General features: G+C 40.3%; 3 protein-coding genes and 2 pseudogenes across 7 annotated transcripts in view; 2 read left to right on the top strand and 3 right to left on the bottom strand.

Moving 5' to 3' along the window:
- The window catches only part of TRIM6 (tripartite motif containing 6), a 14,141-nt gene extending 2,873 nt beyond the window's left edge, over positions 1 to 11,268 (bottom strand). For 3 of the 5 annotated variants that reach the window (XM_027580390.2, XM_027580392.2, XM_027580394.2), the window contains exons 1-5: positions 11,195 to 11,268; positions 4,135 to 4,624; positions 3,613 to 3,708; positions 2,734 to 2,964; positions 224 to 246 (exon numbers count right to left, since the gene is read on the bottom strand). In XM_027580390.2, coding sequence (XP_027436191.1) covers positions 224 to 246; positions 2,734 to 2,964; positions 3,613 to 3,708; positions 4,135 to 4,557 — 773 coding nt within the window. In that variant the 5' untranslated portion in view covers positions 4,558 to 4,624; positions 11,195 to 11,268. Of the gene's footprint in view, positions 1 to 223; positions 247 to 2,733; positions 2,991 to 3,612; positions 3,709 to 4,134; positions 4,625 to 10,565; positions 10,852 to 11,194 lie in introns of those variants that run through there. The other 2 variants (XM_027580391.2, XM_027580393.2) reach the window with 2 other exon arrangements.
- A 10,898-nt stretch (positions 11,269 to 22,166) lies between these two features.
- Positions 22,167 to 24,525, bottom strand: LOC113913647 (olfactory receptor 52B6). Its single transcript, XM_027577903.2, is given in 6 exon segments — positions 22,167 to 22,305; positions 22,307 to 22,466; positions 22,469 to 22,585; positions 22,588 to 23,088; positions 23,091 to 23,176; positions 24,443 to 24,525. Coding segments are annotated over 6 exon segments (1,086 nt in total).
- A 16,931-nt stretch (positions 24,526 to 41,456) lies between these two features.
- Positions 41,457 to 42,455, top strand: LOC113913648 (annotated as a pseudogene).
- Positions 42,456 to 46,285: 3,830 nt separating this feature from the next.
- LOC113913649 lies at positions 46,286 to 61,988 on the bottom strand (annotated as a pseudogene).
- Positions 61,989 to 64,222: 2,234 nt separating this feature from the next.
- On the top strand, positions 64,223 to 65,179 carry LOC113914694 (olfactory receptor 52H1). Its single transcript, XM_027580136.1, has one exon. The coding sequence runs from the start codon at positions 64,238 to 64,240 to the stop codon at positions 65,177 to 65,179; it is 942 nt and encodes a 313-aa protein (XP_027435937.1). The 5' UTR covers positions 64,223 to 64,237.
- Positions 65,180 to 72,089: the final 6,910 nt, after the last annotated feature.

Here is a 72,089-nt window from a genome sequence, read left to right as displayed (position 1 = left end):
TCCAATCACCCAAATTCTCTGACCATAGAAACTAGGCCATTCCCTTTATTTTGGGGAACCCAAAAATTCTCACGATGAGCAACTCAAGACATCACAGTCCTAAATCTTCCCTGCCTTGCGATTTTTCTTTTTTTCCTTTTCCACGGACCACAAGATAACTCTATGGGTGTAGGAATCTTTTGTCAACCCAAGGGAACCAACCCGTGTTCTCTCCTACACATACCTTTTTATGACATCACTCACATCCTAGGAAGGAAAGAGAAATGTTAAGTCAAGGAATGATAGGCTTCATCCTTGTTCCTTATCCCATACCCACCACCCTATGGTTATGATGGGAATAAAGATGGACCCGAAATGGAGGCCACAGAGTAGAATAAGAACTCAGTGCAGACTGTCCCTGAGACCCTCTGTAGAGATGTTGGGAAATGATTCAACTCATTCATTAGTACCTTTATTTTGATGATAGTGTGTGTGTGTATATGTGTGTCTGTATGTGTATGTAATATTATATATATATAATCTGTTAGCACTAAAGAATCCCACATGATTGTCATAATTTCTGTCACTGAGATGCTTCCATTCTGGTTGCTAAGGATACAAGAGCCTTAAAAGTGTTTATTTCTCAAACTTCACCCCTCCTCACCCTCTATGCCACCTTTGCTGACTTCATCCCGTGTTCTTGATTTCGACACACACGTGTTGATGATTCCCAAATCTGTACTTCTGTCAGATCTCTCTCATATAGGCCAGCAAATGAGCCACAGGCACCACAAACTCAAGACATTAAAAAAAAAAAAACAACAAAAACTACAAAAACCTGACTTTTCTTGCAACCGTGAGGTCTCTTACCTTCAATCTTCATCAGTGTTGCCAGCATCCATTTAATCACCAAATTTAGACAAAACATGATCCTAAAAACTACCTTATATTCACCCTGATGTCCCATCTCAGACCAAGCCAGTCCCCTTCTTTTAGCCACCTGCTCTTCACGGTCATCGCAGCCACTGCCGGCCTCCCTGGAGCAGAACTGCCTCAGGGCCTCCTGCTTGGTCTAACTTCTGCTCTACACACCACACTGACTGAAGGAAAGGCCAACGGCTTGATCTACGGAACACAAGAATAACTATTTTCTCTGTGCTGGGGCTACTTTTGGTGGCATTTGACAGAAACACAACTCAAACTGGCTTGAATATGGAAAGCAGTAGAGGGGGTGGATGTGTCAGTTTACACCAAATATCCAGGGTTGCCATCAGCCTTAAGGCATGGTTGTATACTGAAGAACTCAAATGGCCAAATCCGGGTGCCACTTCTTGGCTCCTTCTCTTGCATTACCTTTATTCTCAAGGGTCACACTGAAACTTGAAAGCTGCAAACTTGCATGGGCTATCAAATCTTAACATGCAACCATGTCACATAGATATGGAGAAGAGGAAGACTGTGTTTGTGCTGGGCGAGCTCTAGAAAACCTGACTGTGAAACAGCACTCAAGTGAAAAGACCCACTGGGCAGTCCTATGAACAGGTGTGAGGGTCTACATAGGGGCCTGGGTGAATCATACAAACTGATGATCCCTCTGCACTTAGGGAGCGATTTTTATAGCCTCAAGAATCTGTGGAGGGGCTAGAATGGGGGCAGGGAGAAGTGTTAGGGTAACCCAATGTCCAAGCTGAAGAAAAAGGGCAAGAAGAATAAAACGAAGATGGGAAACCAGAAGCAGCACGTGAGAAAAGCTCCAATAGGTGGAATGTAGCTACCCCATGACCCCAATACTAAGGCCCAAGAATAAGTAAAGAGGTGATTATTCCACCAACAAAGGGAGAGCAAGAGGAAAGCAAGAAGGCAAACAGAAAGTAAGGAACAGCCTGAAGTTTCCAGAATGTTGCAAGTACATCCTATTTCCACTTCAGTCACACTTTTCCGTCTATGTAGAAAACACCTGCTCAGATTTCAACTTTGGTTCAAGCTCCTGCATCAAATCTCTCCAAATCTGAGATGATGCAGGCACACGTACACACACACACCCCCCAAAACCCAGTCTTCTTTGTGCCTTAAAAAGACCTGTTCAAACTTCTATTACAACATGTTAAATGATTCTGCCCTAGAGACGAGAGTAAAAGCAAAGAAGGAATCGTGATAACATACAGAATCTCTAAGTACTTGAGTTGGTGTGTTTGCCTGTGGTGAAAAGTACACAACAAATCCCAACACAGCCTCAGAGACAACAGGTGCCAAATGGCCAGTGAATCCCAACAGGGGGAAAGGGGACATATGGCAGTATCTGGAGGATTCTGGGTTGTCACAGCTGACGGGAGATGATAGTGACATCCATCCAGTAGGCAGAGGCCAGGGATGCTGCTAAACGTCCTAAAAGGTACCAGACAGCCCCTCATGACAGGGAATTTCCAGCTCAAAACAACAATAGTGCTGAGATTCAGAAATGCAGCTCTAGAACATCAGTGGATATAATAGATCTTCTCCACAATATCAAATAAGCTTTTGGACTACCCTTTATATTTAATAAATAAAAATGAGACAGTGCCTTAGCATTTGTACTTTAATTATCCTATGCTTTACCCATGACCTCCGCACAGTTTAATAGGCAAGAGGCACAACAGGGCCAAATAAATCTTTTTCTTGCCCCTACCAGGTCATGAGTCCCATGTAAGAAGGGAAGGAAAGTTAGTCTCCCTTTGCCTTGACTCTCAGACTTGGGGGCTCCTCCACGGGTCTTACCTGCAGCAGCTCCATTGCTGACCCCTGACACCGAAGCTCCAGATCTGAGATAAGCTCCCTCAGTGACTGGCTCTGTTGGACCAGCTCATTCTCAGCCTCTTCTAAAATACTCAGCCCCTTCCTCTCTTCCTCCTCCAGCTTTTTCAATTGCCGCTGCTCCTCTTTGTCCAGGATGCTTCTCAACTTATTAAACTCTGTCTGGATCCTGTGTCTCTCGGGTTCCATCTGATTCTTCAGGAACATGCAAGAGAAAAAGGCTGCTCATCTGTTGAGCTGAGGGTCTCTGCTCTTGGGTGGAGGGGGTGGAGAGTCAGGCTCAGCACTGCTTTCCTGGCCGGGTCTCACCAGGAAAGGAGGAGTAAAGATGGGAAGAAAGTCCTGCAGAACCTGTTCTTCCCTTCTGCTCTCTCTTCAGCTCTTCCCAGACCATGAGCCCCAGGCTACCTTATCTAGGCCTCCAAGACAGAAGACTGTGGCTCCTGGGTGAGGTCTAGATTCCAAACCACCTCCCTGGCCTCCCGTGCCTCTGCATCGGCCTCCCCTTCCAATTTTGAGTACCCAGGTGGGAATGACTGATTGGCTGGTGTGTGACCTGTCTTTCCAGGAGCTTTCAGAACTTGAAACTAGAACACGGTCTGGAATCAGGAATTGGGGGCTGCCAATGGCCACGGTTCCTCTATGTAACTATCTTTAAAAACCTGAATTCCTTTTGATATGTTCATTCTCTATCTCCCCCTTCCCCATCCCTGCACCACAAACAACACCCTTGTTGGGAAGGGCTGCAATGAAGGATTAGGCAAAAGGAAAAGACAGGACCTGGGCTCCCATGCCCTGCCCCGATCCCTATCCCAGGACAGCTTCAGGAAGAATCTCTCTTACCTTCCAGGATGTCCTCTTCCCTATGATAATAGCAGTTAGTCTCTCAGCTTCCTGCTGCTCTAGCCTCAGCTTCCTCAGAGACTCCTGGAACTTCTCCTTAAAGAAACATCAAGGCAAGCAGGGTCAAGCACCAACTCATCTCTGTGCCCAGAACGGAGTGAATGGGGAAGAACTGAGAAGGACTAAGGTTCTTTTATGCACATGGGCTGTGCACAGAAAGCCAATGGACACAGGCTAATTCTCTTTCCTCCCAGGGAAAGAACCTGGCCATGCAGGACTTCCCTCTCACCGCCGCCATATCACCCACACTCAATCCCCCAAGCCCCCTAGCTATGCTTCGCAGCAACCTCTACTCATGTGGAGTAGGTCTTGAGGAGCAAGAAAGAGATAAAGTCTCTACTCTTGGGCAGAGGGGCATTTTCTAGGTTCATCCTCTAGGTAAATGGAAAAACGACAAAGAAATTAGATGACAGCATGAAGGAAAGTTACAATCTCCTACCTTCCCTTCGTTTGGAATCCTACCTGGTACTCGTGGGCAACCTCCTCCATAAGGACCGTGTGGTGACCACGATGCTCCTGAGACCGCTCACAAAGCCAGCAAATGAGCTTCCCATCCTCCTTACAGAAGAGCTGGAGTTTCTCTCCATGGTGTGCACAGAGAATCACCTTCAGCTGCATCCCAGGGCCCAACACCACCTCTCTGAGCCTCTCTGCTATGTTGGCCAGGTGCCGATTCGGCCTCAGGTCCCCAGGCTGGTAGCTGGTCTGGCACACAGGACAGCTGCTTTCCCCTTCTTGGCCCATCACTGATTCTGCGCTGTTCCCCGTGATGCAAGCCTGGCAGAAGCTGTGGCCACAGTCTATGCTCAGGGGCTCTGTCAGGAGCTCCAGGCAGATGGGGCAGGTCACTTCATCTCGTATGTCCACCAGGACCGCTGAGGTCATTGTAGCTTCTCTCCTAGCTCCTGCCTGCCCAGCGGGGATTTCTAAGGTGCTCCTCGCTTACAGAATTCTGGGTAGATGGGTTAAAAAAAAGGGGGGGGCGGTCAGGGTAAGAAATGAGTGTGAATAAAAGGATGTTGAGTATCTTGAACAAACAGGTCAGATACCTGAGGTCACAAGGGCTTCTTATTCAAGCTTCAAACATGTTATTTACCTCCAGATCACATTAGACATCAATTTGTACCCTCATTAGAACAAGGATTATGATTTTCCTTCACTCCTACTGGATGGAGGGACCAACTGAAGCCTGTGAGAGGAGTAGCCTTGAGTGAGCCACCATCTGTTTGATCTTTTCTCATCCACCAAAACACACCCTCACTGTTAAAAAGCACCAAAACACACTGCTGCCTCAGGATGTTTGCACTTGCTGTTACTGCTTCAAGAAAGACCCTTCACCTTAATATCTGCCTGACTCTGACTTCATTCCACATTCTCCTTACATGCTCCCTTATCAGAAGAATTGGCTCTGTCTAGCCTAATTAAAGCATGGCCACCCATACAATCACTCTCCATATACGAACCTGCTTGATTTTCCTTTCTATCACCACCTAATATATATCTTTTATTGCCTGAATCCTCCCACTAGAATATAAGCTCTAGAAATCAGAGCTTGTTTTTGTTCATTACTGTATCTTCAGAAATAGCAGTGTCTACACAGAGGTCCTCAATTTTTTTAAAATTTTAATTCCAGGGGCACCTGGGTGGCTCAGTCGGTTAAGTGTCTGCCTTCGGCTCAGGTCACGATCCCAGGGTCCTGGGATTGAGCCCCGCATCGGGCTCCCCGCTCCGCGGGAGGCCTGCTTCTCCCTCTCCCACTCCCCCTGCTTGTGCTCCTGCTCTCGCTGTGTCTCTCTCTGTCAAATAAATAAATAAAATCTTTAAAAAAATAAAATAAAATAAAATTTTAATTCCAGTAGAGTTCATATACAGTGTTATATTAGGTTCAAGTGTGTAAGGTCCTCAACTTTTGATGAATGAAAATCCAGAACCTCCTTTGTCATGAGTTTTCCCATGAGAAGACACTTGCACCTTCTAACAGCTCTGTTCCTCACAGAGCCCTCTCATCCCTCACGGTCACCTTCCCAGAACCACCGAACAAACAATGACCGTAATAACCCTGAGGTAACATTTTACAACACTTGTATACCTAACTGTGATTTAGAAATCACATTCCCCTGCTTTCCTTATCCCTCATAGAAAAACTCTGAATAAATAAGAGTATTTTTGGCCCTTTGCTAAAGCAATAGACATTAAGTGACAATATAAAATCAAACATCTTGTAAGTCAGAGTTGGCAGAATCTAACATGTCCACAGTCCTAGTTCAAGGCTCTGTCCTCAACCTCAGAACTTTCACCAGACATTCGGTGGTAAAGGTGGTTAAAAGTCAAACACAGACCCAGTGCTTTAGGGGTGTGGAAATGAGAAAGGTCCTGTTTGATTAAGAAATTTCACCACGGCCCATCATAAACTTTGACAGGAGTCTTAAGGGACCCATGTGCTGGGGGAAAGGGGAAAGGCTGGGGTGATGGAGGCCGCAATGCATTCTGGTGCAGGACCCCAAGAAGATATGTGCCCGTAGGAGAAGACTAAAGAGTCAAGCATGGTTCTGTGGCTGGTGTGGGGAGATAATGATGCATGGAGGTATTTGTTTCAAGAACAGTAACGGGAAGGTATCATCACCAATACCATTTTCTGATCACTTCTTAAGTGCTAGGCAATGGCTGAACTCTTTACAGACATTGTTAAAAAAAAAAAAAGCAAATTCCACAATAATTCTCTTGGGACGTTTAATAATACCTATTTTTGAAGGTGAAAAATGAATTTCTTAAGAAGGTATTTAACTGCCGAAAGTCTCAGAGTGAGTAAGTGACAAAGTAAAGATTATAATCCAGTGTTATGCAGCTCCAAATCTCAGGTTATTAACCAGTGACCCATCTGGTTCTTAAAGGGAATGTTTTCTTCATGCTACCCACACCACCTGCAAGGGCACTCAGGTCATGACATGACTGTGATTTTTTGGCTGTGCTGATTCATATGATAGCCCCGTTCTTCTTAGCACTTAGAAGCATCCTACAGCTCTTCCTAAGGTATCTGTCGGCTCCCTCCCCAGCTCAACTCTGCTTCATTCCTGGCAGCACATGCCAGATCTAGGCTGCTTCCTTTTCCCTGGTAGTCTAGGGCAGAAAAGGCGGCACTGGTACTAGAGTAACACAGACCCAGGTCTAAATCCTGAATTTACTGATCTAGTTTTAGAACACTGGAATGATTCCTGATCTGAGATATGGCTCCATCTTTTCTGCATTGCTGAGATCAACTCCTCCCTTAGGAGTATAGTTGTAATAATTACCTGAGCCAATGCACAGGTAATTTGTATTGAGAATAGTCTCAATAAAAACTAGTTATGGTTACACTTACGCTGGTGCTGCTCTCTGATCCTTCAATGCTCTTACCTGCCACCAGGAGGAAAAGGGCCTCTCAATATTTTTAGCGGGGACAGAGCAAAATCTGGTAGAGAGATAGCTCTATATAAATATCTGTTATAAGAATTCATGAATCACTTTCTTACCCCTTTTCATTTCTTCTTACTTCTTTTAGAACTAGGAGAAAAATCCACTGTTTCAATTCATAACAAGATTTAATGAGATGGCATTTAAGGACAATGTGAGAAAGCTTGACCTGAGCCAGTTGTCTCTGTGTGCCTGGGGCAAGGGTCAGTTAGGAAAGCTAGAAGCTTCTCTAACTACACAACTAGAGATGCTAGAACTTACTCTAACTCTATTGTTTGTGCTGAATTTAGATGCTCTCATTGAAAAACACTATTTTATTCTCATTGTTAGAAGTTTTCAGTTGTGAAATTGTATTACCATTGTCTTAAATCACAGTGAGAATTTTTTAAAGACATTTTTCTTATGTGTGTATAGAGTGAGTGTGTGTTCCTGCATTTAATCACTTTCCTTGGAAGCCATTTGCTCTGCTTACCCAGCTGGAGTCTTGCCTGGGACATTAAAGAAGAGCCAACTCACAAATGTACTGCCTTATCAAAGTCACACTAAGCCCTGGGGTCCCAGGTGTGACCTTCCTGTACAGGACAGGCCACGGGGCATTTCTGCCTCATAGATGCAATGTAATGCAATAATAGCCAAAAACTGGAAATAATCCATAAAACTATTAACTGGTAAATGAACAGATTGTGGTATATCCATACAATGACATATTACCAAACACTAAAATGGAACTGACACAACAAGATAAATCTCAAAAGCATGATACAAAGGGAAAGAAACTAGACACCAAAGGTAAGTCATCGTATGGTTCCATTTATATGAAATCCTAGAAAAAATAAAACTGTACTATTTGAAAACAGATTAGTGGATGCCAAAGCCCAGGGTTGGGAGAAGGGGATTAACTGCAACAGGACACAGGGAACTTTTGGGGGTGATGGAAATGCACTTTATAAATGATTGCGCTGGTGGTTGCATAACTATACATAACAAAACTCACAGAATTGTATGCTTTAAAATTGATTTAATAGATGTAAATTATAACTCATTAGAGCTGACAAAAACAGAACAAAGAAGTATATTGAGAAAAGATGAAGGCTTGGCTTTCTGATCTTCTAAGCATAAATTAGAACTGAGCTGTTAAATATGGTAGCCACTTGACACTTGAAATGTGGCTAATCAAAAATGAGATGATGTTTTTAGTATAAAATACCAGATTTCAAAGGTTTTGTTAGAAAAAATAATCTAAAACATATCACTAACAGTTTTTATATTGATTACACATCCTAATATTTTGTTATTGATGCACTGAATAAAATATATTCAAATCAATTTCACCTGTTTCTTCTTTTTAATAATGATACTGGGAAATTTAAAATTATATATGTGGCCCCATTATATTTCTATATTTATTTTCCACCTAATGCAGTACTATAGATACTCAAGACAGAGAAAGATTTTTTGAACAGAAAAGATGCTGTAAGAGTTAACGTCTCTTGTCAGAGGGAATGAAGATGAGGCTACAGAAAGGAAACTGTGGAGGGGAGCATACAGTTAGCATATTTTGAGTAGCTGTTGCCCACAGCCCAGCAGGTCCTTGACTACCTGCAGCAGCAAAGCACAGCCCAGAGGAGACAAGGCAGGTGAATTAGTCTCCCAAGAAGGCCTTGTCTCAAGAGCAGTGTGGTTGGACCGAGAGAGAACAACCTGGCTGTGTGAGGAGTGCAGATCCCAGAGCCTGAGATGCCAGAGCCCAGTAGATCAAATTTGCAAATGAAAGAGGCCAAATTCATGACCAGGTGTAACTATTAAATCAGAAGAATGTCAGGTGGTCTGCTGACTATCAGCATTGGCATGCACTGGAGCTCTTTATGCAAAATCTCAGCCTCACCCTGGCCAATTCAGTTTCTGCAAGTCAATAAAGATCTCCAGGTGAAGCGCATGCACATCAAGGCTTCAGAAGCCCCATCTCAGGTAAAGGCACTTCCTCCCCAGGCAGATGCAATTTAGGGGGCAAAATAGCTAGAAAGGGACCAGGGAAGAGGAAAAGTCAGAGGATGGGCTGATAGTTAGATCGGAAGCATTCAATAGAACGGAAGCTCACAATTCAATATCAAAATGGCTTCAGAACAAGTCAGTGACCGGACAGGGAATACTACAGGCTAGCCCAAGCTGGGGGCCCAGAATGAGTTAGAAATAAGATGGGCAGCGCTGCCCCCCAGCTGGGAACTCTACTGAAAATGCAGTAAAAACTTAAACAGGTGGAAACTGCATTCATAAGTGAGTTTGGTTTCTTGTGCTTAGGGAATAACTACATATATATATTTGTGTAGAGTTATTATTCTACTTTAACCTATTCTCTGGAATGGATTATCTAAAAGGTGGCACTTGATAAATATTGGAATTGGAACATAATCAGCTTCATATTCTTTTTTAAATTTACTTAAAAAGAAATCTCTATCCCATGCATTTCAGAAATGTATAATTTAAGAACCTTGCAAATTCTTTAAATATTGTCCTGGACAAGTTTTCTTCTCCCTGAGTTTTAGATAATCCATGAACTGAGGTTTTTTTAAATGGATAGTTCACAAAATTCTTCTTTTCCTTGCATTTGTGATATTCCACTTTTTTTTAATTTAAAGATTTTATTTATTTATTCATGAGATAGCGAGAGAGAGAGAGAGAGAGAGAGAGAAGCAGAGGGAGAAGCAGGCTCCCAAGGAGCAGGGAGCCCGATGCGGGACTTGATCCCAGGACCCCGGGATCATGACCTGAGCCAAAGGCAGACGCTTAACCAGGCGCCCCTTTTTTTAAATTTTTTTTTTAAAGATTTTATTTATTTAATCATGAGAGAGGGAGAGAGAGGGGGAGAGAGAGAGAGAGAGAGCGAAGCAGAGGGAGAAGAAGGCTCCCAATTTGTGATATTCCGCTTTTAATTCCAAATTTTTAAAACTCTTGTTATATTTTCACTTGTTTAGATGTTAGTCATATTCTTCTTTATCACAGTGCATTTTAACATATTTTATTTCCCACTCTCTTCTTGCAAAAATTGTTCCCACTCTCTTTTTACAAAAATTGTTCTCTCAATAATTACAAAAAATTGTAATTTTTTAAAAGCTCAGCGTTGACTTTGTCAAGAATAATGACTTAATTTACTGTCAGGCAGTCGCCTGTGTGTTTAAACCTCTCCCTCACTTAATTCTCACCAAACCTCTAGGGTATAAATATTACTAGGTCCATTTTACAGATGGGGGAAAAAACGGAAGCTCAAAGAGGTCAGTGTCAGAGGCAGAATTTGGACACACCCATTTCTCCATCCATTGATTAATTTAATTAACGTTGTCCCTAATCTCACCGAGCTCATTCGCAGCGAGGATGAAAAAGAAATAAAAATAAATGATCGATATCATGAGCTCGGGAAGGGACCGCATCTTTTACCGGCCTCTCACCTCTGCCAGGAGCGACAGTAAGTGGTCCGTCACAGAAGGGCAGACGTCTCCCCGTGTCCGGCATACCGACAGAATGAGCAGCCCCAGGTGGTCAAGACTCTCCCCGTAGTTTTGAGTAGACTGTGCAGACCGGGGGCGCGCGGGCCTACTCCTTTCCCAGAAAGGCAGGGCTCCAGGGCCCGGCCTTGGAACAGACCCGCAGGTCGGGCGAGGGCGGAAGCCTCACCCCCCAGCTCCCCGGGGAGAGGTCAGGGCCTCCCGGGTGGAGGATGAGCGGTGTCACTTCCTGGGGCAGAGAGGCAGAGATGGGGGAGGGGATGCTGACCTCGGAATCCACGCCAGTCCCACGGTTTGCACGCATTCCCGAAAGCAAAACTTTCGGGCTGCCTCCCCTACCTCCTGCGGCCCCCTGTCACGACCCTTTGCACAGACCACCCCCGGGTGCCGAGCCAGGAGTAGCCTGGCCTGTCGAGGTCTCTTGCCAAAGTTGAGTCAACTCAAAACCGCAGAGGTCTCCCTCACTCCCGTCCACCCGCGCGAACCCTGCAACCCAGCCTGCAGGGTGGGTCGAACTCCCAGTACCAGCGCGGACAGCCGTGGCTGGCCAGAAAACCGAGGGGCTCACTAACCTGGACTCTGGGGCCTGGATCCGAGCCGAGGACAGACAGCTGCGGCCGCCTCCTCCCCAGCCGAGAGACTCCAGGCCCAGAGGCGGGGCGAGGGAGGGCGAGGGAGGGCGAGGGCTGCCGATAGGGCCCGCCAGACCCGCGCCGCGCGGGTCCCGCACTCCAGGGGTGTGGTCGCCCGGGCCCCACCTGCCAGCCGGGGCGCGGTTCCGCTTACCTGTGGGCGCCTCACGTGCAGGGGCCTTGGAGAACATCCGAAACGCCAGAGAAGGCGCTTGCAAATTGTCTTCACTTGAGTTTTCCGACTTCTTGTCAGTGTTGAGGAGCACTGATAATACACCTGATTAAAATGTCTGAATAAAAAATATCCAAACTTATACGAGTACGTAAAGATAACCGCTTCGCAGGATAATGGTATGTTTTGCAAAAACATAATTAAAATGTATTAACTTAAAAATTATATCTGCGATTTTAACCTATGTGACCTATGTACCCTATGAGAGACCGTATGTATGGGTCTTTAGGTCCTTGGCTGAGAGCTGTAACTATAAGGTTTCAGTGGCACAGCGACTCTTTTTTAATTCTTTTTTTTTAATTCTTATTTTTTTAATTTTATTTTATTAGGTTAGTCACCATACTTTACATCATTAGTTTTTGATGTAGTGTTCCATGATTCATTGTTTCCGTATAACACCCCGTGCTCCATGCAGAACGTGCCCTCTTTAATACCCATCACCAGGCTAACCCACCCCCCACCCCCCTCAGTTTGTTTCTCAGAGTCCATCGTCTCTCATGGTTCGTCTCCCCTCAGATTCCCGCTCCCGCCCTTCATTGGCACAGAGACTCTTGAGAAGAAAAGGAAGGGCAAACTTTTGACCCAAGGGACCCCAGGAAATGCACCTGACCTGGTCTGGGAAAGTGGGTTGGGGCAGGAGGGCCTACGGGGAGGGGGGCTGTCCAGATAAAAGTCAGGACAGAAAGGTTGGGCAACATGGATTTTTTTTCACTTAGCATAGTATTTTTAAGGTTCATTATTGAATCATGTATGAGTACTTTATTCCTTTTATGGCTGAATAACATTCTGTGGTATGGATTTCCACATTTTGTTCATCAGTTTTTAGATACTTTGGATTGTTTCTGCTTTTTGGCTTTTATGAATAATGTGACATGAATTTTCTTGTACAATTTTTTTTTTAACATAGGCTTTTGTTTTTCTTGGGTATATACCTAAGACTAGAATTGTCAGATCATATATTTACTCTTGAGAATCTTCCAGACTGTTTTCCAAAGTGACTGCACCATTTTACATTCCCACCAGCAGTGTAAAGGGTTCTAATCTCTCCATATCATTGCCAGTATTTATTTATTTTTTTTAAAGATTTTATTTATTTATTTGAGAGAGAGAGAGAAACAGCATGAGAGGAGAAAGGGTCAGAGGGAGAAGCAGGCTCCCCGCTGAGCCGGGAGCCCGATGTGGGACTTGATCCCGGGACTCCGGGATCATGACCTGAGCGGAAGGCAGTCGCTTAACCAACTGAGCCACCCAGGCGCCCTCATTGCCAGTATTTATTATTATATGTCTTTTATAGTCATCTTAGTGGGTATGAAGTGGTATCTCATTGATATTTTAATTTGCATTTCTCAAAGGACTGATGGTGTTAAGCATCTTTTCATGCACTTTACTACTATTTGCATATCTTCTTTAGAGAAATGTCTATTCAGTTCCTTTGCCTATTTTTTTAAATGGGTTGTCATGTTATTATTAAGAGTTCTTTATATATTCTAGATACAAGTCCTTTATGAATTCTATGATTTGTAAATATTTTCTCCCATCTAGGGGTTGTCTCTTCATTTTCTTGACTGTCTCCTTTAGAAGAACAAGTTTTGAATTTTGGTGAAAGTCATTCATTTTTGTCACTTAGACTTTTGTTGTCATATCTGTGAGGGCTTAACCTAATCCAAGGTTATCAAGATATGATTTAGCTCTTATACTGAGGTTTATAATCTATTTTGAGTTAATTTTTATTGTGTGAAATAGAAGTCCAATTTTATTCTTTTGCACGTGGATATCCAGTTGTCCCAGGACTATATTCTTTGCCCGCTGGATTATCTTAACATCGCTGGCAAGCCACTGAAGAGTTTTAATCAGGGGTGTGTGTGTGTGTGTGTGTGTGTGTGTGTGTGTGTGTAACATGTTCTGAATTTGTAAATGTCACATAAGGAAAGATCACCTGGCAGCAGTGAGCAGGGTACAGAGGTCTGCAAGTAACAAAATGCCTCAATCCAGGGAGAGTAAATGTCTTGCTATCGCTTTAATGCAGAGGAAAGCATGTGTAACTAGATGCTCTTGGGTTCAGATAAAAGAGAATGGATTTGTGAAATAATTGGTTTTCTCTCCATGCAAATTGGTGATAATGTGTAGGTAGGGATTAAGGGTACATAACTCTAGATGTACATCCAGATTTCTTACTCTCACATCTTAATGAGGACATGAAGAAGAAGAGGTGAGTTAACAGATGAAGAACACAAGAAGAGAAATATGAAGCGATATTCAAGGGATCACACTGAAGGAACATCTTTCCAGGGAAAGCACCTTGAAGGAACAGAGCAAAGGGCCAAGGAGAAAGCCCAAGGGAGCCCCAATATTAAAAAAGGCCTGGGATGTGTGTTGGGGGATGCAAAATAGGTAAAGGGAATTAAGAGTTACATACTTCCAGTTACAAAATAAATGTCACAGAATGAAAAAGTACAGCATAGAGAATATAGTCAATAATATGAAGTAACTTTCTATGGTGGCAAATGGTGACTATGCTTATCATAGTGAGTACTGAGTAATATATAGAATTGTGAAATCACTATGTTGTACGTCTCAAACTAATATGACATTGTATGTCAACTATACTTCAATAATAATTTTTTTTAAGGAGAAGTCTGAGGTCTAGCTCTGGAAAAGATACAAAGGAAAGGCAGCATCTAGCACGGGAGTTAGCTCAAAACTCTTTTCATCAAAAGCTTTTTTCAAGGTGAGGATGAATAAATCAAATAGTGGATAATTCATTCCATTCGATACAATTTGCATTTCTTTTCTGACTTGTTTTTCTCTCAAGGGACTAGCTACTCCAAAATTCCAGGTCAAATGCCACACTGCTTTGCTCTTTTTAAAACATCTTTTTATCTTTCAAATCAGTTTGAGTCCTCTTAACAAGTTTTTCTTGATCTCTCTTATTTCCTGGACTCTTATTTCCCCACAATATTGAACCCCCTACTTCATGCAAGCCCAATCCACCCACCCTCACCCTTCACAGGCCTTTAACAATTCAGTTTTTACTGAATTGTTAAATTCAGTAAAATTTTACCTGAAATTCAGCTTATCAGTGAAAGATGGAAATCTGCTTTAGAAAAAAACCCTAAGAAACTCCTTATATTTGTTTGCCTAAAATTAACTGGCATGTCAGGTACTGAATAGATGTTGTCCTGTAATGTGTTGGCTAGTTTACTTTCCTTTCAATAAATATCTTCTATGGGTTTTTTGTTTTGTTTTTTTTTTTAGATTTTATTTATTTATTTGAGAGAGAGAGAGTATAAGCGGGGTGAGGGGCAGAGGGAGAAGCGGGAGCTGGATGCAGGGGATCGGTCCCAGGACCCTGGGCTCATGACCTGAGCCAAAGGCAGAAACTTAACTGACTGAGGCACCCAGGCGCCCTATGGGGTTTGATTTTATTATAGGCAATGGCAAGTGTAACTATTTGTATTTTGGGTAGATCTTTCGGGTGTCTGGGAAAGGTGGCAGCTAGGAAGTACACAATGTGGAAACCAGAGAGACCAACTAGTTGATTAAAACAGTCCAGATGAAACTAGATTAAGGCAACAGAGTGAGAATATGAAGTAACTGATCAAGCAAGCTGCTGAGGCGGCAAGATCAGGCTCTGCAAGAGCAACATACTGGAGGGAGGAGAAAGGAGAATCTCAGATAGATTTTGCATTAAGCTCTTGGAAGGATGGTGAGGCTCTAGACCCTAGAGATCTTATTTTTGCATCTTTCATGTCCCCTGTTGGATTTCTGGTACAGTCGGCCAGGGTCCTGCTTTTCTGACCTCAGTACTAAACCTTTCTAGAAGAGGGTGTGTTCTGTGATTTCTGGACTTAACCTTTCTTTTCTCTCAAAGGAGGTAGCAAGTGTCCTAGAAAGGAGTAAAGGAGTATATGGATGGGGTTTAATCACTTTCTCTTGCGAAGAATGGTATGAGCCCTTGTGAGAATCATAGGGCAAAGAAGATGGGATATTGAGCAGCTAACAGATGTGGGTCACTGATCTGTGTATTAAGGAGTCATGATCAGCAGGAATGGACAGGTGTCTATAGTAAGAGAACTTGGCAAGGTCTCAAAGTCAGTGGGGAATGTAGAGTATAGGAGTCTCAGGATTAGTAATTCTCTCAGATTCCTGTGTCCTTACATTAACATCCATTAATTTATAAATGGATAAACAAATGTGGTGTATCCATACCACAGCAGATTATTCAGCCATCAAAAGGAATGAAGTACCAATATATGCAACAACATGGATGAACCCTGAAAACAGTAGGAACCAGCCAGAAAACATCACATACTGTATGATTTCATTTATGTAAAATGTCCAGAATTGATATATTTATAAAGAGAGAAAGTAGCTTAGTGGTTGCCTAGGGCTGGGAGGTGGGATGGAAGAAAAAGCGATACTGGCTTTGTTGGGGGAGGGGGGTCACTGGGAGGCTCTAAAACTGGTGGTGGTGATAGGAAGGCAGCTTTATGAACATAATAAATACAGGATCGTACACTCAAAACAAGTCATTTGTGTGGTATGTGAATTACACCTCAATAAAACTCTTATTTAAATGGAAAGAAAGAAAAGAAGGGAAGGAGGGAGGGAGGAAGGAAGCAAGGAAGGAAGGAAGCAAGGAAGGAAGCAAGGAAGGAAGGAAGCAAGGAAGGAAGCAAGGAAGGAAGGAAGGAAACTGGGCTTACCTTCTGGAGCAGAAAGAGAAAGAGAAACGTGGGCTGCTGGCCTCTCAGTCTCTCTTATCTGATGGCCCGATCCCTTTATTCAGGGCTTCCAGGCTGCCTCTCCTTTTTCATTTAGCTTTTTGTATCAGGGTCTGCTGGACAATAGCCTTTACACAGCTACGTCATGGCCCGAGATCAGCTTTTCTCTGCTATCTCCCCAAGCTTGGGTCACACTTGAAACTTGCAAAATCCCCTACATTTGTCCACTCAACACCAGCCCACTGCTGAAGCCTAGTAAGGAGGTGAAACTCTCCGTTGGGAGGGTGAAGGACACCTGGCTTCACTCCCCTCTACCTGCATATGCAGATTGGGACAGAAAGCAAGGAAAACGTTTGTGGGTGGGGGAGGGGTAAAAGAGGAAAGAATGGGATGGGACCGGAGGAGCCCAAAAACCTGCTATAGGGAGGTATTCAAAGTACATCCAGTCATTTTCAGTGTGTGCTTTTGTCAGGAATGCTGCAATACCAATGGGAAAATTGAAAGAGGAAGAAATGCCTGCCTCAAGCAAGACTGGTGACAAGATCTTGAAAAACAGCAAATACAAAGGGCTTGGATATTACCAGAGGCCAGTAGATGGTGATATTGAGGTCTTGGCCTCAGGGATGTTTATTTTTCCTCCATGATTTAAAACAAAGAAAAACATGCCCACATCCCACACGTTAAAAATAATTAACTAGGAGAGTCGAATTGAAGCATAGCAGTATGGTTAATAGACAGTTAAGCATTGATTAATTTTGGTTTTACAGCTTACCTTTCCTCTATATTATGGGGAATATTGTTGTTAAGATTCAAATATTTTTTTTTAAGATTTATTTATTTATTTGACACAGAGAGAGAGAGAGAGAGAGAGAGCGAGATCAGGAACACAAGCAGGGGGAGTGGGAGAGGGAGAAGCGGGCTTCCCACAGAGCAGGGAGCCCGATGCGGGGCTCGATCCCAGGACCCTGGGATCATGACCTGAGCCGAAGGCAGACGCTTAACGACTGAGCCACCCAGGCGCCCCTCAAACATTTTGTAAGCACCTAAGAGGTCCTGGTGTCTAACATTGCGCATTTAAGGCAGAAGGGAGCCTGGGAGAACTTGACTGCCTTGTAGAGAATAAGTGAAGTCCATCTTGTTCAAAAGGGGCATGGAATGTTGGAGTGATGCCCCGGGAATCAAGAGAGCGACCCTCTGCCTCAGAGAAGATTAGCCCTTCCCCAGCCTCCACATCTCCAGGGGCTAGAGCAGCCAACAGTGAGTTCCCCTGGACTGACCCGTCGCACCTCCCTCCTCAGGATACTCACCACCACTCAGTGCTTTGAGGCCATTAAGAACAATGTCACTATGCGAGAAGCTCATGATTCAAGGTCATTCCTCACACTTTTATCACCATAAGGCCCTGGATATCCCTAGTTTTGATTCCATATTCCACCCCTCTTCGACTTTTGAAATCCTCCACTGGACAATCAGAGACTCATAGTCATCTATCAGTAAAATACCCTATATTATCAACTTCTTGGAATATTATCTTTACATTCTTGGTCTTGTCCCTGGCTCTTTGTCTCTTTCTCTCTCTCCATAATTCTCTTATCATGATTCTTGATATTTCAATTCATAGAGGATCCTTGCTTATACTGACCTTCATTCTGTTCACTACCTTTCTTAAAATAAGCTTGTATTTCATCCTTTCTCTGTCCCTCCTTCCCATGGCCATGCTGCACACCCGGTTGTCACCCCCTAATTACAAAAATTTTCTATGACCTTGGTTTCAGGCCTTTCACTCTCTCTCTCTAGGTGCCATCACCATAATTTCCTTTAATCCCACCATAATGAAACCGGTTCCTGCCACCTATTCCCTGGCCACAGCACCCCCTCCATGTCTGCATTACTCTCCAATTTTCCCAGTTTAAATGCCACTATCATAATCACTCTTTGACATGGTCATTCAAAGACTTTGCCATTCTCCACCTTCTTTGTGGGTTCTTAACAAAATACCAACCCTGCTTTTACTTGACTCTTCGCTGCTTCTCTCTTCATCCAGTTAACTGACCATGGTTGGAGAAACACACACACACACACACACACACACACACCCTCATTTTAAATTCATGTGAATCTTTAATACCACATAATTTTTTCTCTCCCCCTCTCTCCCAGGCTCTCATCTGCTTTCTCATTAAAGGATTTAAAACAGATGAAATCCACAACATTTATACAAGTATGAAATAAACACATGTCAAGGATTTATTTAATTCATTAATTAAGGAAGGAAACAATAAGATATTAAAATCAGTTCAAATAAGACTATGACTTAAGGAATGAGAACGGAAACATTCTACATCCTACATAACTTACTCTCTACATTAATAAAAATTTACTACTCCAACATGATTTTGCTATTTTAGGAGGCTCTTGTCCAGGAAGGTAAAAATTTCAAATAAGTTTATTATTCAACCTAGAAATACATTTATATGGGATCAACTTCAATAGAGTTTACTCCTTAAGACTTTTCAAGCCTCCTTACCTCAAAATTCTTCTTACCTTATGTTTCCATCAATCTTAAAATTTTATCCTTACCCAGTCTTAATTAAGCCCCTGAATTGCAAGACCCATCTTGCACAAAACTCCAAATTTTCATAAATATCTCAACTTTACCATTCTCCCTTTGAAGACTCTCCAGCCCTTCTCATATTAAGACTAAACTTTGCCTTGTTTTATCAACAGATTATTTATGGGTTACTCTAAGGGAGCCAGCAGTTGACAAGAAATTTGTATTCTCAGCAGACAAAATTACTTCCATTTGTCATGAACAAGAGTCATTTGCAATGCCAGACAGAAAACATTTGCTTTGTTAACATTTTCTACAATTTGTAGGGTTGCAAAATAGCTTAGACCCCAATCAAAGATAATCACAGTAGTACATCCTTATAGAACCAGATAACTCCCAGAGTCTGTTAGACAACATCCAAAATTCCACTCCAAGAGCACCAGTAATCTTTTTCTCCCATTTCCAAATTTTTGCCAATGTTTCCTGACAATTCTTGAGAAGTTTTTCTCTAGGACCCAGCTTCGGTGCCCTGCAGTTTTCAGCCAGGATGGCTAGACAGAGAAAGGGCTAGAGTGTTCTGGGTGTTCTAGCTTGGAAGCTGATCCAGTACATGGTATACAGTAGTATAGGTTTGGCTTTTTCCTTGGCTGGCTCTTACTTCTCCCAGATTCTGAGGATGCAGCATCTCTGGATGCTGGGGGCATAGTTGGTGTTCAAGGGTGTTGTCAGAAGGTCCAGGGTGATGACACAGATTATCTCCTTCCTTGTTCTTAATTAGCAACTGTTTCCTAATTCAGATTGGTGAGATTCTGTTTCCTTCAGGGCCTTCAAGGTTCTCAATTTTTTCCAGCTTATTCAGACTGAGGGGTGAAGGACCAAAAAAAAAAAAGACTACATTACCAAAAGTTACTAAAGCAGTTACCAAGAATTTGTTAAAATGGAACAGATACCCTAGGGTTGTTTAATTCAAATCATAATTGATATGAACAAAAATATGTAAATAAGGCTTTTTAAAAACGCCTTTTTATTAATAAAAGTGACATAATTTATTAAAATTTTAAATTGCATAATCTATCATCTAACTGTTCCACTTATAGGTATTTAACCTGTAGAAATACGGTTCTCCCAGAGATGCACACAAGTATACCTGAAAGGAAGTGTATTCCAGCTATTTCATAATACTGATGACACATTTTTTTTTAATAAAGATTTACTTATTTATTTTAGAGAACGGGACCGGCGGGGAGGGGGGCGGGTAGATGAGCAGAGGGAGAGGGAGAGGGAATCTCAAGCAGACTCCTGGCTGGCCACAGAACCTGACACAGAACCCTGAGATCATGACCTGAGCCAAAATCAAGAGTGGGATGCTTAACTGACTGAGCCCCCAGGTGCCCCAATAGTAACAAATTTGATAGCAACAAAATGTTCATTAAAACACCATTTATTTTGTTATGTCAGGCTAATCTCTTTAATAATCAAAACAACTCTGAAGTGGGTGTTACTACATTTTACAGAGAAGGAAAAGAAGTTTAAAGAGGCTCAATATACTGCCTAATGACAAATGGCTAGTATGTACTGACTATGGTGACTTTCTCTAAGTCAAGTCTGTGTGGCTTTAAATAGAGCCTTTGTGGAATTTGGGGAAGGTACCACTCCTAGTAAGCAGTGGGGCCTAGTTTTTCAAATACTTTATTATTATAAAAATTTTGCCATAATTACTAACCTTGTGCATATGTTGTTTTGTACCTTTAAAGATATGTCTAAAAGGCAATTTCCTGTGTGGTTGCTGGAACAAAGGATAAATGCATGAGACTTTTGTCAAGATATTTCCAAATTCCACAAAAGTTGTCATATTTTATATTCACGAGCAATGTATGAGAGAGCTTGTTTTCTTAAGTCTTTGCCAACACAGTATTAGTCCTTTTAATTTATGCCAATCTGACAGATGAGAAATTGTATTTTGGTATAGTCTTAATTTCATTTTCTCTTAATGCTTAAGCACATTCCAATTGACTTTGTCCTCTTTGATCATTTTTTCCCTACATTTTATGGGCTCCTTATATATTAGGAAAAATTAACCATTCATCTGTAATACAACTTGAAAATATTTCTTCCCAATTTGACATTGACTTTCGACTTGGCTTATGGTGGGGTTCTTTTTTTTTTTTTTTTGGTTTTGGTTGTTTTGCCCTGAAAAAAAAAAAAAAGGAAGTATTTATTATTGGAAGATCATAGGGATGTCTCTTTGGAAGAAACATATAAACAGAGAAGTGAATGAAAGGAAGGAGTGAGTCATGTAAAGATATAGAAAGATGGTGTTTCAGGCATCAGATTGACAGGTACCAGGACCTTAGGAGGAGATGAACTTGCTGTGTCCGCAAAACAGCAACAGAGTGTATGTGTTTTGTAGTAGGTATACTTAAAGCAATGTCTACAACAATTTCTAAACACATTTAATTTTTATGTTTAGAAATTATATTTGGTTGAATTCAGTTATGATAAATATTAGATTCTTTTTTAAATCTTGTTTTCTCTTTCCTATTTCTCTGTATAGAAATAAAATTCATGTATGATTATGCAATCTGCTTGGGTCTCAGGACTACTTTTTTTTAAATTCAATTAATTAACATATAGTGTATGATCAGTTTCAGAGGTAGAGTTCAGTGACTCATTAGTCTTATATAACACCCAGTGCTCATTACATCGCATGCCCTCCTTACTGTCCATCACCCAGTTACCCCATCCCTCCACCCTTCTCCCCTCCAGCAACCCTCAGTTTGTTTCCTATGATTAAGAGTCTCTTATGGTTTGTCTCAGGACAGCTTTCTATTAATGATGAGGTAATGAACTATTAATTGAGTTGGATGACCTATTAGTTAATAATACTTAAAATAACAATACAAATAAAGCTATATTTGCAAAGCACTTATTATATACTAAGCACTGTACGTATATATTATATGGTATATATTTTTATATATTGTATGTATTATAGATAAATTATAGATGTTCTGTATATATTATGTCCTATATATTATAGAATATATCTATAATGCATATTCTTATACACATGTTAAGGGGAAAACGCAAGTGGATCCTGAGAAAATTCTTATTTAGATGGTAGATTCAGATAAGTTATCACATTTCCCCTATCAGTTTTTCTTAAGACAGTGGGTTATTGGAAGGTATCGAGTAATAGGTGGAAGAAAGTGGGGTGGGTATTACTGTGTATTTCTAAAAAAAGAAATCAAAGGTGGGTTTGAGTAGGGCATCTATTTAAGTAAATTAGCACATAGATGATAATAGCACAGCGATACCTGGAAGACGTAGAGAAGAGGGTAGGGTGGATATAAGAACAACTGATAGATGCAGAAGGAGGTCAAGTTGAAGTCAAATGGAGAACTTTTATTCAGATTCCTGGGCAAGATGCAAAAACATCTGTTTAGCCCCTTCCCAAATCTGCTTGGTCCTCACTCCATAAATAACGGGATTGAGCATAGGTGGGACGACCACATAGAGCTTGGCCAGGAGGATATGGACAGCGTGGGATGCGTCTCCCACCAAAACTATAGGCAAAGGCAGAGAGGAGGGCAGGGATGCAGAAGAGTAAGATGGCACAGACCTGGGAGCCACACGTGCTCAGGGCCTGCGACCGGGCATTTCGGGAAGGGGGGCGGAAGACAGCTCAGAGGATGGGAATGTAGAAACAGTGGTAAGGAGGATGTCCAGGCCCGTGGAGAGTAGAGCAGTTGCCAAGCCGTACCAGACACCGAGGGAGATATCAGAACAGGACAGATGGGCGATGCCCATGTGCTCACAAAAATGTGTGCAATGATGTTGACCCGGCAATCGTGTGGGCGCTTGAGAAGGAGGATGGAGGGGAACATGATGATGAAGCTGCGGGTGAGAGTGGCAGCGCTGATCTTCCCAATGACTGTGCTCCTGAGGATTGTGGCATATCACAGAGGGGAGCAGATGGCCACAAAGTGGTCAAAGGCCATGGCCAGCAGGACTGCAGAGTCAGCCACAAAGAGGAAGTGGATGAAGAACATCTGCGTGAGGCCACTATCAAAGGAAATGTGGCTAGAACCCAGCCAGAAGTTGGCCAGGGCTTTGGGCAGCACGGAAGTGGAGAGCAAGATACCAGCACTGGCCAACGTGGACAGGAATATGTACATGGGCTCATGCAGGCCTGGCTGGGAGAGGATGACACAAATTAAAATGCCAGTCCCTGCCAGGGCTGCTACATACATGGCGCAGAAGGGGATGGAGAGCCAGATGTGCAGGTGCTCCAGCCCAGGGATGCCAATGAAGAGGCAGCCTGCCCACGAGTGTCAGAATCATTCACAGCAGCTGTGCTGCTGGCAGGCGAAAGGGCCATGGTTTTCTTCACCTGTGCCAAAGGGAAGCCATAGCTTCAGACTTTGTATACACCAGCAGAGTGCACAGAAATGTTTGCAAACAACCACAAGGTCTGCATACACTTACAAGTCCCACAACCACTATGGGCCCTGAACAGCCGTATTCTCTTTAAACAATTACACACAGGCTCTGCACAAAGTGCACGGTTGTAGACCCTGCCCACAGAAAGGGTCTGTGTTCCTATTCAGAGGCTTTTGATATAGTTCTAGGACTTTCATAGGGCTCAAAAACATTGCCAGACCCAGTAAGTACAGTGCCACAGGTTATGAAAAGAACAGGACTAGCTAGAACAACAAAAACAATCTCTATAATCTCTACAGGTATGTGAACTGTAATGAGCTCTGCAAAAGCCCCAGGCTCTGCACAGAAGGGCTACAGTCCCATACCATGGAGCAATTGCCTCTGCTTGGCAGACCATGTGGAAGAGTAGGGTTGGGGGCAGTGCGCACTGCAGACACTACATCCCTCCCGCCCCCGCATCACAGATGCTCTGAGAAGTATGGAGGCAGTGAAGGCAGCCGTGGCATTTAGAGAGAGCACTGGACATTATGTGGGAAAACAACAATGACAACAACAATAACAACAACAACAACCTGGGTCTGCTCTGTCAACTAGACTTGTGATTTCGGACAACTCACTGTCTTTTCTAAGTAACATTTTCCTGATCTTTAAAATGAGCCTAATTGTTATCCTGTTGGTATATTATATTAAGTTTTGTCTTTGGAAACCTTATTAAATGGTGTGGTGCCTCCTGAGTCACCCATCTGTCTCTGAAGTGTGGTGCTGTCACCAGGAACAAGAAGGAAGGCATGGAACAATGCATCAGAAGGTGAGGTCCTCAGACCAGCATCATCAGCATCGTCAGCATTGTCAGGGAACCTGCAGATTCCTCAACCCTACCACAGATCTAATGAATCAGAAGCGGGGCTTGGAGGCAGCAACCTACTTTTTAGCGAGGCCACCAGCTGACTTTGATGCATGCTAAAGTTTGTGAGCCGCTGAGACCGGAGCTTTTTACCGTTCTTTCTATCTGGTCTAGGTGTCCATCCCTTCTTCCAGGATCAATAGCTTCTAAGTTCCGATTGGTTTCTGCAGCATTCTCCCTGGAAATGCTCAGACTTCCACTAAATCTAACCAGTGTTATCCTCAGCTCACATGGTCAGGATGTGGAGAAAATGACGACCCTGCAAATAGTCTTTACTACCTGTAGACCCCTCAATCCTACCCAATTATCCTCACAATGAACTTATAACTCTTACCACTGTCCAAATTCCTGTTCCTCTATCAACAGAACTTTCCTCCTGTAGGACCCAGATTTCAGCTTTGTCAGGAGCCAACTCATATTATTATTCCACTCTCTCGTCAATTTATCTTATCTCTGCTCCCATTCTGCTCTCCTTTCCTCCAGTCTTAGAGAAAGTCGTGTGAATGTTTCTCCCGTGTTTCAAGGACTCCTTTATCAGAGCTGGAATATATTTCACTTAACCTAGGCCTAAAAAAGCTCCTTCAAGTTATTTTATTTGTTTACTTAGAGACAACATAAATCAATTGTTATTTTCTATACTAACAACAAACAACCGAAAAATTAAATTTTAAAGCTTCCCTTATAATATAAACATAAAAACGTACAAAATATACGTTAACAAAATCACATATTTAAAAATAAATGTACCTGAAATTTGCAAAGCCTCTACACTAAGGACTATAAAATATGGCTGAGATTTTTTAGAACATAAATAGATGGAGATATACACCATGTACACAAGTCAGAGGATCCAAATGATTGTTAAGATATCAGTTTTCTCCAAATAAATCTGTAATTTGTTTTTTAAATTTAATTTTTTGAACAACTGGCAAATAAAAAATTGCGTATATTTAAGGTAAACAATGTGGTGATTTAGAATACGCATGCATTTGTGAAATTATTGCCACAATCAAGTTAAATAACTTAACATCCATCACCTCCTCACATAGTTACTTTTGTGTGTATGTGGTCTTAAACTGTTTTTAAAACCACCTGGATAAACACACACGTACACATATCCCTGCATGTGTGCATATATATATGCATATGTGTGTAAGTGTGTCTAAAAGAATAACTTCCCCATCTATTCTCTGAATCCTCTTTTTTTCCTACCTACCCAGGGACTTTGTTCTGTCAGTTAATCCTCTCTTCTGTATCTTCAGTCTCTTCTAATTTCTTGGATCTTCTTTCTTGGATCTTTTGTATTTATAAACATTCAAGGCTTCAGAACCTTGAAAACAAAAAATAACAACAGCTCTCACAAAAATACCTTATTCTACTAACCTGTTCCACTACTTACTGTTCTTTCTTGTTTCCTTCAAAGTCAGTCCTTCCATAAACACCTCTTTAGGTTTTGATTTCTTTATCCTCCACTGGTTCTTCTCCTGTCTCCTGACCTTGCTTCCCTGTCCTCATCAAGGCTTATTCTGTCCCAGCAGGATGATTTACTGTTGGTATTTCCTCTCGGCTGTCTGCAACTTCTCCTCACTGCCCACTCACCCTGACTAATCTGGTCCACCGCCTGGGCTTCATTTAGTGCCTCCCAGATCTGTATTTGTCATCTACATGGTTTTCCAGGCTTCAGATCCACTCATCTGAACACCACCCGCCCCCCACCTAGTCTGCAGTCCTTCCAGTCTCTAAACCAGCCTCCATATATAAATAAATTATGTTTCCTAAAGATAATTTTGAGCACAGTACTTACTTGATTACAGATAATAATTTCCCTCTGCCTGAAAGATTCACGCAAATATGTTTCCCACTTCCTCTACTAAATACTGGATCAAATGCTTGTCTCTGAACCTGTTCTTCTTTTTCTGTGGTCTTTTATACATTCTGCTTCTTCTACCGTCATCCTCACTTTCATCTACCTGGTTTATGTTTCTCATTCAGGAAGACTTTCCTCATCCCCTGAGGTGGGGCTGTGTGCTCCCTCTAGGCACCTACCTTCCCCTGCAAGTACACATCTCTCTCTAACACTTACCACACTGAAATCTTTTCAGCCCCAATGTATCGTGAGCTCCTTAAGGGTCAGGGCTGCGTCTTATTCACTAGTGTCTGGGATAGAGTTGACATGTGTTGAACGTTAAGAAAGATGAAATAATAGGTAAGTCTCCACTCACACAGCCACATAAGTTCACACTGTCCGGGGCACCCACTCATACCATGAAAACCATGGGTTTGTAATCACAGACCCTTTGTTCTCACATCTTCTTCTAGTCTTAGCCCATGCCCTTGCTGCACCCATTCTTCCCCCCCAGCATCACTCATCATGCTCATCCTCCACTATGCGCTCCCACCTTCCTGGGTCCCTTCAGCCCCTGAATCAACTTTTCTTCTCTGGCTTCAGTTCTCCTTCTACATAATCCACCTCCAAGGCAGCCTTTGTTCACAGTAGCTCCCTATTGCTAATCCATGGGACTTGTGTTTTCACTCCAGTTGAGGCACCATTGATGTTGCTGCACCCCCAGACTAAGGAATTATCCCTAAGAGCTCCACTTACAGTTTTCTCTCTGGCAGCCCCTGTTTTCAGAACTCCCACTCCTTTTATGCCTCATTCTCTTGCGCTCTAGTTCTTGCTTTTCTCAGCTTTGGGAAAATTATCAAAAAAATATTCCTTCTATTTCCTATTTCCACCTGTTTTTAGTCCTTTACTTGACTGTTCCATCCAGAAACTTTATCCTTTATAAGTGGCCCCCAACTGCAGTAGAATAACATTTTCCCCGTTGTTTCTCGATGTCTGAGTGCCATTTATGATTCTAGCATCCTCCTGACAAGCCAAGGATCATCGCTCATCGATCTCCCAACCTCATCTGTATAAAAAAGACCCTTTATAAAAAGTGACCCTTCCAACTGCTCTTCCCCCATCGCACTCTGCAGGAGAACATGATTCCCTCTGGTGACTTAGTCCACTCTTCCCCTTCACCCTTCACCCTCTTTGAATGTTGCTAAGAGCTGTCTGCTTATTTTTTACCCATTTCCCATCCATTCCCCCATATTAATACCCTCCTCTCCATCCTGAAAATATAAGACCCAGACTTACCTCCCTGAAGCCACCTTCTCAGATTCACAGGTTTTCGATTCAACGTTTCTCGCAGAGCTCAGCTTTCCTCAATATATAGACTTGGATCTAGGGCCTTGCTTCATATGGTCTTTGTTCCTCTTCTCCTTCGGGGATAGGGATTCTCCTCCCTTTGTGGGTCCTTTCTTCCCTTAGTTTCAAATCCCTCCCCTGCCATTTGGGCCAATATATTTCTGTTCAACACAGGATCTAAGGCACACAGGAGATGCTCTGGCATAGAGCCAGAGAAAATAAATCTATTGATAGACACTCTGAGAACCTAAGGGGTGTGGGGCAGTGGTGGTCAGCACCAATCAGATGCTCTTACTTAGCCTGAGAGTTTCCACTGAACTTGTTTTTGCATCTCCCGTCTCAATACTCGTTCTCTAGTTCCCTTCCATGCCTTCAATCCCACTCTCTCTCTTCCCTTCCTCTCATCCTTTTGTCCTCCCTAAAGCATTTTCCTCTTGGGCTTCTTTCATTCATCATCTGCCTATTGTCCGTCTTCAAACCTCTGCTCCTTTTTTACCTTAATGCTCTCTCTTCACCACTTCATTGCCCTTAAAAATCAATTGCATTCATATGTCATCCTGAAGGAAAGGATATATAAAGACTATTGTCCCTGTCTTGCTCATTTAAAAATTCAAGTCAAAATTGGCCCTTCTTTGGTAAGCAGTTCAGGTCTACAGGTAAGGGGATCATGTCCTCTTACCATGAGTAGCTACCAGTAATTAAATAATCCTCTCACCATGAGTAGCTACCAGCAATTAAATAAAACAGTGGGTGTAAAGTGCTATGGGAATCCAGAGGCTAGAAAAATAATTCTGCCTGATAAAGTTAGGGGTGGTTCCAGAAAGTGTCCAATTGCACTTTGGACTGAGTGTACATGTGTGTTTATGATTTTACTGTGAATGCCAAATGAGACAATCAATGAATGTGAAAGAACTTACAGGTTTCCATTTATTTAAGTACCTATTCTTGCACCAGCACCACACTTTCTTGATTACTGTTGCTTTATAATAAGTTTTAAAATCAGGAATTATCACTGCAACTTCTTCCTAGAAACATCGCCAAAGGCAAGGGAAGCAAGGGCAAAAATGAACTCTTGGGACTTCATCAAGATGAAAAGCTTTTGCACAGCAAAAGAAACAGTCCACAAAACCAAAAGACAACCGACAGAATGGGAGAAGATGTTTGCAAATTACATACCAGATAAAGGGCTAGTATCCAAAATCTATAAAGAACTTATCAAACTCAACACCCAAAGAACAAATGATCCAATCAAGAAATGGGCAGAAGACATGAACAGACATTTTTCCAAAGAAGACATCCAAATGGCCAACAGACACATGAAAAAGTGCTCAACATCATTCAGCATCAGGGAAATCCAAATCAAAACCTCAATGAGATATCACCTCACACCAGTCAGAATGGCTAAAATTAACAAGTCAGGAAACGACAGATGTTGGTGGGTATGCGGAGAAAGGGGAACCCTCCTACACTGTTGGTGGGAATGCAAGCTGGTGCAGCCACTCTGGAAAACAGTATGGAGGTTCCTCAAAAAGTTGAAAATAGAGCTACCATACGATCCAGCAATTGCACTACGGGGTATTTACCCCAAAGATACAAATGTAGTGATCCGAAGGGGTACTTACACCCCGATGTTTATAGCAGCAATATGCACAATAGGCAAACTATGGAAAGAGCTAAGATGTCCATTGACAGATGAATGAATAAAGAAGATGGTATATGTATACAATGGAATATTATGCAGCCATCAAAAGGAATGAAAGCTTGCCATTTGCAATGACATGGATGGAACTGGAGGGTACTATGCCGAGTGAAATAAGTCAATCAGAGAAAGACAAGTATCATATGATCTCACTGATATGAGGAATTCTTAATCTCAGGAAACAAACTGAGGGTTGCTGGAGTGGTGGAGGGTGGGAGGGATGGGGTGGCTGGGTGACAGACATTGGGGAGGGTATGTGCTATGGTGAGCACTGTGAATTGGGTAAGACTGTTGAATCACAGACCTGTACCTCTGAAACAAATAATACATTATATGTTAAAAAAAAGAAGGTAGTAGGAAGGGAGAAATGAAGGGGGAGAAATCGGAGGGGAACCCGAACCATGAGAGACGATGGACTCTGAGAAACAAACTGAGGGTTCTAGAGGGGAAGGGGGTGGGGGGATGGGTTACCCTGGTGATGGGCATTAAAGAAAGTACGTACTGAATGGAGCACTGGGTGTTATACACAAACAATGAATCATGGAACACTACACCAAAAACTAATGATGTAATGTATGGTGATTAACATAACATAAAAAATAAAAGAAGAAAAAAAAGAAGAAAAAATCAGGAATTATGAGTCCTCCTATTTTACTTCTTTTTTAGAATTGATTTGACTATTCTGTATCCTTGTGACTCCATATGGATTTTAGAATCAGTTTGTTAATTTCTATGTAGAAGTTGGCTGTGATTCTGATAGGGATTGTGTTGAATGTGTAGATCAGTTTAAGAAGTATTGTCATCTTCACAATGTTGAGTTTTCCAATCCATGAACATGGGATATTTTCCCATTTATTATGCACAGCACATCTCCTTTAATTTTTTTCAATGATATTTTCTATTTTTCAGAGTATAAAATTTATACTTCTTAAATTTATTCCTAAGTATTTTATTCTTTGTGATGTTCTTATGAATTGAAACATTTTGCTAATTTGTTACCAGATTGTTCATTACAAATGAATAGAAATATAAGCAATTTTTTATAATGACCTTAAATATTGTGTATTGATCTGCAACCTTGCTGAACTCATTTATAGTTCTAATAGTTTCTTGTTTTTATTTTTAATGGATTCCTTAGGATTTTCTATATCAAGATCATGTCATCTATAAATTGAGATAGTTTAACTTATTCTCTTCCAATCTAGATGCCTTTTATTTTTTATTCTTGCCTCATTTCCTTGGCTAGAACCTCCAGTACACTGTTGAGTAAAAGTGGCGAGAGCAGACATCCTGTCTTGTTCTTGATCTTAGGGGGAGATCATCCAATCTTTCACCATCAAGTATGATGTTAGCTGGGAGCTTTACATCGATACCCTTTATTGAGTTGAGGGAGTTCCCTTCTATCCTAGTTTGTTGAGTGTCATCTTCATTTCTTTTTTTTTTTAAGATTTTATTTATTTATTTGAGAGAGGGAGAATGAGAGACAGAGAGCATGAGAGGGAAGAGGGTTAGAGGGAGAAGCAGACCCCCCGCTGAGCAGGGAGCCTGATGTGGGACTCGATCCTGGGACTCCAGGATCATGACCTGAGCCGAAGGCAGTCGTCGCTTAACCAACTGAGGTACCCAGGCGCCCCTGTCGTCTTCATTTCTGAAGAAGAGTTTTGTCAGATATACAATTCTTTGTTGAGATTTTTTTTTTTTCTTTCAGCACGTCATATGTTATTCCACTGCCTTCTCACCTCCATGGTTTCTGATGAGTTATCATCTATCAATCCTATTAACAATTCCTTGTACAAGAGTCACTTCTCTCAATGTTTTCAATACTCTGTCTTTGGCTTTCAGCAATTTCATTATGATGTGTCTAGTTGTGGATATCTTTGTATTTGTCCTACCTGAAAATAATTGAGCTTCTTGGATGTGGTAGATTCATTTAAAAATTACATTTAGGAAGTTTTTTGCCATTATTTCTTTTAATTTTTTTTTTTTTTTGAGACACACAGAGAGAGAGCACAAGTGGGAGGGAGGAGCAGAGAGAGGAACAGAGGGAGAGGGAGAAGCAGACTCCCCGCTGAGCAGGGAGCCCGATGCTGAGCTCAATCCCAGGACCCTGAGATCATGACCTGAGCCAAAAGCAGATGCTTAACTGACTGAGCCACCCAGGTACTCCCGTTATTTATTTAAATATTCTTTCTGCATTGTTCCCTCTTTCCTTTCTTTCTAGGATTCCCATTACGTATCATATGTTGGTAGATTTGATGGTGTTTCACATGTTTCTGAGGCTCTGTTCATTTTTTGTTACTTTTTCAAGTTTTAGTTCCTCAGACTGGATGACCTCAATTGATCTATCTTTTCATTTGCTGATTCTTTCTTCTGCTAGTTCAAGTCTGCCTTTGAGCCCTTTTCAGTCTGGTTATTATACTTTTCAACTCTGTATTTATATTTGTTTTCTTTTTCTTTTCTTTTTTATAATTCTAATTCTATAGACATGGTTTGTTTTAGCTCTTTAAACATATTTAAAATAGCTGATTTAGTCTTTTATAGTAATTCAAACACCTGGGCTTTTCAAGAATAGTTTCTGTTGATTGTTCTTTTTCTGGTCTATGAGCTATATATTTCATGTCTTTGCATGCCTCATAATTTTTTATTTAAACTGGGCTGTGGTTTAAACTGTGGTAACTCTGGGAATTGAATTTTCCCTTATTCCTAGGGTATGCTCTTGTTGCTAATTGTTGTCGTTGCTGTTTGTTTAATCACTTTCTTGAACTAATTCTGTAAAGTTTATATGCTTTGTCTCATGTGGTCACTGAAGTCTCTACTCAGTTATCTTAGAGGTCAGCTAATGATTGGGCAGAGATTTTCATAAATACCAAGAACAATAAATCACCCAGTCTTTACTGAGGGACTCTGTGTGCATTTTAGAGCACATAGTCACTACTCAGCCATGTAGTTCACAACCCTGCTTTAGCTTTCATTTCCTGCTTTTAAAGAGCCTGAAGGTCAGCAAGAGGTGAGAACTTAGGGCATCCTCGGGCCTTTCCCAAGCATGCTCACAGCCCTCACATGTCTCTGAGCTTCTATATTCACAGAGATATGCCAGTCTTTTTCAGAGCTTCTACAGATATCTCATTCTAAAGCTTTAACTTTTCAGTTTTTTTTGGTTAGTTTATTGTTTACCACAATGGTCTCCATTGTCTCAGACAGGCACAAAATTAAAACACTTGCCTGCTTTGTTTTCAATAAATGTCTCCTTTCCCCAGAAAGCTTTTAATACTGTACAAGCTCTGATCAGTTGTGTAAGTCAGGTCTTCCAGGGAACTACCAGACAGATCAGATAATGACAGTTCTTTGGGAATGAGGATTTGAACGAGCTCCATTTCCATTTTTTTTCCCCAGTGGCTGTCAAACTTCCCTGGGAATGTAAGCTGTTATTTTTAAGGCTCTACATAGCTGGAGAGAGGAGAATAGTTTTCAGACAACTTAAAACTCCACAAAACTCTTTGTTCTTACCTCGACTGAACCATTTTTCTTGAATAAATGCTCTGCAGGTGGCTGCAAGCCTATGGTTAACTTCCAGAATTTTACACAAGTTGACTTTAACAATTTTTCTAGTTTTTTTCATAGCTTTTTTGGAAGGCAAACTGTTGAAGGTCTTTACTCATCCATTTTTACTGATGTCATCTCCTTAATATGGTTGTCTTAATATTAAAATGAGATAAAAATTTCAGGACATGTTGATACAGTCCTTGTCGTAAGTCTTCACAGACTTTCTTTTCATTATTAAAATAATGATAAATGATGTTCAAATAGCACTAACCATTTGGCCCTCTGTCCTAAGGTGGGATTCTTCAATTCTCCAGTAGCATCTAGGCCCCAAGCAGGTGCTGTTCTTCCAATGATGAAGAATAGACAAAATAAAAACAAATAGAAGCAAACAAACAAACTAATATACAGATGTAGTCTCACTAGCAAAACTCTAAAAGGACTAGCCTTGTGCCATTTCACACAAGGGAGCTGTTCTGACCCCTTTATGTACATGATTGCATCCCTTAGGGAGAAACTGTGAACCTATAGTAAACTTTCATCATAACTTTTACCTCATTTGGAACACTGTGGGGGAGAATTTCCCCCCCATTTTATAACAGAGATATAGAAAATAAAACAACATCCAAGCAAAAAAAATTTTAAAAGCATTCTTAAACATATGTGCAGAAATGTTTTTGAGCTGGCTTAAAGCAGTTTCAAAAACCAATTGTCTCTTTCCTTGTTTTTATATTTTATCATTTAAAAAGGGGGGGTGTTTCATATTTTAAGAAAATATGTAAAATATATAAAAGAAAATCTAGGAAAATAAATTTATGACAACTGGATAAGAACTTATTTCTTATTAGAACTCAAAAAGTACAAATCATAAAGCTAACGCTTGACCATTGTGATTATATCTACATCGAAAATGTCTGTATACACAAATATAAAATAAGTGAAATGATAAACATCAGGCTGAAAGCAGTTTTTGAATAATAGGAAAATAACTATGAGGCAGTCCTATAAATAAATAAATAAATAAATAAATAAATAAATAAATAACAAAAAAAGACAAAAATTGCAATAGAAAATTGGTCAAATAAAATAGGTAGGCAAAGTAAAGACAAGGACCCCTGTATGTATAATATATATTTGAGAATATATTTGTAGTGAATTCTGTGATTTGGCTTTTTATTTCTATTTTTTTAAAGATTTTATTTATTTATTTGAGAGAGAGAGAATGAGAGATAGGGAGCAAGAGAGGGAAGAGGGTCAGAGGGAGAAGCAGACTCCCCGCAGAGCAGGGAGCCCGATGTGGGACTTGATTCCGAGACTCCAGGATCATGACCTGAGCCGAAGGCGGTCACCTAACCAACTGAGCCACCCAGGTGCCCGCGGTTTGGCTTTTTAAATCTCCATTTAACATTCCTTCTTTTTGAAAAGTTTAGAAAACTAAAGAATATATTTTTCTCTGCATCACTTGCATCTACACATCTGAATGAAATTTAACTTTCTTCAGTTGGTTAGACTCTTAAAGATTTAACAGAGAAAAGTAAGTCAGAAATCATGATTTCCTTCTTCCTTTTTTTTCAAGAAGTTCAAAGAGAAAGTTTTTTGTTTATCTGTTTGTTTATTTATCTGCCGCACTCTTCTAGTATGACTAGAATGTGGATGTGATAGCCATCGGTGGTGGTGTCATTGGTGACTCCTTGATTCTAACTTGATTCTAACCTAGGTTGTAGGTTATAGAGGTTTTTCTGCAGCTTTCTGGAGAATCACCTGTGGTAATGTTAGTGGCAGAAGTGTTAGCTTCTTGATTCTGGTGTTTTTAAAGTTGTGACCCCAGATATAGTAGCTGCCCTAGTAAAATATTGATCTGACAGTCATTGCTGTGTTCTTGGAAACCGTTCCTTCAATTCTGTCAAATACTTTTTTGTATACATAAAATTAGTATCATTCTCCATAGTTTCTGTGCCTAATAACAGTCATATGATTTTATATCTACATTGTGTGAGAACACTCTTTCCCCTATATCCAAACACTTATTATTATATTCAATAATATTTGTTATTGAGTACTTACTGGTAATAACTGAACGGATTTAGTCATTGTTCTCATGGAAATTATATTCCAGTGGAGATAGATAGATAATAATAAGTAAATAAATAAGTGAATCCATAATATGACAGGTTGTGATAAGTGAAATGAAGAAAAATAAAGTAAGGTAATGGGATTGAGAACGATGGGGGTACAGATAGGTTTTATTTTACATAAGGTCAATCAGGAGTGAGGTCATGTCAGATACTTGACTAAGAGGAAGGAAGCAAACATTCAGAGTTCTGGTTGAAGATTATCCGTAGCAGAGGTACAATTAAGAGTAAGAGCCTAGAGACATGAAGTTGATTGGTGTATCTGAAGAATAGGAAGTGATATATCATGACTGGAAAATTGGTGGGGGTAAGTGATTGGGTGGGGAAGAGGCCACGTCATTCAGGGGCTTCAGTAAGTCATGCAGTACAAATTTTACATTTTATTCTTAGTGAGCTAGAAAAGCATAGTAAGAGGTCTTTAAAAACTTTTTAAATTTTGAAATAATTATAAATTCATAGAAGTTCACACAGAAATGTACTGGGAAATCTCATGCACCTTTATTCCAGCCTCTCCCAATGTTGACGTCTTAAATATCTATCATACAGTATCAAAACCAAGAGGTTGACGTTGGTACAATTCATAGAGCTCATTCCAATTCCACCATTTGTACATGCACTCATCTGTGTCTGTATGTATAACTCTAGGCAACTTTACTGCATGTGTTGCCTTGCCAAATTACCAGCAAAATCATGATATTCAAATGTAACATCACCACAAGATTCCCTCATTTTATTCTTTTATAGCCATGACTATACTTTCCCTCTTCCTGACCCTTGACAACCACTACTCTCGTCTCCACCTCTGTAATTATATTATTTTACCAAAGTTTCATAAATGGAATTATACAGTATGTATTCTTTTGACAATGGCTTTTCACTCTGCATAATTTCTTTGTGGTTCATCCAAGTTGTTGACTGTGCCAACAGTTAGTTTCTGTTTGTTGCTACGTAGTATTCCATGATAGAGACACACTACAGTTTGTTTGACAATTCACTTTTTGAAGGATATTTGTGCAGTTTTCAGTTTGGGGCTATTGTGAATAAAGCTTTATAAACATCCAACTGTAAGTTCATGCATGAAAATATCTCTACTTCTCTGGGATAAATGCCCAATAGTGAAATTCCGGGGTCATATGGTAAGTCTATTTTTAGTTTTGAAAAGAACTGCCAAACTATTTTCTTTTTTTTAATTTTTTTTAAAGATTTTATTTATTTATTTGAGAGAGAGAGAGAGAGAATGAGAGAGAGAACACGAGAGGGGGGGAGGGTCAGAGGGAGAAGCAGACTCCCTGCTGAGCAGGGAGCCCGATGTGGGGCTCGATCCTGGGACTCCAGGATCATGACCTGAACCGAAGGCAGTCGCTTAACCAACTGAGCCACCCAGGCGCCCCCAAACTATTTTCTATAGTGTTGTCAGAAAGATTTTGAAGTGAGAAATTATACGTTATGGCTTACGTGTTTAAAAATATTACTAGCTTTTCTATGGTAAGTAAACTGAAGAGAGACCATATAAGAAGCTATTACAATTTTCCAGATGAGAGATTATGGCCATATGGACCAGAGACAGAGAATTAGAGGTTTTGAAAATAAATTTTGAATGCACTTTGATAGCAGAGCTAAAAGGATTTAATGATGATCACACAAGTGATATAAGAGAAAGAATCAAGAATGATTCCAAGGTTACTGGTCTCAGCAACTGGAATAAAAGAGTTGCCATTTAGTGATAAAGGTGGTTTAAGGAGAAGGAAGAGTCTGATTTTGGACATGCTTAGCTTGAAATGGTTATCCAGCATTAGGTAGAAGTGCTGAGAAAGCAGTTGAATCTAGGAATCTGAAACATAAATTTGGAAGTCATGAATGAATAAATGTGCTTAAAACACACACACACACACACACACACACACACACACACACACACTTTGTGGAGTAAAAGTAGAGAGAGAAAAACTGAAGACAGAGTACCGGAGTAATAAAAGATTCAGAAAAAGGAAAGACAGAGGACCTAGAAAGGGAGAAAATAAGGATCAGCCAATGAAGTAGAAGAAGAGACAGGAAAAAATATATAAATCAAGATATGAAAAGGAAAAAAAATTAAATTAGGTGGAAGCGTTCATAGTTTTCAAATGCTGGTGAGTGTTGAGTAGATTGAAGACTGAAAATTGCCCATGAGACTGGGCATTATGGAGGTCACTGGGTACCAGAAAGAGGGCAATTTCAGGGGGTGGTAGAGACTGGAGAGTGTTTATGAGAGAATGGGAGGAGAGAAGTGGAAACTATAATTTTTTCTATAGGAGAGTATTTTTTCTCATATTCTTAGGAATTGTTGTAAGAGAAAAGAAATGCCAGTGATTTTTAAAAACATTATCTTGTATCCCATTTCTATAATAAACTCTTATCTTAGTAGTGTCTGGTACAGAAAACTTACAAAGACTGTACAGAGATTTCCTATAATTAATAATACGATGTCACTAATATCTTACACTAGTATGGCACATTTGTTATAATCAATATACCAATATTGACATATTATTAATGAAAGTAAAGCGATAACAGAATTTCATTTCAGATATAATTTATATCAGAAAGATTTACTTCTGTTTACAGTATATTTGCAGTATGCCAGTATATAACTAAGATTATTTGTACAGAAAAAAAGATGATGATATAATAATAGGCGATATATACATACATATATACTCTTTATTATATACAAGAGCTAATAATAATAGTTAAACATCTTTTGAGCATTTACTATATGTTTTGTAGGTTCAGGAAATAACTCATGTTTGTTAGAAAGAGCTATAACTCAACACTACTTATTGTGATATAGCATTCTAGAACGGCATATATCTTTTCATTTTCAACAAATCATTTTACAATTAAATTTATTTGTTCCAACGAATCATAATCTTGATGGCTTAATAAAGAGAACAGCTGATAGTAAAGATAGTTTCTATTTCTGTGAGTCATTGTTTCTTAAGGATATTTTGTTTACCGCGTTTTACGCTCAGAGTATGATATATTTATTCTATATTCCCAAATTGTCTATGTCAAGAACTGTGAAGAGTCTGAAATTTTCTTCTACTTGCAAGCTAACAAGTTACTTTACCACAGTTTCATGGTGGCTGGTAGAAGACACAGGAATCCTGGGTCAGAGACGAAGGACAATTTAGTACATGCAGCCACAGCAGATTTCTCTAGTTTTAACTGATGTTCTTTTTCTGTCCCAGAGTCCTGTCCTGGAAACCTCATTATATTTAGTTGTCAGGTCTCCTTAGGCTCTTCTTGAATGCAACAGTTTAGTTTTAAAATGTTTCCATGTGTTACTATTTTACTTTGATTTTTAAAAATGGAGTTTTTGTGTATGGTATGTGTTTTTATTTTAAAATGTTAAACTTAGTTTTATATATCGTTGGAATGGCTGGGGTTGGTGTCACCCTGTGCTCAAGTCAACTTTTTGTTCTGGAATTCCCACTTTGACTGGTTGAGACGAAAGAAAGTCAATTTCATGTAAGTTGCTTAAAGCTCTGCAAGAACTCAGGGACACAGCAGAGTCAAAAGAATATATTTTTAGGGGAGGAGGAGGTTAGTTTGCCCATTTTTATTTGCCACAATTGATACACCAAGCTAGTCAGCATACAACAACCTTTAATACTCTGGACTGTTTTCCCTTGAGATATTCTGAACTTGTTACTTTTACCTGATTTAGTAAAATGGAAAGCTTAGCTAGCACCACAAAATTGCAATGTATCTTCAGCTCTTTCTGTAGTAAGCAAATCTTGCTTTGTTTATGTCTCTGTTATACTGTTTTACAAGACAATTCAAATGTGAAAGGTCTCTGTAAGACACCAGGACCCGTGGTAGGTTTCTGTTTGTTTGTTTGTTTGCTTTGGCAATACATTAACAGAATCAATAGTATGAAAAGAAAATAAGGGAAGTGAGAGAAAAAGTGGTTTCAAGAATAACTAAGGTTTCTGCCATAAGCATCTGGATGTTAATGATAATCTCCAGAAGTACTGTAAACATTCGATAATATGCAATGACCTAAGGGAGTTGTTTATGTAAAAGATTAACTCATCTTGCTCAGAAGTCAAGAGTTTCTTCAAAGTACCTCAATGCAGTTACAAGTAGAGACCAGAAAGCCCCATTCAGTGAAATAGAAGGTGATACTCTTATCTGTCCTACAATCATATCATCTGGAGCTCACCCACATCCCTAATCAATCGATAGTCTTTCTCCAAACACACAAATATCTGGGATCCAGAGTTTAAAGGGTTATTATCACACCTTTCTTTGAAGTCAGAACCTAGAGCCTAGCTAAATTAAATTTGTTTTTTCTTTCCAAAATTATTTTTTGAATTTTCTATAAATGACTAGTCTACAAAGGCTGGAGTATTCCAGTACTTCCTGGTTCCTCCTGTCTGTCCAAAACCCTGAATCCTACCATGTTTGTGTACAATGTCATTTCTAGACCAGGAAAACATTAATGCAAACATTTATATACTAATAGTATTGACTGGTGACTGGAGTCCCTAGAGTCCCCCTAGAATTTAGAGCCTTCACTTTTCAGTCTTTCCATCCCCTGAGAAAAACAAAGAAATAAAAAGGTTATGCTGTCGAAGTGTGTCTGCCTTTCCTGGCTGGAATTAAATTTCTTTGTTCCCATGTCTCACCTCTCATCTGGGTACCCTTCTCTTTCTATGTCCTCCCCAACTGTGTTGTGTTACTTCCTGTATCTTTCTGTTCTCATCTTTGAACTATCCTCTTCAAGCCCTTTATTGGTTTCCTAACATCAGAATAAGGTGCCTGTGAGTATAATCTGAGTGTGGTAATGGTGGTAGGAGTCTTCGGGAGGCAGACTGGAGAAGATCCTGGAAAGATTCAGGGAAAGATTATGGTAGCTAGAATAAAGAATGACTCTTCAAGGATATACATATCCTAATTCCTGGAACCTGTGCATAAGTTATTTATATGTCAAAAATATTTATGGCTGCTAATCATTTGACTTTATATTGGGTATCTGGGTGATTCTGTTGTAATTGCAGTGGTCTTTAAAAAGTAGAAGAGGGAGATAGAAAAGTTCAGAGTCAGAGAGAGATATGTGACTATAGAAGTTAGAATAAGGAGACTTGAGAAACACTCAATCCACTTTTATTGTCTTTAAAGATGGAGGACAAGACAGTAAGCCAAGGAAGTGTGTGTGTGTGTGTGTGTGTGTGTGTGTGTGTGTATATATTCAAGAAATATATTCAATATTTTCTGGCCTAAACAGGACATGATGAAAAAATTAGTAAAGAATGACAATCTTGAAATATTAATTTTACCACTGAGACTGTATGAATGGTTATTCTATGTGAAATCTTGCCTTCTTTTATTCTGGAAGAGACACATGAGGACAGAAAATTTGTCCTCAAGAGGAGAGCTCCCAATCATTAACAGAGGATACTCACATATCTAGAAAAGAGAATCCAAGAGAATAAGCAAGAAAATAATGTGAAATTCAATACAGTCATCTGATTGTTTGGTAAAATGAGTAAGAGTTGATTTTACAGGCAGGAGAAGGGACTGCTTGGTTCAGGATTACTGGAATAGGTGTCCTGGAGACATCAGTGTTGGTAAGGATCAAGAGCAATGAATAGAATTTACACATGTTGAGGGAAGACAAGATTACACTGATGGAAAAGGCAGCAATCGAAGCAATGAGATGTAGGAATGAGGGAGAAATCAATGGATGCCTTGTAGGGAAGAATGTGAGACACATTCACATAGGTAGAACTAAAATATATAAGGAAACTACTGACTGCCAACAGGAGATAAAATACGTTCTGTAGGTATAATGGGGGCAATGACAAGCTTTTAAACAAGGTTGCCAATGTCTTAATAATTTCATATTTTTAAGAGAGCAGTCTGGCAGCATGAGATAAAGAAAAAGATTCCCAAGATATTGGAAGACCTGGGATTCTTATTGTATGGCTCCAACTGGTGATTAATGACTTGAGTATGTGAGGAAGTGGAAAAGTTGGAGTAGGCAGATCAGACAAGGATTTTAAAGAGGATCAGAAGAGCTGGCAGATTAGATACAGGGACTGAAGGAGGAAGAAGAGCCTCAGTCAACCCTCAGATCACCATGCTCCGGTGGTGGGAGAATGATGTGATGACAAAGTGAGGTAGCTGGTCAGGAAGTTAACAGGTGGAAGAAATAACGAGTTTTGGAGAATTGTTGATGAGTTGACAGAAGAATATTTAGATGGAGATTTTTCTTCCAGATATTAAGGAAGTGGAGCAAATAGGCAGTAGTAGATTGGCTTGCCACATTCCTAATGATGTATTGGCAATGAAGAATGCAGATTTGTTAACTCATACCTGGTCCCTGTTATTTCTCTGAATGGGCACCTCAGTGAAGATTTACTGAGATTCGTGCCAGGTAAGATATTCAATATTTACATCTTTGAGAAATCTCAGACTGAATTACTTGGTGAGGGCAAGATCATCTTGGAACTTCAGTTGACAACACAGGCCCAGCAATGATCACAGGTCATGGATCTGGTGGGACGTGGTCCCGATGTAGTAACAATGTTGTTATTGTTAATGTCTATAGATAGAGAATTATTGGTTTAATAATTCATATCTCTTGGCAGCCTTTGGTAAGTGTTTGCTGTAGTGTTTGTGATGCAATGGGAACGAAGGGATCTTAGTTCCCGAAAAGACTTAAAGGGAATTCATGGCCAATCAGTTCCAGGAATAAAATACTATATTTTGTCCTTAAGGAATTACAATTACCATGATGGCCACATTGAATTTAACAAGTTTCAATCCAGGCTCCTTCATGTTGGTAGGGATCCCAGGGCTGGAACAATTCCATATCTGGATTGGGATTCCTTCCTTCGTTATCTACCTGGTGGCCCTTGCAGGTAATGGCATCCTTCTTTACCTCATCACTATGGACCATAGTCTCCATGAACCCATGTTCTTCTTTCTCTCTATATTGGCCTCTGCAGACCTCATATTATGTACCATGTATGTGCCCAAAACACTTGCCATATTCTGGTTGAAAGCTCAGAAAATCACTTTTCCTGGCTGCCTTACCCAGTTGTTCTTTCTTCACTTCAGCTTTTTTTCTGGACTCAACCATTTTGTTGGGCATGGCATTTGATTGTTACATGGCCATTTGTTCTCCTTTGAGATACACAAGCGTTTTGACACCTAGGGCAATTGTCAAGATCATGGTGGGCATTGTCGGTCGGAGCTTTAGTGTCATTCTGCCTGTTATTTTCCTGGTGAAGCGTTTGCCCTTCTACAGGACACATATAATTCCTCACACATAACTGTGAACATATAGGGGTGGCCTGGCTCACCTGTGCTGACATCTCCATCAACATCTGGTATGGTTTTGCTGTGTCTGTAATGACTGTTATCTCAGACCTGATCCTCATTGGTATTTCCTACTCTCTCATCCTTCATGCTATTTTCCACCTTCCATCCAGAGATGCCCGACAGAAAGCCCTCAGCACCTGTGGTTCCCATGTCAGTGTCATTCTCATATTCTGCACACCAGCCATGTTCTCATCACTGTGGCCACAGTATCTCTCTCACCTTTCATATCGTGTTTGCCAGCCTCTATGTGGCAATCCTTCCTGCACTCAATCCCATCATTTATGCTGTAAAAACCAAGCAGATCAGGGACAAGGTCATCCTCCTATTCTTTCCTAAATGGATTCAGTGTCCCAGGGCTGGGAACATCGAGAAAAAAATTGTGGGAAGTCAAGTAATCATATTGATTTAATAGAATTTCTTATGTAAATCAGGAGTAGGAGGTCCTCCAATAATGGACTCAATTCCTATGACTCTCAAGACCTTAATTTTGTTGGAGAAAATCATTGGTAGAATTAGAGGAAGAGAGGTAAGGATTTTTCAAGTCCCTAGAAAATGACAGACATCAGATAGAAGAATCCTAATTTTCTACAATCAAAAACTTAAATACAAAAAATGTTTACTCTTCCTTTGGTCCTTTTATCTTGTTTCAATGTTCTTCTTAAATAAAATTTAAAAAAGAAATGGTGCCTGGGTGGCTCAGTTGGTTAAGGGACTTCTTTGGCTCAGGTCATGATCCTGGAGTGCCGGGATCGAGTCCCGCATCGGGCTCCCTGCTCAGCAGGGAGTCTGCTTCTCCCTCTGACCCTCCCCCCTCTCATGTACTCTCTCGCTCTCTCAAATAAATAAATAAATCTTTAAAAAAAAAAGAAAGAAAAGAAAAAATAGCACTTTATTCATAGGCTTGTTTAGCACCCAGTAAGCTCATAAATTCAATAACCATCTGCATGCTGAAAATTCCCACATCAAAAGCCCTACTCCCAATTCTTTCTCTGTCCCACATAGCCGACTCTGTATTTGGTAACACCTCCTGGCTATCCCACTGAAACTCCACAATCAACATGAACTAAAATTCATTTATTATCAATTATGTCCTCTGAATATCCTTTAAATTCATTCACATGTTTCATATTAAAATATGATCACCACTCTGTGTGTGTGTGCATGTGCATGTGTGTCTGTGTGTCCTGGATCTGTTCAGCAGCCTCATTTGGAATTTGCTCACTCCAAATTTTTCTCTCTTGCATCCATTTTTTTTTACTCAGAAACTAGAGGGGTCTTACTAAACCCCAATTAATCATGTCAATCCTCTACTTAAAAATCATTCAAGTTACCCATTTTGCCTGGAAGAAAACTCAAATGCCTTAACATATCTTCAGAGCCTTTTACAGCATGGTTGGTGCTAACCAGTTGTTGCTTGATGTCCACTGACCCATCTCTTCCCCTTGCTCTCACTTTGGCTCACATGCCCTTTATGCTACGATCACCCTGTATGTCTTATGCTTTTTCAAACTATGTTCCCTTTCCTTCTGAACTTTCACACATGCTATTTCCTCTGGAATTTGAAGCTTAGCTTGCACTTGGGTAGGAAAGGGAGTGAAAGGAAATATTTTTTCAATTCCCTTTTATTGTTCTAGTTCACACTCACCAGATAACTGTAATTTTTTTAAAAATGGGAAATAATAAGTGTTGATGAGGATGTGAAGAAACTGAACCTTGATGCTTTGCTAGTAGGACTGTAAAATGGTGCAGCCTCTGTAAAATACAGATTGGCACTTCCTCAAAAGGTTAAATATAGCATTATCAAGTGACCCAGTCATCCTCCTAGGTATATATCAAAAAGAATTGAAAACAGATGTTTACACCAAAACTTATAAATAAATGTTATAGTAGCATTATTTATAATAGTCCCCCAAATAGAAACAACTCATATCAAATGCATATCAACTGATGAATGGATAAAACAAATATGTTCAATCTAAACAATGGAGTCTTTTTCAGCCATTTGAAAGAATAAAGTTCTCATACATAATATCACACGATGAGCCTTGAAAACACTATGCCAAGTGACAGAAGCCAGACACAGAAGGCTGATGTATTGTATGATTCCATTTATGTGAAAAGTCCAGAATAGTCAAATCCATAGAGACAGAAAGTCAATCAGTAGTGGCTAGGTGGCTAGGGGAAGGGGAAATAAAGAGTGATTGCTTGGTGAGGATGTGGTTTCCTTGTGGGGCAATGAAAATGTTCTGGAATTAGATATTGGGGATGATGGCACAGCATTGTAAATGTACTAAAAGCCATTAAATTGAACACTATAAAATGGTTAAGATGGTGAATTTTTATGTTATGTGAATCTTACCTTAATCAAAAAGTTAAATAATATGTTCAGTATCACATAAATAATATATGATGAGCATAAAGCTAATTAGTCTGTCTGATTTCAAAGTATTTGCTCTTACTCACTGTCCTAGCTCCCACGAAGGCAGGATTTCTCCAGCACAGAGACCTCACTCTTTCACATCTTTTCTGAGGTAACCAAAGCAACTTAAATACTCATGTTATCAATTTTGTCCTGAATGCACACACAAAGTGTTCTAGATCAGGAAGAGATTATCCTTATTTACTTAAAAAGCAAACAACAACTGTGTGGTTTCCCATACCTGATTCTTACAACTAAGGCTATACAATGAAGGCTAGGTCAAATGTCGCGTGCGTGCAAAATCAAAGAGTGAAGAAAAATGTATTTTCTCTGCTTGTAGAAGGCAGGGAGATTATTTTTCCTCCCCCTGACTCCCCCTTCCTTCAGGGAAAGTTTCTTTGGAGTCTGATGAGAAATAAATCTCTCCAGAGAAAAGATTAGACACTTGTTTTCAGCAATAAACCCAGCCATGTCTTTGTCCTTCTGGAATTAGATGACTCTCTCTGGAGATTTCTCACTATCTTTAGTTATCTCACTATCATTGTAAATTAACTTCCCAAGACTTGCTCTTAGCCCAGGATGCCAAGATTTTGGCAAAAATTACTCAGAGAACCTGACTCAGGGAAAACACAAAAATATCTTCTCTATACCCCAAATATGCCAGAAGTCTGAGCAGACAGCTGAAAGGAAGTTCCATGGTTATGGAGCAAGGTAGAATTTCCTTGAAAATTACTGTAGGGGCTTCTGAAGGAAGTGCAAACCCAGCCCACACTGCCTGGAATAGAGGTGGTGCAGACTGAGTATCTATGGTCATCCCCCAACCCAAGTGGGCGGCACATGCCTGATAGGAAAAAGCTGTGGGAGGACATCTCCCTGCAGCTAGATTAACCCTGGTGGGAAAAGAAAGGAGGCAGGAGATAGAAGGACTTTGCTGTAGACAAAGGACGGGGGTTTTGCTTTGTTTTGTTCTTAACCTTTGACTAGAAGGAGGGTGAAAGCTCATACCAGGGAGTATAATGACATTAACGACAATGACATGACACATTTGTAGAGCATTTTATAATTTCTAAAGTGATCTTGAATACAATTTCTCTTTGGATCCTCATACCACAACCCTGTGAGATAGATGTTAAGGAGTCTAAACAGAGGGTTGCTCAAGCTCAAATTAGGAGGGTAGCACAGGACACGCAGCATCCAACCAGTTTGTGTTTCCAAACACCTAATTGTCTTGTCTTTTTTTTCTCCCAAATTACACACTTACAACAGTAAATATCATTTCATTTGTGCACTTGTGCGATCTACTATCATCAAATATTCCCATTTGTGTTACAAGATTGTGAAGGTGTTCTGTGAATAAAGTGAGCTAGAAGGGAGAACCTCCACATTTCCCTTATTTATGCACAATTTTGGTGTGAACTGTAATCTGTATTCAATATAGCTGTTGGGGAGGACACATAGAGATCTAAAAATCTAAATAGTACATGGAGAAGTGTTCTATAAATCTTATTTTTGTTTGGTAGAAATAGAAATATGTTGTTATTAAATACTGAAGAACCCTATAAACATTTAAAATAATAACTTTATGCCTATAAACATGGGTTTTCAAGAATGTCTTTACCTTTGAAATAAGGGACACATATAATTTGGGTCATCTCTATTGAATGAAAAAAGACTAATTTCACAGCAAGTAGAGCCTATCCTAAATGACAACTTATCTGTCCTCTTTTCTAATAGGACCCTTCTTCCTCGCCTCTAAAAAACCACAAGAGTCAGTTATCCTCAGCAACATTTCCTTTTCGAATAAAACACTTAAGGGCCCCTCAGTCACGAATCTGTTTGGTCTTTACTCCATAGATAATTGGGTTCATCATGGGGGGAACAAGAACATAGAGATTGGCTAACAGGATGTGGACGTGTTTGGGGATTTTTTGACCGAAGCGCTGAGCAATGACAGTAAAACTCCCTGGAAGGTAGAACATGAGGATGACACAAATATGGGAACTACATGTGCTAAGGGATTTCATTCACGCATCATGCGATAGCAGCCTTCTGAAGACTGCCCAGAGAATGAGCCCATAGGAGCTGACGATTGTCACCATATCTAGTATAACACTGAGTAATGGCACAGAGATTCCATACCAAATGTTGATGGTGATATCAGCACAAGCCAGCTTTGCCAGCCCCAAGTGATCACAAAATGTGTGGGCAACGTTGTTTGTCTGGCAGAAGGGCAGAGGCTTCACTAGGAAGATAATGGGGAAAACAGTTGCAAAACTCCTGAGTGCTACAACACCCCCTATTCTGCTGATGACACCATGGCTAAGAATGGTGGTATGTGTCAGTGGGTAGCTGACGGCCATATAACGATCAAAAGCCATGGCCAAGAGAATGCCTGACGCCACTACAAAGGCAAAATGCATAAAGAAGAGATAGGTTACACAACCACCAAAAGAGATGTCCACATCATCAAACCAGAAGATGCTCAGGGCTTTGGGTACTGTGGATGTGGATAGCATCAGATCCCCAAAAGCCAACATGGAGAAGAGGTACATGGGTTCATGAAGACTGCGTTCCACTGCCACCACGAGGATCAGGGTAACATTTCCTGACACAGCCCCCAGGTACATCAGGCAGAAGGGGATAGAGATCCACATGTGCGGCTCCTTCAGGCCACGGATGCCAATGAGGATAAACATATCATAATTGACAGTGGAATCGTTGGGATGAACGATTCCTGAATTATGGTATGGAATTTTCACCACTTACTTGTAAGGAGAGAGAAAGTTTGAGAGCTAGCCTGTCACAATCAACTAGCATGATAAAAGGACTCAGACATCTGCTATGTTAAATCTCGGTTAGGAAGTTCCCTCCTACTCAGAGGTGGTAATATGGACCTAAATGTGTGCAGTATTCTACAGTGAGGAGAAAGATTCCAAACATTCAAAGTGGGATCAAAGAATTTCACAAAGATGCTTCTGAGGAAAATCCTGAGGCTGGTACTCTTTTCTCACGCAATGGTCATAAATTTAAAATGATAAGTAAATAGGAAATTTTAAAACCTGTAATAATAAATTGTATTCTCTGACTAAATATTTTAAAACAGGGAAGAAAATTATAAATTTTTGTAAAGCATATTAAAAACCAAATAAAAACAAAAAGTTTTTTTTTTTAATTGAACTAGTTAAGCAACAATCCTGTTATCTGGTACATATATTTACCTAATCAACTATTGATCTTTTGATCAACTAAACACCTATTGATCACCTACAATGAGTATAGAGATATCCACATGTGCATCAAAGGGAAAAGTTCAAAACCTATAAGTTAGAAATCCCACATATCAAGGTGTAGCTTATAGAACCATCGTGCCAATACAGGTGTTCTCTGTTTAATTAATTATTACCCATTGATTATAGGTACGCTTTGTTTTGAAGTTTCAATAGTGAAAGATTTTAGTGACTTATGAACAGCCATTATCATAGGTGGGGATACAGCTGCTTGAGAATGGGTGGAGCTGGTTATAGAACACCTCACTCAGATTGAGACTCTATACACGAAAGTTTACTTAGATTATTCAAAAATATAGTTTCCCTATCTCAGAGTTTTCTTTATTAACACATCTCAACTTCATTACTTTTTTTCCAACTTCATTACTTTAAAGAAGCATAATCGTAAATAAGTAACTTGAGGAAGTTAAAAATGTAAATCAGAGATGTAATTGGATACTGATACAAACCACTTCTTATTTGAATTCCTTTAAAAATAGATTTCATAATTTCTTTCTTTGTTGGTTTTTAATTCCTTCAATGTTTATTTCATATGGGTACAAGCACTGAGTTTGAATAAAATTAGTAAACAAGAAAATTCTATCCTTCCGGAAACATAATACAGTTGACTTTCCTCAAATCCCCCCTCCCAGAGATATTTGTGAAACCCTCCACCTTGTGCTAAATGGGTTTCATCACTGAAAAGGTAACATATAATGGATACTATACTCCTTAAAGAAAATCAAAATAAAATTTCCAACCCTGCCATCATTTTAAGATTTTTTTTTTTTTTTTTTTTTTTTGAGAGGGGAGAGTAAGGGCAGAGGCAGAGGGAGAAAGAGAATCTCAAGCCGACTCCATGCCCAGTGTGGAGCCAACTTTGGGTTCGATCTCAGGACCCTGATATCATGACCTGAGCTGCAATCAAGAGTCAGAGGCTTAACCAAGTGAGCCACCCAGGCACCCCATCCTGCCATCATTTTAAATAGACTAAAATCTTCATTAAAAGAAAGTTAAGCCTTCATTGAAAAAAAACGTAATTTCCTTACTAACAGAAAAACCTTGTTATTCTGTATCAGAAAAGATCAACTTATATACAAAGATAGCTTAATTCATTTTATTTTAAAAATAAATGACATTTAATAAGTTGCCATTTTTTATTGAATTTTTAAAAAGGTTACAAAATGCTTATGCTGGGTGTCATTATTGAACAAATCACTGGCACATAAATATTTGCATAGATAGGCTTTCTGATGGATAAAACATGGAAATAATTGTTATATCTGCATAGTAAACTAATAGGAGATTTTATTTTATTTTTGTTTTGTCTTGATAGTTTCTATTTTTCTATTATATGGAAAAATATGAAACTATTTTACTATTGCCAAATATATGACAATAATTTGATGAAGTTGTTTTGTTGTTATTAAAGGGAGTGCTAAAAATGCAAGCTTTTATTAGAAGTTATTTGATTTATGTCTTCCACCTTTCAAGGAATTTACCCAATATCCCTTCTAATCTAACTCTGTTGGACTAGCTCCAGACAAAGAACCCATCTATAGTTGCTCTTTGACTGTTTAAAATAAACTGGATAAAGAAGATGTGGTATATATAATACAATGGAATATTATGCAGCCATCAAAAGGAACGAAAGCTTGCCATTTGCAACGACGTGGGTGGAACTGGAGGGTATTATGCTGAGCGAAGTAAGTCAATCAGAAAAAGACATGTATCATATGACCTCACTGATATGAGGAATTCTTAATCACAGGAAACAAACTGAGGGTTGCTGGAGTGGTGGGGGGTGGGAGGGATGGGGTGGCTGGGTGATAGACATTGGGGAGGGTATGTGCTATGGTGAGCGCTGTGAATTGTGCAAGACTGTTGAATCACAGATCTGTACCTCTGAAACAAATAATACATTATATGTTAAAAAAAAAAAGAAGATAGCAGGAAGGGAAAAATGAAGGGGGGGAATCAGAGGGGGTGCCGAACCATAAGAGACTATGGACTCTGAGAAACAAACTGAGGGTTCTAGAGGGGAGGGGGTGGGGGGATGGGTTAGCCTAGTGATGTGTATTAAGGAGGGCACGTACTGCATGGAGCACCAGGTGTTATACGCAAACAATGAATCATGGAACACTACACCAAAAACTAATGATGTAATGTATGGTGATTAACATAACATAATAAAAAAATAGTTAAAAAAAATAAAACCAACTGGGAAGTCTGGTATTGACTACCACCAATTAAAATATTCATCGGTGCCATAAATTTGCATGGCAAAGAATAGGGAATTACATTTACCAACAAAAGAGGTGTGTATAAAACAATACACAATACATTTGTTTTTGACTTGATATTAAGATATTTTCCTAGTATTTAAGGTTAAAAACCAGAGCATTCTCCTTACTTATACAGAGATTAACTAGCTGGACAAAATGACCTATCATGTGGTGTCTCAAGCTTTTAACGTGGAAGAAGCTGTGTGCATGAGCCCAGACTTCATAGACAGGCAACCAAGAACTCAAAGTCAGGGTTTCACACCCACAGAGGAAAATATTTGAGAAGGACCCATAGAATCCATGATTTCCTTGATCTTATCAAGAGCGTCCTTTCCCCAGACCACCCATTCAGGCACAGTTCAGATCTGGAGTCCCACCTGGGTTAAAAGATCAGAACACTGTCTTGAAATGGACTCTATTAAGAGCCTGTTTAGGGGCGCCTATGTAGCTCAGTCGTTAAGCATTTACCTTTGCCTTAGGTTATGATTTCAGAGTCCTGGGATCGAACCCTGCATCGGGATTCCCTGCTCAGTGGGAAGACTGCTTCTCCCTCTCCCACTCCCCCTGCTTGTGTTCCCTCTCTTGCTGTCTCTCTCTGTCAAACAAATAAATAAAATCTTAAAAAAAAAAAAGAACCTTTTTCAGAGCAGTCATTTCTCTAAAGAAGACATACAAATGGCCAACAGATACATGAAAAAATGTTCAACATCACTCGGCATCAGGAAAACACAAATCAAAACCACAACGAGATACCACCTCACACCAGTCAGAATGGTTAAAATTAACAAGTCAGGAAATGACAGATGTTGGCAAGGATGCGGGGAAAGGGGAACCCTCCTACACTGTGGGTGGGAATGCAAGCTGGTGCAGCCACTCTGGAAAACAGCATGGAGGTTCCTCAAAAAGTTGAAAATAGAGCTATCCTATGACCCACCAATTGCACTACTAGGTGTTTACCCCAAAGATACAAATTTAGAGATCCGAAGAGGCACATGCACCCCAATGTTTATAACAGCAATGTCCACAATAACCAAACTATGGAAAGAGCCAAGATGTCCATCGACAGATGAATGGATAAAGAAGATGTGGTAAAAATATACAATGGAATACTACTCAGCTATCAAAAAATGAAATCTTGCCATTTGCAATGACATGGATGGAACTGGAGGGTATCATGCTAAGTGAAATAAGTCAATCAGAGAAAGACAATTATCATATGATTTCACTCATGTGGAATTTAAGAAACAAAACAGAGGATCATAGAGGAAGGGAGGAAGAAATAAAACGAAATCAGAGAAGGAGACAAAACTGTAAGAAACTCTTAATCATAGGAAAAAACTGAGGGTTACTGGAGGGGAGGGGATGGGGGAGGGGGTAACTGGGTGACGGACATTAAGGAGGGCACATGATGTAATGAGCTCTGGGTGTTATATGCAACTGATTAATCACTGAACTCTACTTCTAAAACTAATAATACACTATATGTTAATTACCTGAATTTAAATTAAAAAAAAAAGAGTCTGTCTCATTCAGCGATGGACTACTAGTGTTCTCATCATGCGCTCTCCTGTGAGTAACCAACTAGAATGAGATCATTGTAGCTGTAAAGTGTCACTGTGGGAGGCTCACAGAGCAAGGTACAGGAGTGGTCATTATTCTTGGAAAGAGCACAAGAAGGCTGAGCCTAGAGGTAGGGAGAAATTGCTGCAGGGAGAGGAGAGGGGAAATGCAGATCCAGAGAATGAAAATCATGGGAAAGGATGGTCAAAAAAATACAATCTAAAAAAATTACATCTTTTACCTCTTACTCACGTGGCCAGTCCACAGACAAAGGAATGGCTTCTTGAAATGTAGGTGATTACAGTAACTGCTACATGTCTGTGTCCAAGTTCACCTGTTATCTGTGCAAGCTAGCCCAGGCACCTCCATCCATTCCCTCAACAGAAGGGAGACTCCCACTGCACAGAAGGCAGAATAAGCCCAGGATCATTTAGCGCTCCTGGAAAATCCCAAGGGAGTGACCTCTGGGACTTGGTGCCTCTCTTGTCTCCCCCTAAACTGCAGACAGGGACAAATGAGTCAAGAAAATACTTACCTCCTTTCCTGATGAACTGGCAATAATACTTTGATTGTCCATGTACTGAACCCCATAGAGACGCCTCAGGGACACAATTTAAGGAGGCACTCCCTCTCAGGGTCTTAAGTGCTCACTTAAATCCCTGAGAGGGAGTGCCTCCTTAAATTTTGTAACCTGGGCACCTCCTAGTCCCAGCTCTGGAGGGAACATTATTTAATTCATTCTTGCGTCCTCTCAGCCAGCCTCATTCCTCATCATCTCTGCCTGGGCTACAGTGAAATTAATTAATTTTGCTGACTCTAAAGCTTCATTCCAAATATATCTTCCCCGTTCCAGCAGCAAGTCCTTATGACAGCCACAGTGGACTTTCCAATATGTCAATTTTGTTCTGTCTTACTCCCAAGAAAAACCTTCTATAAGCCCCTTCATCCTTTAGCCTTTAAAATAAGATCCACGTTCCAAAGCATAAGGAACAAGTTCCTGCCCCCCGCAACCCACAAACTCTTCTGATTTCCTGGTTCCCTCTAAGCCTCGCCCACCTCCCTGGTGTCCCTCCACTCTCACCATGTTCTCATTTGCTTTTTCACATTTGAAACAATGTTCTCTCTGACTAGCATGTTTCTAATCCCATGGTTTGCCTATTTTTCCTTCAAACACAGCTCTAACATAAAATAACCATCCTGCCCTCTCCCCTAATTCAGTGCAGCACCCTCCTCTGGTTCCTCACAGCTCCTTGTGCCTTTTAAGATCTTAGATCTTATCACTCTGTCCTGGAACTGCCTACTTCCCCATGAATCTGTGATCTCCCTAGGACAGTAAAAAAATGCCTTGGCCATAGCTGCGTCCACAGCCTCTGTCACACAGTTACTAGAATAAAATAAAACATTTAAAAATGATTGTCATGCGATGTCCCAAACAATGTGCAAAGTGCCTTACATATAGCCTTACAGATCAATCCTTAAAACTTGTGAGCTGGTAAGATGTCCAAGCCCACATGAGGACTGGAGACTTGATGTTTAAATACATTTCTTAATTCAAACAACAGGACTGCTGGAGTTAGTAAATTGCAGCCAGCAGTCAGTGTTTGGCCACAAACCTTACTCCCTCCTCTATGCTGTCCGGTAGACTCCACCAACAAACGGTGGTTGGATGAATGCGTACAGGAGAATGGGAAACTGGGCCAGGGAACGCACCGCTAAGTTGAATGTCATCTTTCAATATGGTTCCTTGAACAGGCTATTCACTTACAAAAAAAAGGCTTCTATTGCCCATAACTTGTTATACTCCTATTTGTTTTTTTTAAGTATATGAGCCCAAATGAAAACAAAATACTTGCTTCTAAGGAGCTTATATTCACATCTTCCTCCTTCTTGCCTAATTGTCTTTGCATATACTTTTCTCTGTATCTGGAATGTTCTCCCTTTTTCCTTTAGCCTACTGGAGATAATGTAGTGTAATGTGAAGTAGGGTTCAGGAGCCAGACTATCTAAGGTAGAAAATTCTCCACTCAGCAGATGAACAACTGGATAAACTTCCTATGTATCATTTTTCATATCTTTAATATGGAAACAATAAGGGCATCTACCATAATGGGAGGGAGGAAGGGCTACATTTGATGTTTCTAAAGGGTTTGGTCCTATAATTGACACATAGCAAGAACCCAATAAATAGTATCTTTTTTATTAGCTTTTAGTTAAAATTGATATCCTCTTTAAAACATTTTTTCTCACAGAATCTTTTTTCACCTTCCCCAGGTCTGACCAAAGATCTCTATTATTTACTTTTATAACATCTTATAGATTTTCATCACATTTATCAAAGGTAGTGATTATTTTTACACATATAATCTGTTGATTATTTGAATAATATATTCTTCCTCAATGGACTGAATACTCCATGAGGAAAGGCATTGCATCTGTTTTGTTTTTCACTGTGGTCCTGGTGCCTAGGAAAGTGCCTTGCTCCTAGCACGTGCTCAGTATATCTGCATTGAACGATTGAATGTATGCATGCAGGAAGGAATGAGGGGTGGCCTGCCCACCAGGCCAGTTTCATTTCTGAGAACTTCAGAAAATGTACCTGGGTCTGCTAAGTGACACCTGTGTCCCAGAATACATCGTATCCCCCCCCCCGCCACCTCTAATCTTTTGCCCATGCTGGTCTCTTGGCCTGACATGTGTTTTTTCTGCTGATCTTTAACCTTTTTTCATCTTGAGACTCATAGTAAGTTAATTTGTTTCTCAAGATCTTTTCTGGTCCCTAGGCTGTGCTGTGATTCCTCCACTCAGTTTCCATGGACACCTTTGGGTTTCCTGGGACTCTCAATCTGTATTGAAATTTCATTTTACAAGCCTGTTGACCTTAGCAGGTTATGTTCTCTAGTAGAATACTGATATTTATTTCTGAATATCCAGGGTCTAGCATAATGCCTGGTTTCTGGGCCTGACATATTATTCTTATCTTAATAAATGCTTGTTGTGTGAAAAAAGTGATCTTGAAATCCTTTGACAGATATCATACCTGGTGCTTACTGTATTTCACAGGTGCAGGTGGCCTCCCTTGTTGAAGTAATTTCAAAGGGGAATTATAGTGGATTATCTTTAAGTGGCCCAAGTGGCTAGGAACTGCAGTTACTTTGCCTTGACCTTCAGTTCCTTATCCATAGGTAGGACTAGATAGGATAATCTCTGTTCCTTTTCCTATCAGCTATCTATGCTGTGTAACAAGTTACCCCCAAAATTAACTTAACAATAAACATTGATTATCACAGGCTCTGTGTGTCAAGACTTCAGGACTGGCCTCCTAGAAGGTTTTGTTTTGAGTCTCTTACTGGTTGCAGTTCACAAGTTATTGGGGTTGCAGGCATCTGAAAGCTTGGCAGGAGCTGGAGCAACTGGTTCCAAGATGATCACTACGTAGTGCTGTTTGTTAGCAAAGAGGTTTCAGCTCCTCCCCACACAGGCTGTTTGAGTATCCTCATGGCATGAAGGCTGGCTTCGCCCAGAGTGGGCAATTCAGGAGAGAGAGAGCAAAGAGGAATCCTCAATGCCTTTTATGGGCTAGTCTCAGAAAGCATGCATCCACCAAATGCTGTTTTTTAGAGATGAATCACTGAGTCCAACCCATACTCAGTTGGAGGAGAATTAAGCTCTATCCCTTGAAGACAAGAGTATCATAAAATTTGTGAACATATTTTGAAACCTCCATACTTGTTTATATTTATAATCACCTGAATTCTTTACCTTTGTGATGTTTTGTCATCTCTCTGTGGGATCCCCTATATCCACCAGGCTATCAGCATTAAAATGCCCTAGGCTGCACATATATATCACAGTACCCATACTGTATCTGACACCATTGATTCTACTCAGAATAACAACTGTTTCCCAAAATATGTTATATGAATAAATGAAACATTTATGTAAAACGTGACAGTCTCCTCCCCAAAGACAAAAGGAAATCAAGGGCAGCAATTAGATGCCACAGTTCTTTATTTTCCTCCCTACCAATCATGCTTGTCATAGGACATAAATTTTCCTGAAAAAGGAACTGGGATGGGGTAGGTGTTTGAACTGAGAGAAGACTATGGAAATGTTACAATAAAAAAGAGGTTTTAGGCACCTAGTCAGTTGAGGGTCCATCTCTTGATTCCAGCTCAGCTCATGATCTCAGGGTCGTGGGATCAAGCCTTGCATCAGGCTCCAGGCTCAGTGGGAAGTATCCTTGAGGATTCTCTCCCTCTCTCTTTGCCCCTCCCCCTGCTCATGCTCTCTCTCTCAAATAAACAAATAACTCTTTAAAAAAAGAGAGGTTTTCATGTAATGTACACTTCCATAAAAATATGCTGTTTTAATCTGAGTTTGTGATAGCACTGTAACTGATAAACTGTTTAAGATTCAGCAATGAGAACTATTTCTTTTCTTTTCTATATTATGCTATAACTTCCGGAAGACAATGACCATAAACAGTGTGTGAAGAAGTGGGTAATTAGGTTTGTAAATATACAGGTATGCATTTCAGGCTTTTTCCAGATGCAACGTAAAACTGTTTTCTAATTGGTATTATAATAGTAACTTTATAAAATGCTATAAAATAAATGCTATACAAATACATGCTAATAACATCAATTTTACTACCAGTAATTGAGAACATAGTCGAATGCCTGCTTTGTGAACAACCATAGAAATCTAATGGCAAACATTGGGAATAAGGTCCTTATCATCCAGAAACTTGCCTTCTAGAAGCAGAAACAGAGAGCTAAACAGATAATTGCAATATAATGTGATTAATGCTAAGGCAGGGGTAAAGTCAAGGGGTTATAAGGGGTAACTTTCCAAATAGGTGATTCTAGGTTTTAAGCTTAGACAGAAAAGGATAGGAAGGCTATTCTAGAAAGAAGGAATACCATGTGCACAGGGATGATGCTTGCAAAATTATAATGTGTATTTGGAGCTCCAAATAGATTCGTCTGGAATTTAGGGTGTTTGGAGGACAAGTGGCAGGAGGTGATACTGCAGAGGAAGTCAAGGGCCTGAAATTGCTAGATATTGTATGTGTATATTTATTTATACAAAAGGCTTTATAAACTCTGCAAAAATGATGGTCATATTTCTATTTTAGGAAGATGATTATGGCTTGAGAGGCGAGGATGGATTGGTGGGAAGGAACTGAGATCTTCAGATCAACGAGGGTTCAATAGCAGAGGTGACAAGGGACTAAAGAGTGGAGACAAAGGAGGAACGTGTTCTAAAAATATCTTCAAGTCTCAATTGCTGGGGCTGGCAAGCATGTGTGTAAGGAGTTTTACATGACAGTTCAAGTGTTTGATCAATAGGACTGATTCGTGATAGCCAGGCATTCCCTTTCTAGTCTTGAATCAGAGAGAAGAACCTGTACCCCTCCTTTCATAGGTCTATTTGCGTTTTCATACTAAAATCACCATTATGTAAAGTTACACAAATGATTATTTATGACATAAATGCAATAACCCACAGAGACATGCAATTTCTCTCTATGTCTCTGTCTCTCTCTCCCTCTCTCACACATGCGCGCGCGCGCACACACACACACACACACACAGCTTTCACTGCTAATGGCTTTAGCAGTGGTGGAGAGTGCACTTGCCATTTTGTAAGCCCCAGGGGACTCTGCCCACTCAGGGTACTGCCTGTTCTAGAAGACAGGAGTCTGCAGGGACTCAGTCCACCCCAGCCTTGGGACCTCAGAGCCTCAGGAGCTAGACCCCTGGGAAGTGCTTCCTGTGCAGGCCACAGCCACTAATTGGGTTTGTGGTTCTGGTCTCTCAGGGGCCCACAAGTTTTGAGTGCCCTCACTAAAGTCCAGGAAGAGAAATAAAAGGACTGGTTGCTTGAGGGTGCCATTTCTGTGTATCTTCGGTCCTCACCAAGGGCCTAGGTTTGGTGAGTGTTGGGGAAACCAAGGGCAGAGCTCAGGATCCTGGGGCAGCTAACTGAAGGACAGACAGAGGACCCAAGAGGAGGGCAAAGAGATGCTAAGAAAAGACAAGGGTGGGCTCAGGCCAGTATTCCCCATGAAATAGAGTCTGCAGGCCTGGGGGCCAGATTTTAAAGAGTCTCAAGGGTTGGCATGAGGATGGACAAATGGGGCAAATGGGAATGAATAGGACTGGAACTTTCTTCAGGACACAATTCAATAGCGCAGACCACATGGTCTGAGAGCTTGGATCTGGAGGAGCAGACTCAAACTCTGTGTTTTCTGTGTGATTTGAAATTTTCTGTTACTGTGTGGGTTCCTGGCATCTGTGTATATTTACAAGTGTTTGTAATAATAATGACATTACATAATAGTCACTATCTTTTGAGAGCTTAACACTGAGCTGAGGACTTTACTCATGTAATGCCCACCAAAATTCTATGACGAAACAGGCATTTTGGAGAGATCATATAACTTGTTTGGTATGACGAAAAAACAGGCACTGATCAAATGCAAATCTGAATCTTGACTCTAAAATGCAGGTTCTTAATAAGTAACAACAATGTGACTTTGGGTAAACTTTGCCTAAGATTTCCGTGTGTGTGTGTGTGTGTTTTATTTCACTCACTCATTTATTATTTTAGCCACTTATTAATTAAGCTGTACTTTAAAGGAATATAGAGTAAATAGAAGGGAAAATGGAGGTGGGTAGGGAGAGATATGGCAGAAGAAGGACACAGGTCCCATATCAAACAGGGACTTGTGTGCAATGATTTAAACATTATTTATCTATTCAACAAAACTTAAGTGTTTATAGAAATTAAACTAGAATCAAAATATAAAACTATGACTATGAAATTGTCTTTACACTCAAGACAGATAGAAGGTAGGCAAATATAGACAATAAATTACATGTGCTTTCATAGGACATAAGTACATGGTTCTGTGGATATGAATAATAAGACCCGGTCTTGGAGTTGAGAAAACGTTTTCTGGAAGAATTTTCACCTCAACCGAGACAAAGGGGGTGGGCAAAAGTAAACAGCCTTATTTCTCTGGATAAAACTTCTTGAGCAATGTTAATACAAATGTTTTGATAACCATGATCTTCTTTTTATCTTAAGTGGAAATGCCTTTAGCACTTTCCTGGTTTGGCATATTATTGGCTGCCACTTTGCATGGGTTTATTTTCCTTTATTTATTTAGTAACAGATATCTAAAGATTTCAAATGTATTCTCAGAGAAAATGAGACTATTCTTCTTGTCTTGACTCAATAACAACATTCAGTTCCGGAGATAGTCACTGAGTACTTTTTAAGTGCCACTGTTGGGCAGATATTGAAAGCATTTTTGAAACAACAATAACAACAACAACAAAAGCAGGAAGAACAAAACTAACATGATCTTTGCCTTTGTAGAGACTGCAGTCTAGCAGAGAAAATAAGCAGTAAACAGGTGGTGGCAAATACGATGAATTTCAGAAAAGAGGAAATACGATTTGGAAATAGAATTTTCTAACATAGATCAGAAAGACTGTTCCCGGGGGAGTAATATTTCAGTTGAATGAAAGGGGGCTTAGTTGAGACCTGAATGATAAGTAGAACCTAGCATTGCTTGGAGATAGGAAGAGGGATGGGGACACTTGTTCTAAAGTCAAGAAGGAAATAAGTGCACAGTCTCAGAGTCAGGAGACTTTGGCACTGAGGAGCATGTGGTAGCTTACCTGTTTTTAGAACGGCACACCTTATCCATTTAGACTTTATTCATCTACAGTGACGGTTGTTCAGAGAAGTGCAGCATCGAGGCGTGGCCCTCACGGCCTCTGGTACCGCTTTGAATACCTTGCAGTATGATAGCTCACCTGCAGGGAGTCACGGTGGTCTCGTTTCTCTTCATCACATGGGTTTCCAATATCTCTGGCCTCATTTCTGTTCATCTGCAGAGAAGAAGTGTGAATCTCAACAGATGCTTAAGTCAAAATTTGAAGAAATAACTAAATACTATAGTTGTAACCCTGGAAATAAAGTGGTAGAGGAATTTACCATATTTCTTATATGGAAATTGCTTTTAACACACACATTTTTAGAAAAAGCAGGACTTCTTTTTCTGGCAAACATTCCTGGAGTGTAACAGGAAGACTGAAGAGGTAACAAGACCAGACTGTGGACACCTTGTTAGCTATGCTGAAGATTTTTAATTCTGATTCCAAAAGAATTAGATCAGTATAATCGATTGCACATGGGGATTTAAAGAGGAAAAAGTGTAAATGCAATTCAGGTTTTTGCTTTGGCTCATTTAGTGGATGATATTAGTATTCTGTGAAATATTAGACACAGGAGGGGACATAGGATTTCTGAAGAAATATGATGGGTCTTAATTTTAATTTTTGAAAATTAAACTTGAGTGCTATGAGATATCCATAAGAAGATATCCAGAAAGGAGTTGAATATATGTGTCTTGTAAGATGTAAAGGAGAGGTAAAGAATTGGGAGATGTCATGTATAGCTCTTAATTGGGATCTTAGGAATTGATGATCTAGATCAGGAAAATTGTGAAGAAAAGAATAGGGGGCTTCAAGCAGAGCCTTAAAGAACCCCAGGACTGAAGATACATAGAATATCTTCTTTTTTTTAACATATAATGTATTATTTGTTTCAGAGGTACAGGTCTGTGATTCAACAGTCTTAGAAAGATGAAAGGGGGGGAATCAGAGGGGGAGACGAACCATGAGAGACTATGGACTCTGAGATACAAACTGAGGGTTCTAGAGGGGAGGGGGTGGGGGGATGGGTTAGCCTGGTGATGGGTATTAAAGAGGGCATGTACTGCGTGGAGCACTGGGTGTTATACGCAAACAATGAATCATGGAACACTACATCAAAAACTAATGATGTAATGTATGGTGATTAACATAACATAATAAAATTAAATTAGAAAAAAAGATACATAGAATAGGAAGAACAGGCAAAGGATGAGATGAGATGCCAGAGAGGTTGAAGAAAAACTCAGTGTTGTGATAAAACATTGACAGGATATTTCAAGATGGAGGGGATAGCGAATGGTCTCAGATGCTGCCGAGAAGTCCAGCAAGGGTGGGGCATGGACTTCACTGGTAATGTTAGCAAAAGCTGCTTTGGTGGAAAGGTGAGGACAGAAATGAGATTAGCATGGGTTAAGGGGTAAGCAGGACATGGGAAGCATGTACGTGGTGTAGACAACTACATATTTAATTTAGACTAGAAAATATTTGAGCCATTTTTATTGTTGAAATATTGAAGGAGTAAACTTTTTAAAAGGCTAGGTTGAAGACAAAGGCAAGAAAGAGAATAAATGATTATGAAAGATACCTGACAAGATTGGACGATTTGAGAGAGGGATGGGTTTGTTTTTGGAAGATACAAAAGGGATTTTTTCCCCTTTTTTTTCAATTATACACACACACACACACACACATGCACGCACGCACGCACCGAGAAGTGATAGCTATCTCACATGATTTCACATACAATGCCTTTGAATCTCTGTGTGAAGTAAAATGAAAGATTATCTGTTGAGAGAGAGAGCTGGAGTTGGTGGATGTGCTTGGAGAAAAGCAGGAAAAAAAGTCACCCAGGGAGACTGGGCTGGACAAGATCATGTTGTTGGGTCATTCGGCAGTGTTGTGGAACTTTAAGGTTGATGATCGGGAAATTATGGGAACATAAACATATCTAGTTAAGCGCCTTCCTGTCTTAATCTGAAGAATTTATTAGGGTGGTGAATCTAGGAGTTGAGTTTTGCCTTCATACATGATGGGAGCAAAGGCGAGCAAAATATGTGTGAGAGAGTGGTTGACGTGATGAATCAGAATTTAACCTAGAAAAGAGGAATGACAAGACACCAGGATAGTGGATGAAAGTAGCGAAAAAGTCAGTGCCCCAGAGGGCTCAGGGTTGTTGAACAAATTGGTAATCACTGAAACACATAGCTGAGCAGATACACAGTTAGCATGTGTAAATGTGTGATAATGAGGCCAGTGAATTCGAAGTAACAGTTCTTAAAGACAGAATCCTAGAATTGGGTACCTGACCTTTCAGGAACAAAATGAAACTATTCAAGATGATATTATACCTTGAGGGAAAAGGTTGGGGTAGGCGACTGACAAGGATGTTGCACCTGCTGTGAAATGATTATCGCAATATGCCTAGTTACACTTATCACCATGCGTAGTTGCAATTTTTTTGTGATAAGAATTTTGAAGATCTATTCTCTTGGCAAGTTTCAAACATATAATATATTATTATTAACCTGAGTCACCATGCTGTACATTCCATCCCCAGGACTCATTTATTTTATAACTGGAATTTTGTGCATTTGACCACCTTTACCCATTTCACTAACACCCACCTCCACCTCTGTCGATCACCAACCTGTTCTCAGTGTCTAAGTTCCGTGATTTCATGTTGTCGTTGCATTTGTGGTTATAGATTAGACACACACAGCATTTGTTTGTAGGTTCATAAGGGATTTGTCTGTGTTTTCTTCATGTGACTTAATTTTATATCTTCTGTTATATAGATATCATGTATGTGCCACGTGCCATATATCCTATGGAGAATTTTGTTTATTACATGACAGTTTATGTAAAGACTTACTTGTCATGCAGCCTTTGGCAGGTTACTTAACTTCTCTGTGCCTCCATTTCTGCATCTTCGAAATGCAGGCAACATTATTACCTGTCTCATAGGATTTTTAAGAGGATTATAGAAATGATTTCATGTAAAGACTTTTAGACTTGTGTAGTGTACTGAAGGTTTCCAAAAATATTAGTTTTGTTAGAAACGTTGCTTGTTTGCTTTTATCGTGACCTGAGATTTAGAATGTATCGATTCCATATTTTTTCCACTAGAGGTCCCTCAATTACTCTCTTCGAATACATGTCTTTGACAGTTTTTTCCTTTCTTTTCTTTTCTTCTTCCCCCCCCCCTTTTTTTAAGCCACACGTTTATGGTTTGGGGAAGAGGTACCATAGAAGTTTAAAACACACAATTTGGAGTCAGAGGTACCTGGATTTGGGTCTTACTCAACTTACCTTCTATGTTAGTCTCTATAATAGGGGTATAATAAGGCTGCTTGTATCATAGTGCTATTGTGGGTAGTTTATTTTCATTCAAAATATTGTAAATATTCTTTTTTCTTATGCTAGGAAACAATGATGATAAATGGGCTAAAGTAACAATAAATGTCAATCACAACATGCTTACATATAAGTGAACCCTCCTAAAATATTATTTTAAAATGTAATAATATCAGTACATATTTTTTTTTTAAAAGGACACTTGAACCAATTTCTTCATTCAGTGCTAAGAGGGGGTTGGAGGCTGAGTTGCATATCCATTACCATACTGTGCTCCATGGTGAGGCACCAAACATCAGTCTCAGAGAACATTCTGGTCTACAAATCCCAGGTGCTATAGTGTAAGGGGTATCAAGAGAGTAACTGCAGTCAGCATAGGGTTAGTGTGCTGGACACACTGCAGTTTGAGTGTTAGGTTTTCCATATTGGCTTCCCTACATCCCAGGCCCCTTCTCAGTGCTTGGCATCTAACACTGTGTCTCCTGAGCAATCCCCTGGTGTGGCACAGCAGCATAATGGAGGATTAGCTGTGGACTGGAATGATCTTGGCTCTGCCCGTTATCCAAGATGAGATCTTGGGTAAGATTATGTCTCAGAGTTTCAGATTCTGTAAAAAAAAATATAGGGGGATAAAAATACATCTCTCAGGCCATATCCACAGCCATGCTGAAGCATGATTTCTCTGTGGACATGACCTGGGAAGGCTGCTCTAAAGCTGTGAGAAGAGTGCTCAACAAGCTGGGGAGAGTTGAGTTGGACCTTGACCTGCCCATCAACTCCATCAACTCTGAGCACAGTACAAAAAGTCTGCTGGACATCCCAGGGAAAACAGGAAAAGCTCATTCCTACCTGGGTCCCAAGACCGAAGAAATGAGAGCCTGGACTCCTGGTCCCAAAATGGACCAAAGAGGGCAGAACGCTGATCCTCTCCTGCCTTCCAGATAGTTGTGAGCCTGGCAGTCCTACTCAGTTATGGGAGTTCCTGCAGACACCCTCACTTGTTCTGCTCCTTCATAGCTTCCCTGTAATAAAGTAGAGCTGTTTTGTTGGAAAGAAAATACATATCTCAGAAGACTGTTCTAAATGAGCTAATACTTTGTAAAGCTTGGACTATAATAGGAGTCATGATTGTTTTCTCCTTATTTTTCCAATCGTGCCCCACTTTCTTAGTTTCTTTCTTTCTCTGCGTGTGGTTAGATTGTTTTTCTCTATACTCAAGTCTATATAGAAACTAATTATTTTGACCCAGGGAACACTCAATCATTACATGGAAATAAAATAGTATGCAGTTTGAAGATTCCAGAGGAACTGAGTGATGAGTACCAGGAGTTTCATGTCTGGGGTATCTTTCTTTCTTCTTCTTCCTCTTCTTCTTTTTTTTTTTTATGGGGAATCATTCCTCAAGACATGAATATTGCCTTTACTAGGACTGGGAGGTTGTTCTTGGTAGATAAGAAAGAGGAGAACTAACCTGAAGGAAAGAGGGGAGGAAGAATTACCACACAATTTACTCAGGTTCATTATACACAATTTGTTTTTCAGATACAGAATCCATTCCTCAGACCACACTGACCATGTACAACCTGAGTAGCTACAACACAGGTGACTTTACCTTTCTGGGCATCCCTGGTCTTGAACAGTACCATGTCTGGATCAGCATCCCCTTCTGCATTATCTATCTCGTGGCCATTGTGGGCAACAGTATCCTTCTCTACCTCATTGCTGTGGAGAGGAGTCTTCATGCACCCGTGTTCTTTTTCCTTCCCATGCTAGCCATGACAGATCTGATATTGTCTACCACATGTGTCCCCAAAACCCTTGCCATCTTCTGGTTTGGTCCCCAGAAAATCAGTTTTCCTGGTTGCCTCACCCAGTTATTCTTTCTGCACTACAGCTTTGTCCTGGACTCAGCTATACTCCTGGCCATGGCATTTGACCGCTATGTGGCCATCTGCTCCCCGCTGAAATACACCACTATTCTGACCCCCAAGACCATCATCAAGATTGCAGTGGGCATCTCCTTTCGAAGCTTCAGCATCATCCTGCCAGTTGTATTCCTGCTCATACGTCTCCCTTTCTGCAGGACACACATCATCCCTCACACATACTGTGAGCACATAGGCGTTGCCCAGCTCACCTGTGTTGACATCTCCGTCAACATCTGGTATGGCCTTTGTGTTCCCATCATGACGGTCATCTCAGATGTGATTCTCATTGCTGTCTCCTACACCCTCATCCTCTGTGCAGTCTTCCACCTCCCCTCTCGGGATGCCCACCAGAAGGCCCTTGGCACCTGTGGTTCCCATGTCTGTGTCATTCTCATGTTTTATACACCTGCCTTTTTCTCCATCCTTGCCCATCGCTTTGGACACAATGTCTCTCGCACTTTCCACATCATGTTTGCCAACCTCTACATTGTTATCCCACCTGCACTCAACCCCATTGTCTATGGAGTGAAGACCAAGCAGATCAGAGATAAGGTCATACTTTTATTTTCTACCAAGTGTTCAGAATAATATCCCAATGTGCTTTGGAAAGTTAATATCATTTTATAGGTGATATTAATGTAGCAAGAAAGAGGAAAAAGCTAAAACTATATTATTTATTTATTTATTACTTATTTATTTTTAGAGAAAGAGCGAGCACAAGTGTGTGTGGGGGGAGACAGAGGGAGGGAGAGAGAGAATCTTAAGCAGGCTCCATGCTTAGTGCAGAGCCAGACTCAGGGCTCAATCTCACAACTCTGAGATCATGACCTGAGTCAAAATCAAGAGTCAGACACTTAACCAACTAAGCCATCCAGGCACCCCTAATAAAAAGCTAATTCTATTTAAAGTGAGAATTGTTTGTAGGTGCTTTTGCATACCAGGAAAATGGCATGATCTATGTGCAGGAGATGGTTCTATATATAAAAAATTCCTGATGACCTGATTATGTGTGGAATGTGAAGTTGTATAGGATATAATTAGGAAGAAGAGGTGAAAACAGAGAGTTGACTTACTTTAAACAGACAAAGGAATACAAATTTGCAAATTGACATTTGCAGCCAATGAGAGAAAAATGTGTTAAGGCAGAAACACTGAAGAAGAGAGACTAAAAGTGAAAGTATCAATGAATAATTCATTATTAGGGGGATTTTTAGATGGATTGAGAAAATTTACAATAATATTCAATACTTATTATTATTCATGATACGTGTCAGTGGTTTCCATTCACTGCCCCCCGACACATGAAATCCTTCAGTACAAGTGCTATGAGCAGCATGGTCTACTAGCAGTGCCGCAATGAGGAGGAGAGAAGCATAGGTTTCTCAATGCCAGCATTCTTAACCCTGGTGCTGGTGAAGGAGCATAGCTTCTAGATTCCAAGACACATTGAGGAAGGGAGCTGCAGAGATGGTGTCAGAGATTTTGAGCCAGTTCACTGGGATAGTAAAGTAGACATTTACCTCCACTGGTTGGGAGCCCATGGGGCCCTTAGCTACAGGGCGTATTTCTTGGACTGGGAGAGAGAACCAAATACCAGACACAGCAGTGTAGTGCAGGGGGGATGAGCAGAGGAACTCTAAAGGAAAGTAATGCATGCATGGTAAGATGCATCTAATTGCACAAAGATTTCACTGGAGACAACACTATATATTGTATTTGAAGAAAGATCTAGAGTTCTAGAAATCTAGATCTAGAAATCTTGCATTTGTTGACAATTATCCATTGGTTTGGAATTGTTCGTTGAGTATCCACTGTATTGCAATAAGGTTCAAAGCATTCAGAATATTAAGGTTAACAATACAAAGAGACTCTGTCCCGGTTCTATGGAGCTCATATTCTGAGGAGAAAGATTCACCAGAAACAAGAAAACAAATTCTTTACTTTCAAAGGGTAATGTAACTGATAGAAAAATGAAGTGAATACAGTGATGCACTACTAGCGGGCGATGAGGACAGTGGCAGAGAGGACAGCACAGGCAAAGGCCCTGGGGCTGGAAACAGTGTGATATGACTGTGGAAAGAACAGAGGTCAGTGTGTCTGGAGCACAGTGAGGTGGGAATAGCAGAGGAGGGAGGAGGAGCATGGCCAGGTCTTGTGGGACTGGAATCAACTAAACTTCATTCTAGGAGGAGGAGATTGAAGCCTGCAGAGTGATTTTTCCAAGGCACACAGCAAGGCAGTTATAAATGTGGAGTTAGAATACAATCTGCCAACCCCCAGTTCAGAGATTTTCCTACTCAACATAACCTCACTCTTGTGAAAACAACTCCAGAGGGAAGGAAAACTATGTAGGAATATCAGAGCCTATTTTTCTTGTTTTGGTGAAGTCCAATTGTCTTAAATTAAGTCTATCCTACTAAATGAGGGTTATGTTCTATGTACCATCTTGCTAAATGTGCCTCACAAATATCAAAGAAATGAATTCTTATTCTCTACTGATTATTTCTATCCTGCTGAGAACATGGATTAGCCAAGAGCTGATTTTTAAAAAATTTACTGAAGGAATCTAAGTAAATAGATTCTGAGCTAATTCATTAGTACACACTCATTTCATCCGGGTAGGTACTCAAACCCATGGTTATTCATCAACACGCAGGGATGGCTCCCATGAAAGCTTAATGACCTAGAACAAGCAACACAGGCAGGGATTGTCTCCTGAACTGTGTTCCTTTCCTTCGCCCACCCCCTATCTCTGGCGCAGTTATCTGTTAATATATTTCTACCATTCCTCTCCAAGGATGTTCATTTATTTCTGTGACTTATGGCCTCTTTGCTGGTAACTCTATATCCTTGAGTTCATATGCAATCTTCCTGATAAATCTTACTGTCTGCATTCCTACCTAATAAGGCCAGTATTAGGATTAAACAAATAATGTAATTCATGTGCTTTGCAGATTGTAAAATACTAATCTAGTGTTAGCTGTTAGGTTAATATTCTACGATTTACCACTTCCATTCTCATCTGAGAGGAGAATCTCATTAGCAGGCTTAGCTCTGAGCTCATCATTGTCATTTAAAATCCCTCCTCCACTGGAGGGTATTATGCTAAGTGAAATAAGTCAGGGAGAGAAAGGCAAATATCACATGATTTCCCTCATATGTGGAATTTAAGAAACAAAAGAGATGGACATAGAGTAAGGGAAGGAAAAATAAAATAAGATGAAAACAGAGAGGGATCAAACCATAAGAGAGGAGGAACTTTAGGAAACAAGGTTGCTGGAGGGGTGGGATGGGTTAACTGAGTGATGGACATTAAGGAGGGCACATGATGTAATGAGCCCTGGGGGTTATATGCAAATGATTAATCACAAAATTCTACCCCTAAACTACAGTATATGTTAACTAAATTGATTTTAAATAAGAAATTAAAAGGAAAATACAATAAAATAAAATCCCCCTCTACTTCAGTGTTTGTGGAAGTTGAAAACAGGTTAAGCCTGGTGTTTTTCTTCCCTCAAGGTCAAATCTAGTGCCCCCAGCTGCCAATGGCTCTTTGTGATGAGACTGGCTGCAAACATTCTGTTCTAGTGTCAGATTACATGGATTACATTCCATGTTCTGGTTGGATTTAAAAGAGAATAGCTATATAAATATCAGCACTAACTTTGTCACATATAAGTTGTCTTATCCTATATATTTTTATTTTTGCAAATTCCTCATCCTTTATATTAGTTATGAGATGTTAAAACAATTCGGATTTGAAGGGTTTTACCTTTCCATCCTCAGAGTTTAGAGCTGTATCCTACAAATGGTGAGGATACATGAATGTGTCTGTAAACCCTCTCTTCCAGAATTTCCACATTGTTTAGGTGTTTGTTTTTCCATTTGCTGTCTCTTAGATTTTAGTGCTACTCACTCCATCATCCTGTTTACCCCCACATTAGCCAGACATTTGCATTGTATACCTAGACCTGATTGTGCACATGTATTTTAGCCAATTGCAAGTAGATGTAGCTATTGTGTTCAGGAGAATAATGTAGGCTTTATAAAAATGAGTAATGGAATGGATTTACCGTGTCTCTCTTAGAAGAAAGAAGGCAGTTGGAGATTTTATGCCTTGCACCTGTCATTTTGAACCTATGTTTTAAAATAAATGTGCCATGATTTATAGGTCATAATTTCAGTTCAGTAACATTCAAAAAGTACAGGTTATAGGAAACAAAACACATAGAAATTGGCAGTACTGATATGTAGCAAATACTACCCATGTTGCTTACAATCAGAAAGCTTATAGGTTGGCAAAAGGAATATATCACCTATATAGGTACTTTGGTTGGCTAATCTTCTGTATTGTAATGAGTAGCATAGGATGTTAGGGAAGCACAAAGGAAGCACACCCAACCATTCCTCAGAGGCAAGGAAAGCTTTCTGGCAGAGTTTGTTTCTGTGATGGTCTAGAAGAACACAAAACGGTTGAGCCTCAAGAATAAGGGGAACAAGACCTGCCAGCCAGAAGGGATTGCCTGAGCCTAAGCAAGAAATCATGTGTTTAAAAAAATCTGTTAAGTTTGATCTGTAGGTTGATGGAGGAATCATCCGTAGTGATGATGGCATTGCCCAGGGGAGTTGTAGGGGTTGGGCAGTGAGAAATAGGGGGACTCATAAATTGTCTTTGGTGGATTTAGGAAGCTGGTTGGAATATCAGTAGATGAGGCTTGTAAACTATGTTAATAATTTGTCACATATTCTTTACTTCCTCTTGGAAAATAATTGAGGATAGGTATAAGAGTTGGACAAATTGATATACAAATATGAGCATTATTTCCAGTAGTGTCAAATTCAAGAATGTGATATGAGTGTGTATTCATGTTGCCTTCTTACTATTTTATTTCCAAGTGTAAACTTGGAAGGACACATCCAAGAGTGGGTCAAGAGCCACCAAGTGAGCACTGTAGTTCATTCTTCTGCTGAAGAAAACCACTGAATCACCAAGGTAGTTATACTTGTATAGGGACATATGTAGAGAGAGGCCTCTAGAAAAGCTTTTCTCAAACTATCATTGAGCAGGGACAAGTTTTTTTTTTTTTTTTTAATTTCCAAAAACCATATATTAAGGTTTTTGTAGAATAAAATAAATTCCTAGAAAAATAAAATTTTAAATAACCATGGAATACACAATCTCATATCTATGATTGTATTCAAAGGCATAAAATACATTATAATATGTATTACTGGATTAAGCAGAGGAAACCAATGAAAGACTTGCAGAAATATACATACTGTTTCTTAAAAGTGTGCTGAGTGGCATTTACTATAAAGGATTTGTATTACATAGTGAAATAAAAATATTTTGCCAGCTTTATTTATTCTGTGAGTTGGCTTCTGTATCCCTAACTACTCCCTTGTACATGTGATGTGATATGGTTTTTGTAAAATGGGCAGCCTGCCTAGGCACATACTCGCACAAACAGCAGTGCAGGGTGGATTCCTCACTTAGAACACTTAGGAATAAATGGTCATGTTTGCAGAGTGGACTTGCTGTTTCTGTCTCTGGGCCATGTCTCAACTACTGCTCTCACACATTTCAGTTCCAGCGTATCCACACATACTCCACAAGCGAAAGGCTGGACATGAGAAGAGGTTATTGAACTATTCTAGAATATTAAAACACAGGATAACAATATTATAAGGATTTTTTTCCTGTTTCTTGGGAACCTGTTAAGTTTGTTCTGCACAGTATAAACACAAACAGTTCATTAAAACGAGGTCTAAAAACAAAAACAAACAGCGGAGGACATATTGTGAAATATGTTGTTATCATGTCCTCTTACACTCCTCTACATGGAACCGAAGGCATTTTAGAGAGAGGGGAGAGTTGTGAAACTAAATGTCTATTACAAGTGTCCACCAGCTACCCCACATGGGTCCAGCAGGCATCTCAGAGAGCCAGAGTTTGTCTTCAAGCTGATTCTGTAAGCCACACAACCTTGAGTAATGTTGTGTCAGCTCTCCAAAGCTCAGGCACCCTGCTGGTGCTCCAGGCTTGCTGCTCTCGTCTTCACACCACCTCTTGGAGAAGGTCCTTGAATCATCATTGTACAAAGGAAAAAACCTGGGTCAGAAGAATAAGACACTTGCTCCAGTCTGTGTAGTAGTGGATCCTATTCAAACCCATGTCTGCCCGATTCAACAGCCCAGGCTCTTCCCACCATGCTGCTTTGTGTATATATCGGGCTAAGCGGCAGGAACAATGCAAAGTAATGAGGACCGTCCATGTCTAGGGGGCAGTTGGGTTTGTTATTTGTGGAGCGTAAAGCACGTCTCCATCTGAGTGTGCTGTGCCCCACCCAGGGGTTCTGCAGAGACCTCCCTGCTCAGTGTCTTCCTTTCCTGGGATCTGAGTGCATCAGGCACGGAAACCTGGGAGGACCAGGAGAATCAGCAGAGATGACTGCAGACCTGTGCTAATCCCTCATTAACAGTGCACAATCCCAGCAGGGACGCAGGGTCCATGCCCTTGATGGCCAGAGAAGAGACCCATAAATCCTTCCAATCCACACCTGCTCTCCCCCAGGGTTGCCCCGGGAGCACCTTTAGAGTCCCCAGGTCTCCTGGTGCACTGACTACTGAATGGACAAGCTGGACGGGCAGCAGGTGGAGAAGCCCTGGGTAGATGGAGGCTAGACTCCCTTTCCTCATCTTTAATCCCACCTCTCCAGCAGAGAGGTGAGAGCTCCTGACCCATGTCAGCAGGAATTCCTCAGCCAAGATCAGTCACACCCTAGACAGGGTGTGGGGACTCCTAAAAAGCTCCCCTCCCTATGCCCTACCTGGATTTATCCCATAGGGAGCTAAGCACTGAAGGTCCTGCTAGAAATGCCGATCCTTGCGGGGATGCTTCAGAAAGTCTCTTTGTCCTGCTAGAGAGTCTGCTTCAGACCTTTTCAGAGAACAACTTTCAGAGCCTGTGTTGGAGGGCCAGTGCGGCTGTTTAGTTTGAGAACTGGGGCTGCTGTGTCCATTCCCTTCTCACAGTTCCTGGGTCAGAAAAATGTGGAAGGTACAGATTGGGGACTAGGAATAGGGATTAAAGGACAACACCGCCACATTCTTTCTTTTATTTGGAGCAGTCTTGTATTCAACCTGCTTTTCTTGGCTCCATTGGCAAAGAAACTTCCTAGTTTGGTCTAATCAGGTCGATTTTGAATCTTTCAGCCTTACTTTTAGCCATTGGTTTTTCCAAACTCAGGACCATTCTGCTCTCAAATATCATTAGTTTAGTCTCTATCTCTTCTTTTTTGTTGTTGTTTTTTAAGATAGACTACAAGATGGTTGATCATATGATGAAATGAGAACTAAGAATGAAGTGGAAAAGGTCTCCATAGGACTAGTTTCAGGAATAATACAAATGTTAAAATTATAATAATACCAACAATTCTATTTAACGTGCATTAGGTATTGGTTGTGTTTCAGGCAGAATTGATTTATTCATCATTCG

The sequence above is a fragment of the Zalophus californianus genome, chromosome 11 (genome assembly GCF_009762305.2).
Source record: "Zalophus californianus isolate mZalCal1 chromosome 11, mZalCal1.pri.v2, whole genome shotgun sequence".
NCBI classification, from domain to species: domain Eukaryota; kingdom Metazoa; phylum Chordata; class Mammalia; order Carnivora; family Otariidae; genus Zalophus; species Zalophus californianus.
This window is presented reverse-complemented; position numbering and strand designations above follow the sequence as displayed.

What these genes read in the sequence shown, in the direction of transcription:
- LOC113914694 (XM_027580136.1), top strand. Translation starts at nt 64,238, where the DNA reads ATGTACAACCTGAGTAGCTACAACACAGGTGACTTTACCTTTCTGGGC.